The 71454-nt window shown below is 37.0% G+C and overlaps 5 protein-coding genes across 7 annotated transcripts in view; 4 read left to right on the top strand and 1 right to left on the bottom strand.

Moving 5' to 3' along the window:
* The first annotated feature begins 17621 nt into the window (after positions 1-17621).
* tmem33 (transmembrane protein 33) lies at positions 17622-23369 on the top strand. 2 transcript variants are annotated; one of them, XM_028460545.1, is made up of 8 exons: positions 17622-17773; positions 18539-18618; positions 19122-19216; positions 19294-19481; positions 20973-21040; positions 21151-21284; positions 21550-21633; positions 22851-23369. In XM_028460545.1, exons 2-8 carry the CDS (start codon positions 18562-18564, stop codon positions 22978-22980), a joined length of 756 nt encoding a protein of 251 aa, XP_028316346.1. In that variant the 5' UTR covers positions 17622-17773; positions 18539-18561; the 3' UTR covers positions 22981-23369. The 2 variants fall into 2 exon arrangements, with proteins under 2 accessions (XP_028316346.1, XP_028316344.1); XM_028460543.1 differs by having other exon boundaries at positions 17647-17773; positions 18542-18618; positions 22851-23366.
* A 1556-nt stretch (positions 23370-24925) lies between these two features.
* On the top strand, positions 24926-34314 carry bbs7 (Bardet-Biedl syndrome 7). The gene is made up of 20 exons (XM_028459548.1): positions 24926-25168; positions 25321-25371; positions 25687-25752; positions 26186-26248; positions 26338-26513; positions 26595-26781; positions 26863-26935; positions 27642-27749; positions 27893-28023; positions 29258-29342; positions 29469-29571; positions 29649-29841; positions 30777-30851; positions 30926-30994; positions 31089-31228; positions 31964-32128; positions 32251-32360; positions 32447-32550; positions 33642-33765; positions 33874-34314. Exons 2-20 carry the CDS (start codon positions 25336-25338, stop codon positions 33999-34001), a joined length of 2136 nt encoding a protein of 711 aa, XP_028315349.1. The 5' UTR covers positions 24926-25168; positions 25321-25335; the 3' UTR covers positions 34002-34314.
* Positions 34315-35625: 1311 nt separating this feature from the next.
* On the top strand, positions 35626-45927 carry ccna2 (cyclin A2). The gene is made up of 9 exons (XM_028459481.1): positions 35626-35694; positions 35809-36183; positions 37220-37460; positions 37530-37636; positions 43663-43886; positions 43963-44167; positions 44244-44357; positions 45242-45375; positions 45459-45927. Exons 2-9 carry the CDS (start codon positions 35977-35979, stop codon positions 45508-45510), a joined length of 1284 nt encoding a protein of 427 aa, XP_028315282.1. The 5' UTR covers positions 35626-35694; positions 35809-35976; the 3' UTR covers positions 45511-45927.
* On the bottom strand, positions 40577-43367 carry LOC114471007 (uncharacterized). The gene is made up of 2 exons (XM_028459482.1): positions 41968-43367; positions 40577-40727 (listed from the first exon to the last, which is right to left on the bottom strand). Exons 1-2 carry the CDS (start codon positions 43169-43171, stop codon positions 40699-40701), a joined length of 1233 nt encoding a protein of 410 aa, XP_028315283.1. The 5' UTR covers positions 43172-43367; the 3' UTR covers positions 40577-40698.
* Positions 45928-55288: 9361 nt separating the features above from the next.
* The window catches only part of anxa5a (annexin A5a), a 1189405-nt gene continuing 1173239 nt past the window's right edge, over positions 55289-71454 (top strand). For both annotated transcript variants that reach the window (XR_003674903.1, XM_028458963.1), the window contains exons 1-11: positions 55289-55366; positions 55439-55473; positions 57567-57651; positions 59594-59688; positions 62630-62743; positions 64331-64421; positions 65980-66059; positions 66598-66648; positions 68151-68240; positions 69129-69228; positions 70112-70170. Coding sequence is in view for 1 of the 2 variants with exons in the window: in XM_028458963.1 (XP_028314764.1) it covers positions 55471-55473; positions 57567-57651; positions 59594-59688; positions 62630-62743; positions 64331-64421; positions 65980-66059; positions 66598-66648; positions 68151-68240; positions 69129-69228; positions 70112-70170 (768 nt within the window). In the remaining variant the exon portion in view is untranslated. The remainder of the gene's footprint in view (positions 55367-55438; positions 55474-57566; positions 57652-59593; positions 59689-62629; positions 62744-64330; positions 64422-65979; positions 66060-66597; positions 66649-68150; positions 68241-69128; positions 69229-70111; positions 70171-71454) is intronic.

Here is a 71454-nt window from a genome sequence, read left to right as displayed (position 1 = left end):
TGGGGCTTTATGCTGCCAGCGCTCGGCCTTGCCCTCGCCATCATCAATCATCCTCGGCTCCAGGGCTGCTATCCAGGCCCAGACAGGCAGCCAATCACTGCTTCTTCTTTTTCTTTCTTTTCCAGGAAGCTCTATAGGAGATGAACAGAGAAGCAAAAGGAGAGGGGAAGAAAATACACAATCAGTTTGTTTCTGTTGCCCCTACTTCACTTACTGACATTGCCTGAAACTTCTCTTTCCGAGACGACATAAGTAAAGTGTAAAGATTTGTCTTGACTCTAAAAAATAGTCTGAATAGTTTAAAAAAGCATAAAAACAAATGGAAGCTTTTGGCAGCAATTGTCGAGCCCTTTATGACAGGGTTGTGCATTTTTTTTATATATATATAATTGATAGGGGTGTGCATTGCCATGAATCTGATGATGCAAAACAAATTCACCATTTAAATGGCATGATACGAAATATCCCGATTAATCCAATACTAAATAATTTTAATTATAACTTTAATTTGTAAAGCACTTTACATTTAGTAATCCCAAAGTGCTACAGAGACAGAGAAAAAATATATATAATTCAACAGATAAAAACAATAATAAAACCAACAGCAAATAAAATCAATAAAACACTATTTAGCATAAATGTGATATACATCGTGATATCAATTATTACAAATTAAATTAAATCATATCATTAAAAGATATTAAATGGTGATGTGGAATGAAGTTTGTGCTATATTCAACTTTAGAAAAAACTTTATCTTTAAAGCCTTTAATTGAAAGAAAGGTCCACACCCCAATAGTTGGGGCGTGTGCATTGCCATTAATCTGACGATACAATACAACTCACGATTCGCATGTCACGATATGATACACCTTGATACTAACCAATACCATATATAGTGATATCAATAATTATATTAAATTTCACTTTTACAAGTACAAAATGGTATGAAATACAATTCATTTCATTTATTTTAAACTTGTGAGATCAAGTAAATGGTATCTAACTGTAATTCAAGTATCAATATCAAAAACAAGTGGAATGTCTATCAAACTGTCATATTGCATTTTGCAAAAAAGTTTAACTGTTGCTTCTACAACAGATTCTAAATCTGTCAAGTTCTCACATTTTTATTTATTTATTTATTTATTTTTAAAGGAACCAAATGCATCTATCAAAGTGCCCTGTATGTTTTATGAAATTAAGGTGTAATCAACTTCCAGCTAAAACGCATTGATTAGTGAGGTAGTTCAACAGGGTCTGATGTGGTTCACTGACACATAGTGACTGGGCGTTTATGTGCTATGCATATGTTGGCGTGTGAAAAAACATGGTTAAAAAAAATCATTTGGTAATTTTTTGGATCGATATGATAATCGTGTGGTGAAATATTGCAATTTATCGCCGAATCAATTTTTTCTTACACTCTTACTTTATGACAGATCTATTTGTCTTGGCCAACAGACAGAGTTTAACAGATAAAACAACACCAAATTGTTTAACTCTCCTATTAACCTCTAATATTATTAACACATTTTACCCTTGGGGTCAGATTGACCCCAAGGGTATTTGCTTTCAAATGATTTCTAGAAAATTGTTGACCAGATTTTTGTGTCAGGCACTTTGTTTATTTGTTGCATACATAAATAAGCCCTTGATAATCAAACCTTGACCTGTTCTCTAGCGCCACCATCAGGACAAACTTTTAAATTAGAATCAATTTATCTTGAACTGTTTTCGTCCAAATCTTCTCAAATTTTCTGACATTAATGACCACAAGAGTAAGAACCCTATTGGTTGTGGTGATGATATGACCTTGATATATAAATTCTACTTTAGCAGGTGTAAGTAGTAGGTCACACATACACACACTGGTGTCATCTATCAACTCTGCCCGTGCTGGTGTGAAGATGTAAGGTCACACACAGACAGACAAGTTTTACACAGCTAAAGTAGCTTGGGGTCAAATTGACCCCAGAGGAACACCAATGTGTGCAATATGTGTTCAGCACATTTAAAAATATCATCATGATAAGTATATTAATCAATTGTACCCATCAAATTGGGGAAAAAACATGAAATATGAAGCAAAAAAAGAAATGTGAACTATTGTTTTTTGAATGATAAACATTGAACAGCATCAAATTGACCCCAAGTACAATAAGAGGGTTAAATGACCCAAAAAAATGACATTTTTCATGCTACGCAGGCCTTTCTTATCAACAAACTAACTTTTAAAATGAGCTTCTCTTCTCCTTTGTCCTGCTACTTCTTGTTTGGTCCCATCTCTTTCACTCCTCAGCCCTGAGCTCCCATTCTGCTCCAGGAGGAATAGGTGGAATTTGATTACAGTCCTATTTTACAGCAGACGCTGGGGTGCAATAAAGGGAGAGGGAGCACAGAAAATGGGACGCGCCCCATTAATTAGATCTCTATTAGCAGCCAATGCAGACCTGACTTCAGGAAACGCCAGAGCTCTGAAATTAAACAATTTTTCAAGCCTTGACAAGCCGGTCAGTCCAGCTATATCTTAGAGAACGCAGGAGAAAGATATGTCTTGGTGAGTGTTTGCTATCTTTGGATGAGAATAAAGAATATAAACGTTAAATCGATACTTGAACCTGAAGCACTCGAAATGCACTGATAATTCTTCATTTAAAGATATTGCCAATTCATGACATGGGTTTGAAAGGAAATCAACATTATCGTGCACCTCATGAGATGTGTGGTTTGTAATTGTCTTTTTAGCCCAAGATGTAGCTTCAGGTAAGGTTTCCAAAAACGATTAAAACGTTGTACGATAAAATTGCGCTTTCCTCCTTTCTTGCTCTCGACCTCTTCCAGAGTCATTAATCTCCAACTGTTGACCTGCTGACCTGAGGCGGGACAAAATGTCAATATTGGATAATTAGCCGAGGCATTAAGGCCTTTAAAATGCTACACCTTGAGGTGTGTGTGTGTGTGTGTGTGTGTGTGTGTGTGTGTGTGTGTGTGTGTGTGTGTGTGTGTGTGTGTGTGTGTGTGTGTGTGTGTGTGTGTGTGTGTGTGTGTGTGTGTGTGTGTGTGTGTGTGTGTGTGTGTGTGTGTGTGTGTGTGTGTGTGTGTGTGTGTGTGTGTGTGTGTGTGTGTGTAGGAAATTAAAAGTTTGACTTCTAAAACTATGCTAATGCACTAAAGAGGGATGCTGCCTGATGCTGGATAATTCGGTTTCAAATGATGGGATGTTGTAATTGTATGTTGATATTGATAGTTTATGGGCTGGTGAAACAAACAGGGAAACAAGGTAAGACTCTGGGAGTCGTTTGGTGAAAATATTACTGTGGTAATCAAATATTTTCATGTTTTAATTCCAGCAAGATTCTTTTTGTCATTCCTAAGGAACAGTCGTCTGAATAAATGAAACCTTAACATATTATTCAAAAAGGAGACAAAAAGAATCTTGATGGAGGATTTGTTGTGCGTCAAATTATAGCAGAAACTAATTAGGCCCGGCATGAAAGCAGACAGAGTTAAAAACATGCAGAGTGAGAAAATATCCAATTTGTAACATTTTATCTACTTTTTGTCTATAGAATATTTCTCGAAGTTATCTTATTTTTTTTCTCAAACAAAACAAACCAAAAAAGTGACAACTGCCAGTCTTCGTCAGAGGCGTCCGCTGATCCCTTTGACGTTTCCTTTGAAGTTTCCTTGATTTCTGCGTAGTAATTCCAACAAGATTCTTGTTGTCTTCTTTTTAAATATGTTACGGTTTCATTTATTCAGACAACTGTTAGGAAACCACAAAAAAAAATCTTGCTAGGATTACTACGCGGAAGTCAGGGAAACTTCAAAAGAAACATCAAAGTGATCAGCTGACGCCTCTGACGAAGACTGGCAGGTGTCAGTCGAAACATGTCAGGAGATCAAAGTGGGTTTCCAAAGGAACAAATGAAACTTACCATTATTTCATGTTTTCTTTGAGAAACATTATTAGATAACTTCGAGAAATATTCTATAGACAAAAAGTAGATGAAATGCTATAAATTTGATATTTTCTCATTCTTATTGCATGTTTTAAACTCTTCTTCCTTGTTTTCATGGCGGCCCTAATTAGTTTCTCTTATAATCTGATGCACAACGAATCCTCCATCAACAACCTTCCCATGTTCCTCAATACTGTGGCACATATATCTATTTGCTCAATCAAAGGATCGCCATTTATCATTGACTAGGACAGCTTTGCATTTTCTACCTTGCCCGCTCGGTTCCAGCACCAAATTCAGCATTTTTATGGAAAACTGCAGTCATTTTGATTGATGAAATCCAAAGATGTCCAAAACAATCCGAGAGATCCCCAACTGTGGCACACCGGCGGGGTGCTCCAGTGTTGTCATTGTTCCGCATGAAGAAAGGGACAACACCAGGGGTAAAAATCACCATTTTCAGTTCAAAGGGGGCCAGTAAAGCAGCGAGTCTTTACAGGCAGTGGGAAAGTGGAGGAAAACCGTTTCCACTTGCAAGCACAAACAATACTACTTCTTGCTTGGGCTTTTTCACTCTTGTTGCATTCAGCTATAAAGCCATTGGTCTGATAATGAATTGATTATTTTACTGTGAGGGCTGATGTTGTTTGTGTCTGGCTGAATGGCAGCTGAAACACATCCCCCTTGCATTCATCCGATTTGCGCATATAAGCTCATTGTGTGTCATGTAGCTGTAGAAAATGTGAAATAACTTTACCCTAAAACCAATTTCACGTTAGTTGCTTTTATTTACCCAGCCTTGTCTTGTTTGCAGTGATTCATAATGTCACATGAAATGTCACCTGTCTGGCCTAATTGGGACCTTCTGTTATTAATACAGGGAGTGTGGCTCCCTTTGAAATAAGCCTATATTGCCTTGTTAATACTGCCTCACCCAAAGGGAGATTCAATAAATCTCCTTTGAACGCCGTTTTCCCTCTAAAGTCCTTCAGGCGAGTGGAGGCTGTGTCAGGATGGAGCAGCTGCTCCCAGGACAGACAAGCCCTTGTCAATTAGGCGGTGACAAGCAGGTCCTCCAAGCGCCTGCAGGCTCTGCACCCTCCACCCGCAGCCAGCAGTGTACAGTCCCCCCGCAATTAGTATCCATTTCTGTCGAGACCTCCTCGGAGCTCCGCAGACACAGGCCGGGCTAAATGGCCAAACATTGTCTAAAGGGCCACAAATGACAGGGTGTAAACAGGCCAGTGTTAACCGGGCGGCGCCAAAGAGAAGAAAGAAAAAATCCTTTGAATTTGACAAGCTTCAATACATAAACCCCTACATTAACTAAAAGTCAAATTATTTATGAAAATAATGCGTACACATTGGATTCAAATGTCCATTTTTTGGTTACCATAGATCCCAGTGTCAAACTCATGGACTGGGGGCCAGATCCGGCCTTTTGCAGCATCAATTTTAGCCCCCAGAAGAAAGTAAAAATGACAGAGAAAACATGAATCGTTATAAAAATGAAACTCAACATTATTTTCAGGTGCTCACGGTTTTCCTAGTCCTGATGTCGCATGATTGCAGTCATTTCTAATGTTAAACTGTTGAAAAAACTCAAAATTTCTACAAAATCTTTCAGTTTTTTCCTTAATTAAATAGAAATTAGTCTCAATATCTAGGAAATTTAAAGTGAAGACTCTGTTGGGACTGATATCTGTCACCTTTTGCTTGGATATTGTCGGTTTCTTACATATTTGGTATTTTATGTATAAGTAGAAGTGCAAAGTAGAGCACAATAATGTTTAAATTAATCATTTTCCCACATAAAATCTGTAGCCCACTTGTGATTAAACTGCTCCGTATTTGGCCCCTTGACTAAAAATAGTTTGACACCCCTGATGTAGACTCTATAATATACTGACAATATCTAAGAAATAGGTGACAGGTAGTGACAATATTTATTTAATTTGGACATTTTGTCAAATAGTTTGAGAATTCAGCAGGATTTTGGAAAAAATTGGTAAAAATGACTTCCATCATTTTCTATAAGCATGGGAAAACCGTGAACCCCTGCAAATATTGTAGAGTTTAATTGAATTTATGACAAATTCACAACTAATGTATATGGTAATTTACACCGTGATTCATGTCTTCTCAGTAATTTTACTTTCCCCTGCTGATCAATTTCGATGTTTTAAAGGGCCGGATTTGGTCCCTGGGCCTTGAGTTTAACACATGTACTCTAGATATATGCTTTTGTTCCATTTAAACATGGAAATGCAAAGTATCACTAATGTTGAAATTGTTCGATTCCCCACCTCGGCTGCCCACTTGAGATCAAACTTGTTCATATTTGGCCCCTAAACCATGTTTGTCTGTTTTATCCTCTGCCATCGCTTGCTTTCCATTATTTCCAACAGTAATCTTACATTTTGGAACCATCTGGATACATTTGTTTCTTTTTTTTTTAGTTTTGAGTGTCATGAATCTTCTGCATCTGCACAATATTGCATGCTACAAATAAACTGGACTCGTCTTGTATTCCACTGAAACTGTCGGTGTTTAGTGCGATAGGGGAGTAGATAAATGTCAAACCACTGCCACAACACTGACAGCCCACAGAAGGATGGCTCAACCAAGCCTCCTTTGTAAACAGTGTCACCACAAGCAGCTGGTGGTGGCATTCCCGGGCCTCGGACGCTGCCCTTTGGCCCTTTGGGGGGTTGGACTCCGGACAGGGCGGTCCGGCCTCTCCACAGCACACTGATAGCTCGGGTCAGCAGGGCCAAGTCTCCAGCAGAAGAAGAAGCTGGAGCAAAGTCGGCGAACAAAAACCTCAGAGCTCACCAGGCCAGTGGGGACTATTAGTACCAGCGTTTGTTTAACTAATTAGCAAGCTGGGCAGCCAGAGGGAGGCTTGTAATGGTGACATGGGTGTCGTACATGGAACACATATTGGCATCAGTCACTCTGCATCAACAGAGGGGGACGGTAGTGTGCAAATTTGACTGGTAACATTCAGATTGGATGGTGATGATTGAAAATATCCCCCGACTGGACCAATTATAGCGATACCTTTCCATCTTTTTTCTTCTGGTTATTGAGCTCTCTCTGTGAGTTGCTAGATAATGGCTGTTCGAAATCGCATACTAACGTACTACGCACTCAATTAGGATGGAGCATTCCCACTGAAGTATACTTCCAAGTTTCCCAAGATGTATTTTGAACAGACAAAGACAAAAACCTGAAGCACACTGAGGCTAAATATCTCTGTTGATTTGAAAAGTGAGGCCCGGGGGCCAAATCCGGCCCTTTAGAGCATCCAATTTGACATAGAAAACATGAATTATTGTGTAATTACCAAATAAACCAGTTGTAGATATCCCAACTTCACCTTTATAATGGATCTCTACAACATTTTTAGGGGTTTGCAGTTTTTCTTTGTTTATATTACATGAGTGCAGTCATTTTTAATTGCAAATTGTGGAAAGAGTTCTCACTTTTTCCAAATTTTGCAATTTCTCACAAACAATTCCACATAATTCCTATAAACTACACAGAAATTGGTTAAAACATAATTTTTTTAAAGGGGACATATTATGCTATTTTTCACCCATCTCCATTTGTTCTAAGAACCCCAAAAACATAGTACTTGAGGTTTATTTTCCCAAACTTGCCTGTTTTCCAGAGTTTTAGCCCTCTGAAAAGTGACTTTCTGAACAGTTCTAAAATTGGGCTGTCTAGGGGCCTACCTATGCATATTCACAAGGAGGCGTGCCTTGCTCTTTTACGAGAGAAATCAGTGATCGCCAAAGTGATTTCATTTTGCTATCCTCACAATGTTGTTACTGTTTTCAGCCAAAAATGTTCACATTACAGTAAAACACATGGATATTTAAGCGGCTATTGTTATTGTGAGGCCGTTTCTGCACTTCAGGGTCCATGTTTATCTCAGCACCAGAGTGTTAAGCTGCTAAGTCACTTTCTTCTCCTACTCTGCTCTTCTAACTACAGGAATAGTGCATTTAAGGTGATAATCATTTGTTTTGTCCAACTGCTGCATCGCTTTGTATCACAAACACGTCAGATCATGTCAACGGTGAGACAAGGCGATATAACAGGTACTAAAAATGTGTCTGGTCCCTGGTTCTACACCGTTGCTACCCACTGCTCATCAGGGAGGGGTTAAATACAGAGAACACGTGTATGTGGCTTTACATATATGACAATAAAGTATAATATATATTCCTTTTTACCAGAACAGCAGGTTACACAGAATTGCCTGAACACATATCACTGCACCAATGTGCCAAACCACAAGATGCGCTGGAAACCACAAGAGAAGAGTACACCTCTGCATGAACAAATAGTGCTTACACTACAGTGTATGTTCTCTGGAGGCGCGGCACCGGCAGCAGGCAAGTTCTGTACCAGTAGCCATCAGTCCTGCGCTAGTGAGAAAAACAATGGTGGACTTTTGCAAAAGTTTTCATCAGGTTGGGGTTGGAGTTCAAGGGTGGAGATACCAGCGGAGGGGAGGGTATTTTCTTTCCCGATTGCACTTGTAATGTCACAAAATTTTGTTTGCCAGTGGACACTCAAGTTACCTCATATGTGTTCAAAAAGATTGCAAAAGTGGATTTTTCATAATATGTCCCCTTTAAGTGAAGATCCGGCAACGACTGATATTAAAACTATTGTAAAATTGATGCTAAAGTGTTTTTTTTTCCCACCTAAAAACTGTGGCCAACTTCAGATCAAACTGGTCTTTATTTGGCCCCTGAACTAAAGTGAGTTTGACATCCCTTAAGTAGAATATCAAGATTTGGTGATTTGATCCATAAAACTCTCGGAAACACATTTAATTCCAACATTTCAGAGATTTTCGGAGACCTTCCAATGTGCTACTGACAAAACTTGGGATTAACTTCAAAGCAAGAGCCCTATTTACAAAAGCCTTAAAAAAGAATGGAAGACAAGAAGAGATGCTTTTGTTTTGAAACAGGGATGTTTGATTATTAGCTTGAAGCCAGTCCCAGGACGATTTTACATTCCACTCACAATGCATCATGGGGCGGTTGAATATGACTAGTGTGCCCACCATGCACACTTCAAAAATGTCCCAATATTGTATACATCCTGGTATTTCTCGCATACTCGATCTTTTCCATACTATATAATTGGAACGCACTACATACTCATTTTGACATCAGACTTAGTATGAATAGTTGTACGTAGTATGGGATTTCGAACACAGCCAATGTGTCCTTATTTTTAGGACAGTTCCACATGGGTTCAAAGAAGCCTGAGGATGGGAACAGGGCAGCACACTGAAGTTCAAGAACAGTGCAAACAGCACATGCCAACAAAGGGAGCCACAGAGCACTGAGCTTTGGCAGAGCAGAAGGAACTGGTGAGGGTGGGCCCCGGGGGGGGTCTAAGGGGGGTTAAAGATGGGAAAGTTTGGGGAACAAGGTCGGAAGGTCAAGAAAAGTCAACAAGAGAGCAGTCTTGATGACAGAAGGAATTTAATATCAAAATTACATAAATCTTCAAGTGAGGGCAGGCGCACAATGGGGACAATGGAGGCGAGTGTTAGAGTCAACACAGATTTGTTGTTGGGTGATTAAATGGATCAGGCCAAGTTGTTAACATTTAACACAAAACGTTGGCACAAGAATAGAGAGTGGGAGGGATAGAATAGGAGGGGGTGTTTCTGCATGGAGGACACATTTTTAAAAAAAAAAGCCCTGAAGAAGGTGCAGTTTAGGACCAAGTTATTAAGTACAGAAGCAGATTAGGGCCAATTTTGATGGAGAAAATTATTTTTGGCAAATCAAGAATAAAGTATGAATGTTGAGATTAAAGTTAAATTTTCAAGATTAAAGTTGAAATATAATATCGAGATTAAAGTCGAAAAGACAAGATTGAAATGGTGCGACCGTGGCTCAGTGATAGCCGGTCGTCCAATAACCGAATCGTCCACTAATCTGGATTTCAGCCAAAAGTGGCCCTTATATAAGGTACCATATCTATTTGGTTTATCCTTGGCTGACATTGTGATGGCTTGGTTGTGGCCAGGTTTTGGCAAGAAGGATGGGAACGCCCAAGTGCCATCATTCCGTGTAGTATGTGGGCCAGATGAATATGCCAGTTGTGGGCACTCTGTGCCAGATATGGACCGGAAAAATTCTGTTATCTGGGTTTGCTAATAAAGTCAAATCTACGGAAGCTGAAGGGCCAATTTACCATATAGGACAACAAACAGCAGATCGTGGTCGTCTACAAAATGCTGTGTATCTATGAATATGTTAAACTACACTTCAAGGTTAGGTTTAATAACAAGGAAATTCTTTCTCTTTTAGCTTATAAACATGGCGTTGTAACCTTTTTAAGGATTTTGAAGAGATATTGCCAAAAACTGAATCTGTTCAGAAGGAAAAAACAGTCAAGTTTGGAAGGGGTGGAGCATTTAGTCCATCTGTGGCTATTGGGGAGCTACGGAAACAGATTAGGGCCAGTTTTTATGGAGACTGTTGTCATATATGGTGAATTGGCCCTATTCCACTTACGTAGACTTGACTTTATTAGCAAACCGTCTACTTTTATCACAATATTGTAATCTGAGTTAATTCTCAACATTTCAACTTTAATCACAACATTTTGACTTTATTCTCAACATTTCCACTATATTCTCGACATTTCAACTTTATTGTCAACATTTTGATGTTATTCTCAACATTTCAACTTTAATCTCCATTTCGACTATATTCTCAACATTTAAACTTTAGTCTCGACATTTTGACTTTATTCTCAACATTTCCACTATATTCTCGACATTTCAACTTTATTGTCAACGTTTTGATGTTATTCTCGATATTTTAACTTTAATCTTGAGATTTCAACTGCAATCTTGTTTTTTCAAATTTAGTCTCCACATTTCGACTTTATTCTCGACATTTCAACTTTAATCTCGACATTTCGATTTTAATCTTGATTTTCCCCAAAATTATTTTCATCACCAAAATTGGCCCTAATCCGCTTCCATAACTACTAGTTTTTTCATATTTTAAAATCATGTTAAGAAAAAAAAGTATGCTTTATACGTTTTATCATTTCAACCCGTGCTGCCTTAGAGGGGGTCGGTCTCTTCCCGATGCGCGTAATTTGTATCGCTATAATATTTACGCACAAATTTTACGCATTCGATGGTCGTCATGGAAATAATCTAACCCATCCGTCTGCATAATTGTTACTTTGCAAAGTCCTTTTGTCATTAGTCTGGTAAAATCTTCCCATGATGTTGGGAATAGACTCACATTTGTCCAAATCCTATATATCGGACTCTCTGTGCCTCCCTGGACGCAGGGCTGAGAACTCTGCGTGACCTTCGCCCTCGGCCCTGCAGAGCCCTGCAAGTCGCCCGACAGTCGCAAACAACTCTGAATTCCATAATTCTTTGCAAAATGCACTATTAGGGGAAAAATCCTTCCTTTTTTGACAATTTAATAGTGCAAACTAATCATCTGGTTGACACGGGCCATTCATCTCCGCGCAGGCAGACAAAGACAAGGCCTTTTCCAATAGGTTCGTCTGGACGCTGCAGTCAGAGCTGCCTCTATTTTCAGATCAAGTGCACAATAAAAGCATTGTGACTGCTTAATGACTATGTTTGTGAAGCCACCCAAAACCCAGTGTATTAAATGCATTTTTCCCCCTTCTTTTTGTGTGTGTGTGTGTGCTGAGAATGAAAAATAGACAGACGTGCTCTGGGAGCTGAGAATGAATCGTTTTAAAGAAGCAGGAGCTTAAAAACTTTGCAATCAAAACGTGAAACAAAAGGGGAAAAAAGATGGAGATGGGGAAAGAAAACAGTGAGACGAAACGAAATTGCTTAACCGCCCCAAGTTATGAATTCGTTTCTGAATCAATTTAGCGGTGCGGGCATTTTCCAAAACATCCTCATGCGGGAGTAACAAGACAAGGAAATTGATCCGCGGAGACCTCACCTCTCGGTGCGCCTCAATAACAGAGACATCAGCCTTTCTCCCGACGACTGTATAATTTTTAATATATATGCAATAAATGTTCAATTTGTTTCCAGAAATGACGGAAAAATAATACCGTCAAATTTCCAAGCCATCCATTACAGCCAAACAATGCTCGTGCATGGGCGGGTGTGACGCAGTGCTTTGATTAATTCACACTTTGATTGCGTTTGATAAAGCAATAACGCACCACTTCAGACCATTCCTCCTTCTAGAAAATAAACACTCCTCCACGGGCTGTTCGGATTTTATATTACATATATCCAGGGTATAGATAGTCTATTGCAATCCACAATATTTCAAAGGCATTCTGAACATTGTTTAAGGGCTGAGATAATTAAATATTGATTGGAAAAACCCCTTTATATATGCAGCACAACTGGTGAGATTAAAGAAATTATGATGAGGCAGGAATTCAACATATTTAAATGTAAATTCAAACAAAAAACACACAATTTATGAAGTGTATTGACACATGGGGAAAAAATATTAATCTAAATTAGTTTTCACGCTCATTTTATATAAAATGAATGGCCAACTATGTTGATATTCAAGTGCCGCATTTTGGCCGAACATGCATGTTTACTTATTTCCCTCCTGCACAATCAGAGCCTGCAAACACACGTGCATGACGTCACGTGGCTGTGATAATTTTGTTGACTGAAAATTACCGTCATAATTTTCGTCGACTACATTTTTTTTTTTACAGTGACAATAACTAAACAATGAGTTTTTGTTTTTTTTTTTACATGAAAACTTTATAAATATATCTTCCAACTGCCAAAATTACATTTTATTTACAAACATTAATACTTTCCAACATCAGGTTGATTCATTTTTATTGATTAATATTTTAGTCGACTATGTCTGTAACAGATTTAGTCGATTAAACTTTTATTGTCATTTGGTCGACTAAAACAAGACTATAATTGAAATAGTCCAGATTACTAAATTTGGACTAAAACTAAGTTGGATTTTTGTCAAAAGACTATGACTAAAACTATTACAAAAACACAGCCAATAATACAAAAAAATTACTGGAAAAAAAACCTAAATTGTGACCAATGTCTGACTGTGTTGCAAAAATGCAAAAGAAACCCTAATTATTGGCTCTAAGTGTTTGAAATATGCACATAACACAACACATTGTCTGAGAGTTATTGCAGTAATATCACATTATTAATATGTGAAGCTCACAGAACATCTGTAACATCCTGTAGTATGTATGTGCTCGTGTTGCAGTGCACACATGTGCTGCACAAGGCGCATGCAGGGACCACCTAACTTGTCACAAAGTGCATTAAGTTGGCTGATCCCTCTCCAACCATATGATTAATTCAGCCCTATTCATGGCCTGTAAGAGTAACGGAGTAGAGGGACGTGACCAATGACACAATAAGCTCTGTCAAACAGCCTCAGCACAACGCCCAGACCATTTGTGGTGACAACCCTGATGCCATCACTTCCATTCTAAAAAAAAAAAACCCATTCAAGGCACAAACATATCTTTACTTTCAAAAGAGGGGTTTTATGTCAACAGTTGTTGAATCGGGATTTGCTTTGGTTATCACTGATAATGTGCTTTTATCCACAAGTACTTTGAAACATTTTTTCTGCATTTCTTTCATAAGTTTTGCGATATACCGTAATGACAATATAATCGCACAACTGGGGCACACAATTCATTTTTGTGTGTGTGTTTTTTTTTCAAATAAAATAAAATGACACAAAGTGTGCAGAAACATTGATGCTGTGTTGACAAGTGCCGATGAAATCAAATATATTGAAATGATAAATAATGATCTCACAATTTATTCATTATTTGACATGCATGATTTCACCCAAATAATTGGTAGACAATAGAGTTATGTATTTACAGCCACATTGAAATATGAAAAAGGACTAAATATATAAAATAGATTCACATCACCACACCTTTAAACCACCATAATCTCACTGAATTGTTTCTAAATATTAGTAAATTACCTCCAGAGCATCTTTCTGCTTGTCATTTTTTTTCCTGTGATTTTTTTCATTTTTTCTTTTTTTCAATATTTTTAATTTAAAGACAAAATGTGTAATTATTACTCAAATTAAAGCCAACAATTTTTTTGCAGTCGACAAAAAAATTACGACGGATTGGTAAGGTATGGAGTTTGAGAAAAAAAAGGAATAATATTTTTTTTTTAATTTGTAATATATGAAATGTATTGATGTGCAGCGTTTCAAAACAATAATAATAATTTTATATATATATATATATGTGTGTGTGTGTGTGTGTGTGTGTGTGTGTGTGTGTGTGTGTGTGTGTGTGTGTGTGTGTGTGTGTGTGTGTGTGTGTGTGTGTGTGCGCGCGCGTGTTTTAGCATTTAATGCATGTATTTTTCTGATGATGCAGAAAAATGAATATAATTTTAATACGTTTTATTCAGTTATTTTGTTTCACCATTTTGTTTGGAAAATGAACCGATAAATCATGTTTTGTGTAATTTTTTTAAAAAATTCAAATGTATTGAACATATGTTGATGCAAACCTCTTATTGAACATAAAAGGCTTATATTATAGCATTAAAAAAAATTAAAAAAATCAAAGCAGTTGTATAATCTGAAGTTGGTTTTTTTTCTTCCCTACGATATCAATCACTGACGTTAAAAAATGTTGCAACGCCTTTTTGATGTCGCAGACAAAGAGAGAAAAGGCCCAGATAACTCTATGTATTGTGTGTTAAAGCAGTCTGCTGGAAATGCACCGTGTCCTGCTTGTCTTCACTATCAAACCCACTCTTTATTCCCTGTTTTCTTCGCTTGTCCACATTATCCTCCCCTTCCACGCCCTGTTTGTTTTGGACCCCGAAAAAGCGCAATGGATGAAAAAACACATTCACTTTATTCTGTCACTCAGCTTTTTCCTCCTCTAAAAAAGAGTTTATTTTGGGCACCTTTGTTTTAAAGAAAACAATGAAAGCGAAGTGTAAAGACATTTAGTCTTTAGAATAAATACGTTTTCAAGCTGGAAAAAAAGCAATAATGGGAAATATATTTGGTTAAATAAAGCTAGTCGAGTTTAGATTTATTTATTTATTCAAAAATTATTTTATGATACCTAAGAACACCAATACATCCTCAAAACGTATATTTTTCGTATAATGTTTCGTCTCCTTTAAAAATACATAGATAAATAGTTTTAAAATGCGGGCATATTAATTTTTTTAATTTTTTTTTGATCAAAACTGAAAAAACCATCGAAAAGATAATCAAATTAGTTCAAATACTTAATAGAATTAATGTGGAATATCTCATGCTAAACAAAATCAAACCTGAATTCCGATGTTGCAACAATAAATATGGATATGGATGATTTTTAAGCAACGTGTGGCTTTCCAACAGAAATAAGAAATTTCAATTTGATAAGTTTGTAAAATAAAAAAATATGTATATTAATCTCTCGCGTATCTTGTATGTTATCCCTCGAGCCATGACCAAATTAAAAGTCGGTTCACAATTTCAAAAGCGACATTTTTAAAAATCGAAAAGATAAGGAATACACTCCAATAAGATAAAGAAAGTTAAAATACTTAACATAGAATTAATGGGAAATAGCTCATGATTAACCAAATGAAACCTGAATTCGATGTTGCAACAATGCAAATATGGATTTAGAGGCTTTTTAAGCAATGTGTGGCTTTCCAAAAATAGGAATTTTCGATTTGATCAATTTTCATAATAATAATAGTATTTATTTATTTATTTATTTTTAAATCTCACGCGTTTTGCATTTTATCCCCAAGAGCCATGAAATTAGAAGTCGGGCCACAAATGGATGTCTCATTTAAATTCTCGATCACCTTGAGCTCTCTGGTGACTGTAATGGTCCAAAAGGAGCTGACGCTTTAAAAACCATCCTCTAATTCTCACTGTCGTTTTGAGACTTATTCTGTCGTGCGCATGTAATTAAAATACATTGGAAAAAGAAAAGAAAAACTGAACGCAACTAACATAGAATATCATCCGTTATTTTACAGATTTAAACGCATGCAAAGCAAAGCAGAGCTGATCTGTGCAGCCTTTATACTTACTGTGATGTGCAGAAGCTCCGCAGCTTAATTACAAAAGCCTAGAACCTTCCAACAGAGCCACAAAAACCTGCGACTATTTGTCAGACATTCCCTTTAACGAGTGGAAACTTTGTGTCCTCCTGCACCATTTTATACATGATGAGCCGTCTGTAATGGGATTATTAAACAAAAACGTTTCAGGCGCTGGCGTTAACCTTTTTTAATGCCTAATTAGGTTTTGCAAAGAAATAATTAGATTCTACAGTGCTTACACTGCCTATATTTTCAAATGGCATCCACAGCAAACACATCACTGTGCGACACCAGTGCCAATATTCAGCGGATAGATGCTCCACACAAGCAGGCAGATGTGATATTTAAAAAAGAAAACATGTTGGAAACAGTATAAGGTGCAGTTAAAGCTAAATTTAAAAAAAAAAAAAAATCAACACAAGACACGAAGGATTCTACAGTTGGAGAAGAAAGTCTGGTGGAGTGCGCCCCCGTGTGGCCGTAAGCTTTGAGGACTTGTTTTTTTTCTTATTTATTTATTTACTTTCTTTACTTTATGCATTATGATTTCATTCAGTCAGTCAGACAGTAAATCTTGTTTTTTCCTTTTTCAGATTCAGGATAATTTTTTTTCAGTGCATTTTACAACTAATTCCACAATTAGAATTGATCCAATTATAGCAAAGGCATTTATTGTATTTTATATTGTTTTATTTTATATTATATTCATAAGTGCTTTTAATGCACTTCAGTGTAAGTTATTGAAAGTAAAAGTGTTTTTTGTTTTGTTTTGTTTTGATTTGTTTTGTTTTTCTGAATTTCCTCTAAAAACTTCTCATTAATTCAGAAAAACCCAAAAATATTACGATAGAAACAGAAAAACAGGGCCATTTTTTCAAATTTACTAATTTTTACCTCATCAACTCAGAAAAAAACGAAAAATATTTCCTATGAAAAATGATCTCTTCAGTTCATTAAAACTGGGGGAAAAAATCCCATAAAAACAAAACAAAAGACAGGGCAATTTTTTAAAACAATTTCATCAACTCAGAAATTCCTAAAGATATTTTCTATAAAAACTAATCCCATCAACTCATAAAAACCTTAAAACATTTTCTATAAAAACATATCTTATCGAGTCACAAAAAAACTTAAAATATTTCCAATAAAAAAAAAATAGGGCCAATTTTTTATTATCAACTCAGAAAACCCGAAACATATTTCCTATGAAAAATTATTTCATAGATTCAGAAAAACGAAAAATATTTCCTATAAAAACGTATATCATCTACTTAGAAAAATAGAAAAACAGAGCCATTTTTTTATTTACTTATTTTCTATCTCATCAACTCAGAAAAACTGAAAAAAGATTTCCTATGAAAACAGAAAAAACGGGTCTAATTTCATTTTTTATTCCCTTTAATGGCCTACGTCACGAGTGACATGGCTGGAGGCAAAAACAGGAAACGCCGCTGGCTGAAGTCTGTAGTGTGGTGGCACGTATTGTTACTGGTGGAGTTGTGGTAATTAATTTGGACACAAGGTGGCGGTATTGCAACGAGTGGGACTCCATCCGCCGGAAATCAACAAAGCAGTAGAAGAAGAAGACAAAGGTCAGCTGATCATTTACTACTGAATCGCCCGGTGCATCAGCAACTCTTTTATTTATCAGGACGCAACGAATAACCTCGATACTTTAGCACTGGTAAGATTTGTACTTTTAGCCTGGTTAACAATACCACAATTCAGCTTTATTCATTGTGTTTAGCGGCTTTGTAGAACTCATTTTGATGAATACTGGCGTTACAGCAACGCATGATGCTAACTTTAGCTCTCAGGCTAGTAACGATGGCAACAGAAGATTGTAGACTCACCTGTCCGTTTAATATTAAACGACAGTCTATATTTATATATTATTCGATTTTGAGCTGTGTGTATTGGCTATGCTACATTAATGGAAAGTTATTCTAAATATGTGCTGTCATTTCTTACCAAACTCGCAGATAAGCGAGTCAGTGTGCTCGCTAACATCATTTGCTACAGGAAGTGATGATGACATCGTCACTTTACTTTGTTAGTTATCAACTAATGCAATCAGGATGAATAATAGCTAATGATAATCAATTAGCTCGTAATCGTAGATTTATTTTGCTAAACTAAGCAAAATTAAAGTAGATATCCTGAGGAACAGTTGTCTAAATAAATGAAACCGTAACATATTACTCAAAAATAATCTTGCTGGAATTATTGTAGCACATGTTTCAAATTGAATCATTTTATTTTCAATATTTGTGTTGTTGTTCTATGCGAAAAATGAATATTTTTTTTGTTTTTGTTTGAAAATAAATGTATTTCAATTTCACAAAATAAATACACTGCAAGGATTTAAAAAAAACAAAAAAACAAAAGAGCCTTGAGCTTTTGTAAATGTTTTCATTTAAAACCTGCTCAGCACTGTTTTTCCTCCCAGCAGAGCAGTTCACTATCCCAAAGATGGCAGACACAAACCAACAAGCTCCTCCCCCTCCTCCTCCACAAATGGGTGCTGCGGTAAGTTTACTTTTCATCTTTATTTTATGAACACAGCATATAACAATTACAGGGTACCTGTAGTGGAAATAAATGTAACATAAAATCTATGGCTCCCACCTTATTTCCCTGAATTTATTTTTACTTAAAGTTTTTTTTTTTCTACCTTTTTCTCAAAAAAAAAAAAAAAAAGTCTTTATTTATGATGACAACACAAAGATGTTTTTTGGCAATACTTTTGACGTGTATCAAGCTGTTTTTGTGAGCTTGTTGTGTTGTCCATTGGAGCAGCCACAGCTGGCTGCACTATTTACGTACAAGACACGAAAGAGTAGTGTTTATTTTGCAAATTGTCATTTACTTTATCATTGTCTTTTGAAAGTAAGTTACCCAACTCTTGTTATATATGATCTTTTAAAACAGCTTGCAAATAAAATTCACTACAGGTACAATTTAAATTGATTGGACAAAAATGTTCCTTGTAGTTCTGTTTGATAATATGAATAACTTTGTTTTTCCCACAGCAATTTTTAATGGCCAACAAACTGGAGACTGCAATGTGGCTGTCAAGACTCTTCACCGTCTACTGCTCTGTAATGTTTATCCTACCAATTTTGGGGTGAGTGTGTAATGAGCCAAAATGAGACTAAATGGTACACCTGAACAGAAACTTACTGGTCTCTGCTTGTTTTTCAGACCCTATGCTGCTGCTAACTTCTATCAAAGAGCGTTGTTAGCCAACGCCCTGACCAGTGCCCTCCGCCTACACCAGAGACTTCCTCGCTTCCAGCTCAGCAGGGCTTTCATGGCCCAGGCCCTGCAGGAGGACAGCTGTCATTATTTACTTTTCTCTGTCATACTGGTCAACTCCTACCCCATCACAAGTATCCTTTTTCCCCTCTCATATACCAGTCAAGCTGCTGGCTGCTGCAATCTAATATAAGCTAATTTAATATTTGAAGCTTTAGGGCCTGCACTACAAAGCTGGATTTCCTCTTATCACACTAACTTCTGGGATTTATTCTGTGTCCTGTACTACGATGCTGCTTAACATCTTATGGGGCTAAATCACCATGGTAACTTAGGCTGAACACCTAACCTGGTCAGGAGTAGATTTTGTTCTTGCTAGGATCTGAGCGAGTATAAAAGTCCCTCCTCCTGACCAATCAGTTCTCTTGGAAAATGACCTGTGCAAGAAGAGGTGGATCATTGTGTGAACACGTCGCTGTGTGGATCTGACGTGATGTCGACAGGAGAGAGAAAATATTAAGGCATTGATGCTATCCTTTCATTTACCTGATGCCGTCCTATAGGACATCTATAGATTTGTATCTGATGGACTGACCTACATTAGTCAGCTGATGAAGCCTGCATGTGTCGGGCACTTTCTGATGAATTCATGAATTCATTCATTTATTATGTGGTGACACAGAGAGCCTCAATCCTGTAAGATAATATAAATTACAAATATTGTCCACCTTATGATGTAGGCTGAGCTGTATGAGCCATAGACTGTAAAAAGGATGGATGGGACAAGCTTCCCAGTGGAGTGAAGCTTTTATTTTTAGAGTTTCCCCTGCTGACTGGCTGCAGTATAGGTCATCAACCCATTTTTCTGTGAAGTTTGTTTTGAATAAGTTATTTGAGGTTAAAAAATGGAATTTTACGTCATATATGATGATGATTGACAGCCGCGGTTTTTGCATAGCTCTCTTTGTGAATAGCATAAGCAGTTTCATTGTGAAGGAAAGCGAGGACGCCATTTAACTTTTCTTTAAGGCACAGACAATGTCTGTGCCTTAATAAAGTAAAACTAATTTGTGTTTGTTTTTTCTCCCATTAATTAATTTTGTATAATCTCACTAATTTAAGAATGAACACTCATCAATTCCTGCATTCTTTTTTTTCCTGCTTTTTCTGTAGCAACAGTGTTGTTTTTGGTCTGAATTATTGATTTTTATTCTTCATATTTATAAAGAATTATCCCTCAATTGTTACGTACGTCTGCATGGTTTCTTCGTGTTTGTGAATGGTCTGACACTGCAGTTTTCACCCTTGTCACTGGAGTGTGTATGTAGCCAGGCTGAATGTGTTAATATCCCATTTTGTTGGACAGGGGTTCTGTGACTGAGAAATATCCCAAATTTGCTTATCCAGCTTCATAATACATGCCCGTTGAGTCTATTCTTGTGCTTATGATGGCGATAACAGGCACAATCTTTTTATAGTCATAACTCTTTTCTAATACTGTATAATATTTCTAACTTAGTTCTTAAAGTAACTCGGTATTGTGCACTGTCATGCACACTCTAAATTGGTACCATAAAACTAAGTTTATTGTCTTAATATTGTTGATCCTTGACATTTTCTTTCAGTGAGCATCTTCCCAGTGTTTCTGTTCTCTTTGCTTCATGCGACTACATACACAAAGAAAGTCCTTGATGTGGGTGGCTTTTATTATTTGTTTAAAACAATAAGCAAAAAAGCATACAGAGTGTTTGAGAGCAGTGAACTGAGCTGTTTATGGTTGTCCTACTTTATTTCTTTGCACAGTGCATCGGCCCAAACAGCCTCATGTTTCTGAGAAACCTCTTGGACAAACTGACCGCCAACCAGCAGAACATCCTGAAGTTTATCGCCTGCAACGAGATTTTCTTGATGCCAGCCACTGTCTTCATGCTCTTCAGGTCTGATTAGAACTGAATCCATTCTTTTTATTCCATCAAAACACTTGTTTTAGGCTTCACAAACATGAACATGTGTGCCTGTGTTTTCCTTACGATGGACTGATGACTTGTCCAAAGTGTACCAGCATCTCTCGATTATTTTAAATTTTTTATTAGAATTGGCAATTTGCGAAGAATTGTTTGATTTAGCAGGGTGGATGTTTGAAACGTGAGTTTTTAAATTAACTGTCTCCCCGCTTCATTCTCATTTTGATCTCATTAACAGTGGACAGGGGAGTTTGCTGCTGCCTTTCATTTACTACCGATTCCTCACCCTGCGTTACACATCAAGAAGAAACCCGTACTGCCGGTGAGTTTTTTTTTTAGTGCTAAAGAAACATTGCTTTGTTCCGTTATACAAAAAACTGCTGTGGTCAATATACAAAAAAACTAAATTAAATAGAGCAATAAATATTAATTACATGGTATTTAAAATATTCTTGTTTAATTTTATAGGTTCAAATATTTTTTTGGCAGTAATAAAAATGCTCTAATCCTTAACAGTATCCTTGATTACTTTTTAGGCCAGCCTAAGGCACACCTGTGCAATATTAATGCTGTCTAATCAGCATCTTAGTGTCACACCTGTGAGGTAGAGAATGCTTATTAAGAAAAAAAATATCCATTTCATACCTGGAAAAAGTTTTAGATCATTGAATTCACCTCATGAAAATATAAGTTTAATGCTGCGTTCAATTGCACTTGGAACCCGGAATGATCCGGGACGTCATTTTTGACCTCCGAGGTAAATACATTTTATTCAGTGAGCTCAGAAAACATGACTAGCTACAGTAAGCTGATGTTTTCTTAGGAGTAAAAACGGCTGCTATAGTGTGTAAAAGAGAGAGAAACGTCATACACTGTAAATATGACTTGAACACACTAGCGAGGGAAATCCTGCATGCTTCATTAAACTATAGACTGTAGAAAGAAGGCATTAAACTATACATGTATCACTACTTATGCAGAGTGTAGAAAACTTTGTAATGGCATTTCCATTCCCACTTTTAGTAACGCAAATGTCAAATTAGACGACACAAAACGAAAAGTTGAGGAGAAAGTTACGGTTTACATCTCACGACGTGCGGCAACTCAACTCGGCTGCTTGGATACGGCCCCAATTCCAGAGTCGGAGTCCCGAGCTCAGGGGCTGTTTTATTGGACTTTTCCGATTTGTTTTTTTGGATTTATCCGGGTTCCGAGTGCAATCGAATACAGCATGAATCTCAGCACAGTTATTATGGTGTGATTGATCCATAATTAGTCAGTATGGAAGGCTTTTATTTTATCATATTTGCGTCTATTGAAAAGTAGAGTTATTGTTTCGAGGTAAAAAGGCCAAACCTTAGCAAGTGTTTTAAAGCTTATGTTGTAACAAATGTTTTGTTTGCAAAAAAAGTTATTTTGTTTTTCATAGCTGCAGAATACAACAATGAATAGAGAAAATGACTGACTGAAAACAGACATTTCTGTTACCTTTTAAGGATTTCTTTTTGCTCTAAACATTTCATTATATTGTCTTCCCAGCACCTTATTCACAGAACTACGAATTCTTCTGGAGCATTTCATCATGAAGCCTGCCTGCCCCGTCTTCTTCAGGAGGATGTGCCACAGCAGCATCGCCTTCATCAGTCGCCTCGCTCCTACGGGCGTCTGATAGCACTTCACTGACCGTTGCATTTCCTCTGTTTTGTTTCTTCCACCAATTCAAGATGTGACTTTTAATAGGGACTGAAATTCTGATCAGCAGGACTGTTAGTTGAATGTTGAATTTACAGTCTGCACTCTAACCTTTTTTTTGTATATTTAAATGGAAATGAAGACCATCCACTACACTGCACTGAAGTGTCATCAGGATTTCTTTTACTTTCTCTTTTTAATGTGATCTCAGTATGTGAGAATGCCATCCCACAATTGTTGCGCTGACCGAAAGGAGGTTGACAGATGACAGTGGTGGCCTCCCATTAGTAGTTATTTTCTTAAATCATTATTTATAAACTGAAAAAAAGATTATCAAACAAAGAAATATTTGTTCAGTTATTTTTTTTTTTTTCATCTTTGGATTTTCTACCTTTTTTTTTTTTTTTTTTTTTTTTTTTTTGGAACAAAGCATCTCTTTTAATTTGTCTCGATGCCTGACATGAAACGTGAATTAATAAATGCCAAAATGTTCTTTTTGACAACATGCCAAGTTATGTCAAAAATAGGTTACAAACTGAAAATCAAAGGATCTGCTGTATTTATTAGAATAATAAAGGTACCGTAAGGACGTTTTTAGCTGTAGCTTTCAAGCTTGGAATTAGTTGCTCATTGCATGTATTGCTTTGAATGCACACTGACCTCGTTTCGCAGTTTGGAAAACCTTTTGCTTCATTTGTTAGTGTCACAAAAGGGTCTTTTTAAAAAAATAAATAAATAAATGAAAAAGCATGCTCTTAAATAAGGTTTTCCTCTTGGCTGTTATCAAATGTAATTTTTTTTGTTATTGTTGCCTACAGATAAACTGCATTTTTATGAGATTAATAAACTAACTCCAATAAAACCAGTTTAAACAAAACATGTAAGAAGTTGTGATGTTTTTGGCATTATGATGCTTGATTTAACCTCTGCTTTGAAGCTTACCATTTGTACAATTGCATTAAAACAGTGTGCAACTTTAAGTAGAAGCTGAGGTCAGGCCACTGAATTGTTTTGTAAAGTTTGTACTGTAATATTTAAAATGTTTGCACAGTACGATATGTGGTTATTGACTGAAAGCAGACCAATAATCCATGCAGTTTTGAAAATGTGTATGATTCTTTATCAACACAAAGTGGCCCTTTCTCACCTTGACTTTAAACCTTTATGCTCGTCTATTTGTCTTGTTCCTAAAACATTAACTTGGTTAGAATCAACAAAAAGGATCATTTGCAGCTCATATATCCTTTGTACAAACAAGTGTTACAATATAATGAGAAAATCATTCATAATCGCAACATTTTCAGAATCAGATGTACTTTATTTTTCCCAGGGAAAATATATATATCTTTTTTTTTTTTTTAACAGGTGCTCCAGAAATATCTTTGAATGAAAAGAAGAAACACTAAAACTTAAACATAGAACAAAAAAAACGTACATTATTAATTATTTAATAATTTAAAAAAAATATTTACAGTCACTGTTAATTTCTGTATAAAAAGTGTAAATTCTGTTTCATTTACTTTACAGAAAGATAGGTCTTATACTCTCTGTTTTTTTTTATCCAGAGTCAAACATTTGTGTTTAGCTCTTTTAATTCCTTACATGATTTATTCTACCAACATTTTTTATTATTTATGTGTTTGTTGTTACTTTTTGTTATTGTTTTTATTCCCCAATTGCTAAAAAAAAAAATGTTTTATACAGTATGATGATTAAATGCCGTCTGTGGATTACTTTTTATGAAATAAAATATGTACAGGATAAAAAATAAAAATAAGTATTAATCTTATTGTTAAATCTCTTTGGAGTCACGCCCTCAAGAATAATCCAACCAATTAGAAGACAGTTTGAAAACTGTGGCTTTCACTCTCATCCAATAAACAGCCGGTTTTTTCGGGGCTAAAACGTTGCTATGGCAACAGCAGTTTCGCTCTACATTACCCTTGGAAAATGGAGAGCAAGTCTTTTCTTAACTTGTTTTTATCTCTGTTTTCTTTGTATTTCTGATTGTTTTGATGCTCTTACGAACATTATCTCCCTTTAAGATCGTAATGTGCAGCGTCAGACTCTGTTAAAGACGCTCTTTATGATCGTTGGCGCATTACATCGTGTTAACCAATTAGCTTGCTAGCGTTAGCACTGGCTCCGGATTGTGATTATAATCGGTAATAATCCGTGGATCTTTTAACACCATCTTCTTGCTATTTGGGTAGTAATTGTTAGCGCTGCATGGGTGTAATTGACTGTAACTAATATAACAATATATCAACATTAATGCTTATTAACCCGCCCTGAGGATTTGTATCGTTCTTTTCAGTGAAGTTAAAACAACATGGAGATCCACCTCAATCGGGTCGATTATATTCAGGTAATACGTTGTTCTTTTACCTCTCTATGAAGTGTTGCTATAAATGAAGTTATAGGCACACTTTGGTATCAATAACATATTATTTTTTTTATTTATTTTTTTGTGTATCATTAACTTTTTTTTCTGCTTTTGAAATGTAAAAGCATAATCTCTGCACCTTTTTGTATGAAAATGGACGTATAGATAAAGTTTGATTTGAATTATCAGTGTTTGTATGAAATATGTCAGTAAATATGATATTTATTGTACAATATTTACAGATTTGACATTAGTTTCAGTCTGGTTTAAGTAATTTTCTGCTTCCAATCCTCTCAGGTTGGTGTGACGTCACAGAAAACCATGAGGTTGCTTCCAGCTCTGAGAAAGAAAGCCACACAAAAGGTAATATTATTTGAATGCCTTTATCAAGGTATCCATTATAAAATTCAATTGTATTTTGTCCAGATGAATTCCATAAAATGTATTTAGGTAAATGACAGAAGTATAAAGAGTACTGATATATCCTCCACAAGTAGAAGTACTGTTACTTGATTGAAATTGTACTCAAGTACAAGTAAGTCATATATAAAATACTCAAGTACAAGTAAAAAGTAGCTCAATTAAATACTACACAAAGTAAAAGTTACTATTTACTTTCACAACCCATGAAGAGACCAGATCCTGCACAAATGGAACTTAAATAATTTTTCACCAAAGCGTCTGTTTAAATTAAAATCTCTGTACATTTCTTTTTAAAATAAAATAACACCAATTAATTAAGTTAAAAATAAAATAAAACAAATTAATAACTGATTTTATGGAATGTTGTGCTCAGGTCGCCATTGCTGATCATGACGGAATGCTCACATGTTTTGGGATGAAGAAAGGAGATGCAGTGGTAAGTAGATCTGTTATATATGTATAAACATAAGATATACCGTACACACAACATAAATATATATATTTAAATTTGTGTTTCTCTTTCAGCCTGTGTTTAAAACACTCCCGGGACAGAAGATAACCAGGGTAGCTCTTGGAGGTGCTTTGGGAACACCACAGGAAAAGATCTTTGTCTGCTCTGGTTCTCAGGTTCGAGGCTTCACTAAGAAAGGGAAGCAGTTCCTCACGTTTGACGCCAACCTGACCGAGAGCATAAATGCCATGTAGGGATCACCTCTTTCTACACGTGTGTAGATTTCTTCCTGATTTACTCATCTGTTTAATGCTGCCATTTGCTTTTACAGGCATGTGTCCGGTGCTGACCTTTTTGTGTGTGCCAGTTACATCTACAATCACTACTGTGACTGCAAGGACCAGGACTACTTCCTCTCTGGAGACAAGATCAACGACATTGCATGTTTGTCATCAGAGAATCTCACCCACCTTGTGCCAGTCCTGGCATGCCAGGATCGGGTTCTCAGGGTGTTAAAGGTCAGGCTGCATTTCTGAAATGTTCTATTCTATTATATAAAATTGTGACACAATCATAATATTTGTATTTTTTATCTGTAGGGGTCGGAGCTTGTCTATGATATTGAAGTCCCTGGGCCTCCATCTGTTTTGGAACTGTACAGTAAAGATGGAGGTGAGATAATGTCACGGGTAGCTCTGTAATAGCTCAAGAAAAAAAAGAAAAGTGGCTGTGTTCGAAATCACATACTAACGTACTACGCATACTAACGTACTATGCATACTAAGTCTGATGTCAAAATGAGTTTGTAGTGCGTTCACATTAAATAGTATGGAAAAATTGAGTACGCGAGAAATACCTGGACGTATACTCTGTGTGGACATTTTTGTAGTATGCACGGTGGGCACACTAGTCATACTCAACCACCCCATGATGCATCGTGAGTGGAAAACATAAAATCGTCCTGGGACCGGCTTCAAGCTAAAAGTCAAACCTCCCCTTTTCAAAATAAAGCCATTTCTTCTTGTCTTCCATTAGTTTAACGCTTTTGTAGATTTAAAAATCTCCGAAATGGCAGAATAAAATGTGTTTCTGTGAGTTTTATGGATCAAATGAGCACAAGTTGACATTCTACTTGGTCACTTTCTTGTTTAAAAGGCTTTCAGAACTTTCAAAGGTGGAGAATCAACAGAGATATTTAGCCTCAGTGTGATTCAGGTTTTTGTGATAGTAGTCCTATTCTTCCTAATCATCCTATTTGTATATAGTAGACAGTATATACTCATTGAATGTGGAGTACATTAGTATGCAATTTCAAACACAGCCTCTGTCTTCTCTTTCTATGGATCAAACTAAATATTATGTCTCTGACTGTCTTTAGGAGAGGAAATCCTCTACGGAACCATTGATGGTAAAATTGGATTGATGCAGATTGGCGAGCACTCAGCTGCTACTAAATGGGAGCTCCACAATAACAAAAAGAAAGGAGGTAACTGTTTTTTACGAGAACAAATCATAACAAATGAACCCACTTCAGTTTCTCTCTTGCATATCTACACTGAAATGTCCTGCTTGTTTACTACTTTACTGTGTGTATTGTATGTGAATTTCTATTTTTTTATCTCCTATTAGGCATTCTTTGCATCGACACTTATGACATCATCGGGGATGGGGTGAATGACGTGCTGGTGGGCAGGGACGATGGAGCCATTGAGGTTTTTGGGTTTGATGCCTCCAGTGAACCCACTCTGCGCTTTGAGCATGTACGTTTTTAAGCTCTACACCCAAACTGAAACCTTGCTGTTTTTATCCGTCCATTGATCAATGTATGGCAGCCTTTCTCACAGAGTGGTGCGTTTATTGGGTAAATACATATATTTTTCAGTTAATATCAACTTTTTAAATAAAAATTGGGTCTCAGAATTTTCACAATCAACTTTAAACCTATTTAAATACTATGCAAGTCCAAATTATGTCTATAATGGGCCTTCTTTTTTACTTTATGGCTATTTTATGACAATGCCTCTTAGCTCAGTAGCAACTGAAGATGGATCGTGGGTCAAGACGGTGTCAATTAATAAACAAATAAATGGAAACTCTTTCACAATAAGAAAGGTGTATTGTCTGGATGCATGTGATTCAGACGTCTTAAAGTACAATCTAAAACCACTTTTTTCAGCTGTATTCATATATGATTAGGTATGATTAAGTAATATAGTTTATTGATCCAAGTCCCATTCTTCACATTTTAGTCAAAATATTTAAATGTAGCGTTTTTAGTTGTAAAATATTGGAGTGAATGCCCTCTATGGGTTGAAAGCCAGCTATTCCAATTTAATTTTGTTATTGGCTGAGATTAGATCAGTGATGTCACTAACTGTCACTGTTAGCCCCGCCCCTCCTATAAAAGATGGGAGGAGGGACAAGGTTTCCTCCTCTCACAGCCCTCAGTGAGCATTGATATTGATTGACAGCTCCATGAGGAACTGCGCAGCGCTGTGGGGGTGGGGCTACTGTGACTGGGCGTGTCTTAACTACTCTAGGAGCAACGCCTATAATCAAGGCATTTTTTAAAATTTGCCCCTAGTGGCAGGTCAGCAGAAACCTGGGGGTGTACTTATACTTGAAGTTGTTCCGTCGCAGCTGTTTTTGATATTTGTCCAGGAATTTTCTTTTTTTGGTTAAGCAATCCTTGGTCTGAAAAAGTTTGAGTAACACTGATCCATGCTGTACATCTGGACAGGTTTTCAGATTATCACAAGACCAAGACCTACATCTCAGGTTCAATTTAAATTTTAAATTTACATTTTAAATGTCTTTTTTTTTAATTTTTTTTAAACAAACCTCTACAGTGGTGTCTAACTCCCAGGTTGTCCTGCTGATGGTTTTTATGGGTCTCCATCAGCCTTGTTAACACATCCATTATTATTATTGTTGTTGTTGTTGTTATTATTATTATATTACTTCTCAACTACAGTTTGTCTTTCTGGTTCACAGGTTTTGTCTGAAAGTGTGACCTCCATTCAGGGTGGCTGTGTGGGGAAAGAGGGCTATGATGAGATCCTGACTGCTACATACACAGGTTTAATCACAGAGTTCCTCAGAAATAAACATTTCTACATAAGCACATTATGTTTGGTCAACTTTTAGAAAAAAACGAGAGCAATAAAACCAAGTGAGATAAAGAATTCTGTTATCACTCCTCCAGGATGGGTTACTGGTTTAACCACTGAGCCACAGAAGGCCGAGGCTGGTCCCGGAGACGAGGTCAAGATGAGTAAAGAGACCCAGTCTAAGGTTGAAGCCCTCAGGTATCATGTTTATGTTTCTGATGTCTGGTGTGATTCTGGAACCATTCTTCAGTTTGTCCTATTATTGCCTTTCTCAGGGCTGAACTGGACCAGCTGCAGATCAAAGTCCTGCAGGGCCGTGAGCAGTACCAACAGAGCTCCCAGTCCAACACGGCTGTGTCTGCTGTGCCCGTCTTTAGCATCAACGACAAGTTCACTCTGTGCCAGGACAACGCCAGCTACAGCCTCACCCTGGAGGTGCAGACCGCCATCGACAACCTCCTGCTGCAGGTCATCACAGCTCTATTAAAGCAGGGCTTCTCAACCTTGGGGTTACAAGACACCGGGAGGGGGTTGCCAGATGCCTTCAAGAAATTAAGAATTTTTTTTGAAGAATTAGTGCCCATTTTAGCTTATTTTTACCATTTTTCTACAACTACTAAACCAAACTTGCCATATCACTTTTTCTTGCCATATATTTGCTCCTTTTATTGCGTTTTTACTACATTACTCCCATTTCTGCCACTTCTACATCAAATTTCAATGCCTTTTCTGCACATTTTTTTTTACTTTCAAGACATTTTCAGCACTTATAAACCTTTTCCACCACTTTTCCCACCCAATGTCACATATGTTGACCCATTATTGTCACTTTTAACATAATTTCACCATATTTCATGCTCATTTTTGCCAATTTAACCACATTCAGAATTGTGCTTACTCAATATTTGCCAGTTTCAGTTTCTACTTTTTAAATATAAAATAAATTATCCCAACCACCATTTTTGGTCACTCATAATCCATTTTATTTCTGATTAACACAAGGATTTACATCTTTAAGATAAATGTATTCTATGGCCTAAATGATAATAAACTTCCTGGATAACAGTGGATATTATTCAGATAAATAAATAAATGTGGTTATCACAGATTCATGGAACAATAGACCATCATTTTACTGACTTTATGAATGGACCCCAAAAAGTTCTCCCCTTTATTCCCCCTTATAGATGGCCCCGTCTCATCATGACTGTTCTTCAATGTTCATGTCTGTGTTCCACCACCTTCAGCTACACTAGGGGTCCCTGGTCTCTGGGACCTTTATTTTAGGGGTCGCGGGCTGAAAAGGTTGAGAACCAGAGTTAAAGCAATAATATCCTAACCAATGCTAATTTTGTCCACTATTGTGTTGGTTTAAGTTTGGTGTCATTGTAACGTTTGCACAGAGCGACGTTCCCATAGACCTGCTGGATGTGGAAAAGAACTCTGCGGTTGTCAGCTTCAGTGAATGTGACTCAGAGGTGAGCTCTGTCTGTTCAGTATGGCACAAAGGTTTTTTTTTTTTTTCCCCAGTGTTTTCTAACTCTGTTTGCAGCAGCCGAATGGGAACTTCCTGCTGGCCACATACAGATGTCAGGCCAACACGACTAGACTTGAGCTTAAGGTATTGATACTGCACGTGTGAAGATGGCCACAAACTAATCAATTGTTAATGATTACTGTTTAGTTGTACATATTTGCACTAACTCTGTTATAAGGTGAGGTCCATTGAGGGTCAGTATGGGACCCTTCAGGCGTATGTTACCCCCAGACTGCAACCCAAGACCTGCCAAGTACGACAGTACCAGATCAAACCTCTGTCTCTGCACCAGAGGATGCACAGCATCGACCAAGACAGGTTGGGATTCCATGTTCATTTTTTTTATTACACACCACTGTTTTAGTTTACATACATTATTATAGAAGATAATTCCAGCAAGGTTATTTTTGCCTTCTTTTTGAATAATATGTTAAGGTTTCATTTATTCAAACAACTGTTCATCAGGAAATCCACTTTGATCTCCTGACACGTTTTGACTGTCAACTGCCAGTCTTTGTCAAAGGCGTCTGCTGATCGCTTTGATGTTTCCTTGACTTCCGCGTAATAACTCCCGCAAGATTACTTTTCTCTTCTTTTGGATTTCCTAAGAATTAATTTTCTGAATACATGAAACCTTAACATAATATAGAACAACTGGTCTCACCCTGGACCCACATTTTGTCACGGTCAATAAATCGCGCCAACCAAATTTAGTTATTCAAAAATAGCTGTTGAAAACACATATAATTTTTTTAAAAAAAAACATAACTCTATATGTTTTCCTGTGCAGCATGCACTTCACTGCACGCCTGTCAAAATAAAAGTTTCTTTGAAAATACAAGACAAGTTCAACATGAGAGACATTAAATATTTATTTATTTTTGACCAGATGTCTGCGACCCACTTTTGCGTTGACGCACCAGTTGAGAATTGCTAATATAGAAGATAGATAGTGCAGCTAACTCAAGCATTGCCTGTTTTGTTTCTCTGTTTTGTTCTGAGCTTCCTTTGATCTTTTCTGTGTCTGCTCTTGTCATCGTCTTATCTTCTCAGGCCCATGAACCGGCTCAGTCTGGTGGGACAGTTCAGTTTCGCTGAGATCCATTCCTGGGTGGTGTTCTGTTTGCCAGAAGTGCCAGAGAAAACCCCAGCAGGAGAAAGTATCACTTTCTTCTTCCATAACACCTTCCTTGGCACACAGCTTGAAGCCACCTACTGGTGAATATAATCTAAATGTGACTCAAATGCAACTGAATGATAAGGAAGCAAATTTATGTTTGCATAATTATAATTAATTGTACGTTATATTTATTTTTAATTATTACATTTCATAATTTCAGTAAAGGCGAGGGTCACTTCAAGTCTGACAACATCTCCACTATCTCAATACTGAGTGACGTTCTCTCTAAAGAAGCAACCAAAAAGAAAATCAATCTGAACATTTCTTACGGTACGTGCCTCTAAACTTTACGTCAGTGTAATGTTGGTGCTGTGACTGATTTTCAAGAGAAAAATGTGTGTGTGTTGTTATTTCAGATATTAATGAGGACTCTGTGAACCACACACTGAAGATGATCCATCCAAAGCTGGAGTACCAGTTAGTGTTGGCTAGAAAAGTTCAGCTCATTGATGCTCTTAAAGTGAGTAAAGATTCAAATATAGAGGGTACACTGTCTGATCATGTGCTGTCTCTGTATCCCAAACACTGGGACTGAAAGGAATACATTCAACCAAATACAGTCTGCTTGTATAATAAATATATATAAGATTTTAAAAGTCACATTGACTATGTTTACATTTTAAATGCATCTTAAACGCCCTGGCAAACAACATTGTTTTACTTCACTTTAGGTCAGTGTTTTTAAACCTTGGGGTCATGACCCGATATGGAGTCGCCTGAAATTTAAATGGGGTCACCTGAAATGTCTAATTATTGATGAAAACACACACACAATCTAAGATTAAAAAAAGTAATTCTAGGAGAAAAAAATGTCTTTGGGGTTGACAGATATTTGTGATATCAAAATGGAGTCAAGACCCAAAAAGGTTAGAACCACTGCTTTAGGATAATTTTTTTTTTGTAATATACATATTTATGACAGGGGTGTCAAACTCATTTGATCTCGGAGGACCACATACAGTGCAATTTGATCCTTAGTGAGCTGGGCCTGTAAAATAATGATCTATGAATAAATGAATAAATAGAACTTGAAATTGATGTCTTTGTTTTAGAGCAAAGAAGTAATAATAAATTTTTCAGATATTGAATTTATTCACGTTATGAAGCGAAAAAAAAACTAATTTTTAATTCCATTTATTTATTTTGGGCAAAAAAGTTTTACCACAAAAACATTGTCTCTCCAAACAGTGTGCCCCCTGTGGTCAAATATCAAACTTTTATGTTGTAGCCATTACTCTTACAGTAATGGCTACAACAGACATGCAGTTTATTTCATTACTTTCTCATATCCTGCAAATTCCTCTGGTGGGCCAGGTCTGGTCTGCATACCGCATGTTTGACATATCTCTTTTACGACCTTATTTTATATCTGATGTAGTGATGACTCAGTTTTAAAATAAACCAGGCACCTCAGCTGAACGGGAATCTTGATTATTTAGAACATTTTTTAATATTTGGCAATTCTGACCTTTTTGTGGAAGGTTGTTCATGCAAAATATGTAGCTTTTTTGGTTTTTGCTTCACGTCTTCCTCACTTCTCTCGTTTCTCAGGAGCTGCAGGTTCACGAGGGGAATGCTGACTTTCTCATTCCGGAGTATCGCAGCATCTTAGATGAGTCCACAAATCTCCTGGAGGAGTACAAAAAGCAGCCAGCGCACCTCGAAAGGCTTTATGGTGTGTTTTAAAACATTCACATATGACAATTGATCAGTTTTAAAATGGCATTCCAGTCTATTTACTGTGATAAATTTGGTTTATTCTGTTTTGTTTTCTTTTGAACAGGAATGATCACAGACCTCTTCATTGACAAATTCAAGTTCAAAGGCCAGAATGTGAAGACAAAGGTGTCTTCATTGTTGGAAATACTTGACAATTATGACTTGAATTCATTGTTGGATTTTTTTCAGTGAGGTATGATGTCAGGTCAGAGTTGTTGTTGTTGTTGTTTTCTTTCTGAAAAGTTATTTATTAAATCTGTGTTGTGTTTGTTACTGTATAAAAGTAAATAGAATATTTATTTTGTGAGTTCATATTATGTATAAATGAAAACATTTAGATATTTACACTAAATTTTATATTAAATAGCAATGGTTAAAAGCTCAACAAAAAAAGTCGTTGTTTTTCTGGGATTGTGAGTTTTGTTCCTGTAATAAAATTGCAATGGAAATGATTTTGGAAATTATTCATTAATAAACACAGAATCATACAATGAGCATGCAATGTTGTCATATTATGAGCATAAACATTTATTTTGGGGAAACAAGATTAAACATTCATATGATAATATCTGCTATTTAGGAGTGGGATGATACACAAAGTTCAGGTAACGATTGATACAATAAAAAATGCATTTGGAAAAATAACCCTGCTTTTATTTGACTTTAACTCTGGGTTTACATATTACTGTGTACATACATGCTTACTTTGGGTATGATGGTAATGTATCTCAATTTGAAAATCTTGAAAATAAAGCATCACATTTTTATTATTTTATTATCATTTATTTAACTGGTGATTAAAATCCATATTATTATTTGTGCCATGTTATACAGTCATGTTAAAGATGTAAATCCTTGTTTTCATCAGAAATAAAATGGTTAAAAGTGATCAAAAATGGCAGAAAAGGTGGTGAAAAGAATTTTTTTTAAGTTGCAAGATTGGCCAAAAACAGACAGAAAAGTGGTTTAAAAAAGGGTTCTAAGTGTCAATATTGGCTTAAAAATGTAAGAAATGGGGGGAAGGGGTGTTGTAATTTAAAAAGTAGGAACAATTAGTTTAAACTGGTAAATAATGGGCATGACAAATTGTGGTAAAAAGGGTTTATAAGTGCTGAAAATGTCTTGGAAATAGAAAAAATGTGCAGAAAAGGCATTGAAATTTGATAGAGAAGTGGCAGAAATGGGAGTAAGAAAAAGTGATGGAAATAGGTTAAAATATGGCAAATGGTCTCAAATTGTTATTCTTAGTTTCTTGAAGGCATCTGGCTTGCCCATCCAGTGTCTCACGACCCCAAGGTTGAGAATCCCCTGGCCTAATGTACATAAATTGTATATATATATAATTTATTTATTACATGTACTGTGCAGTTGCATTGTATTGAAGTGTTTATAAAAACCTAGCACCCGAAGTGTAATTAGAAAGGCAAAGAGCGGTATAATACACACAGAAAACAAGGAGCAAGACTACACAAAGAGGTTGTAAAAAATAAAATAAGAAACAAAATAGCCATGAGAGTCAAAATACGTATGTATAAATTAAAATAATAATGAAAAAAATGCATATAGACATATGTACACTTTGTATTCTCAAAGTTAATGCCGAACAAAGTGGGAACAGGCTCATCAAAAGCAAATATTAAACATATTTGGCCACCAAAACAAATGAGCGCTTTAAAATAAACCTGAAAAAAAATAATCGGTCAAACCGGTTCCGAATTTGCAATCAGAGTAGTTTTGGACAACAGCGGCTCCCGTAGGTGCTGCGCGTCATCGTGGCGCCGCTCGCTGATTGGTTGATTTCAATCCTCGCGGGCTACTTGAATTGAGAGAAAGCGACTTGACGGTATGAACGTGTTTCAGTGTCAGCGGACCGAGGCCGCCCCAGGTTGGTAAAGAAAGCAACATAGGCTTGTAATGAAGTGTTGATTCACTCTGTTAAAGCCTTCATTTATTCATCTGTGACACTTTCCATTACTGAGTTTCTATGTTTGTGTTCTAGCTTTATAAATCCTGCGGGTTATTGCCATCTCAACCCTGCATTTCAACCCATCCGCTGCCTGGATAAACCCGGTCCGTCTAACCGCAAACCTCTGCAACAGTTAAAGCTAAACTGCCGAACAAAGCTGTTAGCTTTTATTTTCTGTTGTGTGAGAGAAAAAGTGGAAGTATGTCGATGGCTAACCGAGGACAGGCAAGCGCGGTCTCTGACCTCCACAACCAGGAGAACATGTTGTCCAGGCTCCGAGGATCCACTAAACCCAGAGGCAATGAGAACCAGGAGAACCTTCCACCTAAGCAGACCAGTAGGACGGTTCTGGGGGTTCTGCACAACAACCTACGAAGCAAGAACCCGACCCAGCGCGCCCTGAAGCAGGTAACAATGCTTGGCTAGCGGGAGCTAATGTGGCTACAACAAGGCCCTGCTAATGTTTAGCGGCAATACTTTAAATTAATTTTTTTTTTTCTTTTCATATTAGCATGAAAGTTTCAACCATACATGACATCTAAGGGTTAATAATGTTCGTAATCGCTGCAGTAAAATCATTTCCGCCATTGCTACAGCACTAACCTAGTTTTATGTTCGGTTCCTTCACATTTTAAATGTTCTGATGCTTTAGTTCATCAAACCTGACAATTTAACTCTTGTGAAGATACCGGTTTATATTAAGTTAATGAAGAAACTTGAGCTGATAAAACCATTGCTTCTCCAACAAATGCCTGCAATGCCATTGCTAAATTTACTATATGCAGCACTTTAGAGTCTTATTTGACTACATCTTAGTGAGAAAGCTTTTAATCTGTGAAAATAAAAAAAATAAAAACTTTTTTCTACTGCAGTGGTTCTTAATCTTCATTAGCTCGTGACCCAATTTTGATATGAATAATTTCTGGTGACTCTAGACACTCCTTCACTAACTTTTAGTAATAGAAGTACTAAAAGAAAACACCTGCACAATACCTTAAATTAGTGACAAGTACTTTATTTTATTTGAACAAGAGTCATGTTTGACTAAATTAAAGTATAAAAAAGTTGTTTCAAATTATTTAAACAATCATTACAACATTCACAAGTCATTTTTAAATTAAATACTAAACACTTCACAAGACCCCAAGGTTGAGGAAACACTAGTCTACTAGCATCAATTTAAAAAGTTTTGGCATCTCCAGTCTGACTAGACTACAATGAAATTACATGACAACTCTTAATGCATTTTAGCTTGGAAGTTGTTTAACAATGTCTAATGTGGTTTACTTGCTATAGTATTTGCACCATTAAACTTAGTTTTTCATTACAAAACAATATTTGAAAATTAATTTTTATAATTTATAGTGTGATCCACTAAAGCATATGGAAATGAACTCTGCGTCTGTCAAAGCTGATAAATTGCCTTGCATGTTAATAATTCCAGGAATCGACACAACCTGCGTCCTGCAAGAGTGAAGATGTTGACCAGCCTGCATCTAAACCTGCAGCTTTCCAGATTCACGTGGATGAATCTGATGGCGCCTGCATCAAGAAGCCACAGGTTGTGGAGAAACCAAAGGCAAAGCCTGCAGTGGAAGACTCGCCTCTGGCCATAGACGCTGCAGCACGGCTCAGACGGCCACTGGCTACCATCGATGTCCCCGCGGTGATGGAAGTCAGTTTTGGTAGGTGCTTAATTATTTACACTAGTTTTATACATTTTCATAATGGCCTTTTTCATGTTGTCCAATCAGATTCTCCCATGGACATGTCTGTAGTTGAAGGTGAGGCAAAAGTTGCCTGTGTGAACGATGCCCCGGAATACGCAGAGGAAATTCATGCTTACCTGAGAGAAATGGAGGTAATAAGTTGTGCTTTGCGTCAATGGTTCAGCAAAAGATGACTTTTGTGCTCAATACTAAGATTATAAGCATGACATTCACGCAGAAAAAATCACAAAACAACCTTACAGTTTGTCCAAGTACTTACAAATCATTAACTCTAACCTTAGTGTTAAAGGTAACACTAAGGCTGGGCGATTTATTGAGGTTTCTATTTTGGCACAAAAAATTACATCACCTATATATTATAGCTTTTTTTTTTTTTAAGAGTTTCAGAGTTAAATGTCAGTGCATCCTAAAACAGACATTCCTCTAATCAAGCCACACCACAGAACTCAGTTTCACATTAAGGCCCTATAAAATCCTTGTTTATGGGTTCAAACAACGAAAACAGAATCTACTGTTGAATGCTGGTGCAGTATCTGGTCACTGTGGTAAACGTTTTCTATGCGGAAGTATCCTTCCCACTCTCCCTGGCCGCTTCAAACGCCATCTAACCTGACCAAAAACTATGCAAATCATCACTCAGAGCAGACCAATGCCCACTTAGCTTTAACATGTTCGTAAAGCTCTGTCCTTTTTTCTCATGTAGCGCTGCTGTGCTCCATGAGAACATCAGCTTCACCTGCTCAGTGTTTAAACATCTCATTAGAGCTGCAGAAGATCTGTGATACAAGTTGTTTTATTGTTGTGGACGATACCAGGGATTGTAGAATCTGAAATTAATGATAACTTCTGCTACTTTAACCCTTCGTAGTGGAAAAAACACTTACACATGATGTGTCATGCACATTTATTTTAGTTTAATCATTACATCTAGAATGATGTCAGGATAATTTCAATTCGGTTAACTTTAGTTGATCAAAACTTAATCAATAAATCTGATCAGATTTCTTAAGCCATGATCCCTGAGGGAAAATTGAGTGACGTTAATGCTGCTCTCATACATCTTTATGACATAAATAATTAAAAAGAAGCAGTCAGAATAATCCAGTATTGTCTTACATTTTCATCTTTTTAGTTGTATATTACTTTATTTTTGAGAAAACAGAAATGAACTATAGTTTCTGAAAAGTGATTATCATTTCTTAAAAAAATGATGTGGAAAACAGAATTTGGAAAAAACACATATGCATAAAATTGTAAATCAAATTTGCAATATCTGTCAGAAAAATCACAATTAGGTTTTTTGTCAAAATCGTGCAGCCCTACCCCAACTTTCTGTCCCTAAAGGTAAAAAAGCCAAAAGTGGCACATTTTGTGCAAATGTGGCATTAGCAAGTTTAACGCAGTGATCTCTCTGGTTAGAATTTTTTTTTTTTTGTTAAAATGATCGCGACTTATATCGCCTTTAAGAAAATATGTTTTGTCAATATCCGCCAGCCTTAGTTAACGCTAACATTTAACTTTAAACAAATCAAGGTTTTTTTTTTTTTCTATTGCTGCTAAACCATACACTTCTCACATTGTGTACTGTTTTAGCTGGTGTTAACAAATTATCAACTAAAGATGGTTGTTGAAGTTGCCATCTTAAAGATAGGAGCGCCGGCAGAGGAACATGACAGAGGAAAGGAATCACACAGCTAGTCTTTGGTTTGACTGCCATGCACCAACACACTCAGAGAGAAGTGGCAGGCAGTCATTTATTGATTACCACACCCAGCAACTGATTACAACAGCTGATACTCATCAACCACGGCCACAAACAATAGTAAGGTGTAAGAGCACACAAAATAACATTCAACACCCCCACTTGCTCTTAATTTTTCTCTTTTTTTGTTTTTTTTTTTTTTTTTTTTTTTTTTTTTTTTTTTTTTTTAGTCTTTAATACCAAAAAGAAATTTCACAAATTTATCAATCTTTGCTTTAGCTACAGGTTTGGTCAAAATATCTGCAACCATGTCTGCTGTTGGACAGTATTCAATAACTATCTTCCCATCATTAAGGGTAGATCGAACAAAATGGTACTTAATGTCAACGTGTTTACATCTCTGACGACAAACAGGGTTCTTTGACAAAGCAATTGCCCCTTGATTATCCTCATAAATCTTGACTGGGGTGTACTCACCCCCATAGTCCATTTCATTTAGAAGCTGAATAAGATACAGGCTTTCCTGAGTGGTGGCTGCTAAAGCCATGTATTCTGCTTCACATGTTGATAGCGCAACTGTGGGTTGCTTTTTAGATTTCCAAGAAATAACAGGACCTTCTTCCGACAAACTGAAACAGTAGCCAGTTGTACTTCGCCTGTTATTTTGATCTGCTGCCCAGTCAGCATCACTAAATGCAACAAGTTTAAGATTTGCATTATTTTTCTTGTAACACAATTCGTGGTTCACAGTGCCTTTTAAGTATCGCAACACATGCTTTGCTGCTACCCAATGTTGTTCTTTTGGTTGAGCTAAATATTGTGACAACTTACTGACAATGAATCCTAGATCTGGTCTAGTACACATGGCTAAATATATCAAACTGCCAACCATCTCTCGATACTTCTTTGGATCAGCAGGTTCTCCTTCATTGTCCAATTTTAAGCCGTTTTCGCATGGAGTAGATCTTGGTTTACAGTTAAGCATGTCAAACCTCTCTAAAATCTTTTCAACATATCTTTTCTGATTGATTTTTATTTCACCATCTCCCTGTGCAAAATCCATTCCAAGAAAATGTTTTAGTTTACCAAGATCTTTCATTTTGAATTTTTCTCCCAATGTTTCTTTCACACTTTTAAGTACTTTGCTGTCACTTGCTGCAATAATAAGGTCATCAACCCATATTATCAGTATTATTTTCTCACTTTCAGTTTGTTTGCTGTAAACACAATGGTCAGCTGAATTTTGAATAAAATTGTTTTGGATCAAAAAATCATACCCTAACCCTAACCCATAGCCTTTTGCCACATATCTGGCTTTATATAGCACTTTAACTGGATTTTCTTTAAATGTGTAAACCCATCTGCCCCCCACTGCATTTTTACCTTCTGGCAATGTAGTTAGGGTAAAGGTATCATTCTCCCTCAGAGAATTCATCTCCTCCTGCATAGCCTGGGACCACTGGTCTGATTCTGGTGAGCTCATAGCCTCCTTTAGCGTTTGAGGTGTATCACAAGCAACTCTGTAACAGTAATCAATACTGGTGAGTATAAGGTTATCATCGCATTTTATCTCACACTCATAATCTCTCAGATACTGAGGGGGTCTCCTCTCCCTCTTTGGATAACGCCTGCTCTCATCTTCCTTTATACCTGTAGCGGTGCTTGGGTCACGCTCACCTACTCCTGTTTCTCGGGGAATTAACTTTTCCATTTGTGATAGATGAGTTTCAGTACCCTTACGCAAAACATAGTCATTTATTAATTCATCAGTCTGAGTTTGGCAATTAGTGACACTCTTTTTAATAAATTTCACCAATCTGTTTTTGACAACTCTCCCTGAATCTGGATAAAAAACTAGATACGCAGGGCTGTTTTTATCATAACCCACAAAAATCCCCTTATCACATCGAGAGTCCAACTTCTTTTTCTTTTGTTTGTAAGCATAGCATTCTGAGCCAAATTTTTGCATTTTTGAAAGATCAGGCTTTTTTCCCGTTAGCAAGAAATATGGGGTCTGTCCTATGCGTCTGTTATAACACCTGTTGCGAATTATAGCTGCTGCCTGAACTGCATAGGTCCACAACATTTTTGGTAGGCAACTCTCAATTATCATACATCTTGCCATTTCAATCAAAGTTCTCCAGCTTCTCTCTGCTGTGCCATTCTGATGTGGTGAATAGGGAGAAGAAGTTTCATGTCTTATAGTATTTTTACTAAGCAGTGATTGGTATTCTCTGGATGTAAACTCTGTCCCATTATCAGAACGAATACATTTTATTTTACCATACGGTGCCACATCAGCAATAAACTTCTCTGTACCTCTGACTGTGTCACTCTTAGCTTTTAAGAAGTATGTAAATATTGCACCTGAATAGTCATCAGTAAATGCCAATATATACTTGAAACCGTCTTTTGCTATTGGCTCAATTGGTCCACATAAATCTGTGTGTACCAGATCAAGGGAAAACTTAGATTTTTCTCCTGCCTCTCTATTCCTGCTTTGAACAAATTTACCCTGGGTGCACACTTCACATAGGTTAGGTGTTACAGTTTTACTTTTGATTTTCATCCCTACTGTGACCGCTTCCAACTTTAAGACATCCTCATAGTTACAATGTCCTAGGATTTCGTGCCATGTTTGAACGTCATAGCATCCATTACATTCATCGGCATCCTCTGTCACTGTACATAAATAAAACAGTCTATCCAGCACCTGAATTTCAAATGTCACACCATCTTTATGAATCAGTCTGTTCTGACCTTCTTTGAAGACTACAGTTGCTCCATGGGAAGTCGCCGCCTTCACTGAGAAGATGTCCTGTGGAAAGGATGGGACGTACAGCGCCCCACTCAGCATAGCGTCCATCACACGACCTTTATTGTCTCTCAGGCGAACTCTGGCCGTACCTTTCTTCAGCGCGATGCCGCTGGTCCTCTCTCCATCAGCCAGCTCCAGAACATGCTTGTGTGGTTCAAAACTTTCATCAAAGTCTTTGAATTGAGTGATGTTCCTGATGATGTGTGAGGTTGCTCCGGTGTCCACCATGAGGCCTTTCTCATTCACTCTTCCAACCTGGACTTCATTTACGTGACCGATTTTGAAGACGAACGTGTGGTCCTCTTCATCCACCGCCCGCTGCACCTTGTCGCGCTTTCTCCGCCTGCAGTTGACATCCTTGTGTGTGGAGCTCTTGCAGAGACGGCACCACTGTCTCTGTTCCCTGCGCTCTCCAGTTGTAGCAGTACACTCTGCAGCTTTATGCCCCCTCTGGCCGCAGGTATAACAGGTCAGTTTCATGCTCCAGCTTTCTTTTCCTCTGGCTTTCATCACGCTGTCACTGTCTGAATCAACAGCATTGAACCTTTCAGTGCTCTCATAGCTGCGGAGTTTGGCCTTAAACTCAACGAAAGTCAACTTCTCATCACTCTGGGTTATGTGGATAGAGAAGGGCTTAAATTGTTCCGGCAGACCTTTCAAAATCATAGCGATCAACAAGTCATCACTAAAAGTCTCTCCTGCATGTCTCAGTGACGTAATCGCTTTCTCTGCCCGGATGACGTAGTCCGTGACGCTCTCATTAACAGCTTTCTGAAGGGATGTTAACTCAGTGTATAAGCTGATCACTCGGGGTTTCCCCTTACCAGCATAGTGTTCCCTTAGAATCTTTAGCGCCTTTCTGCCATCATCTGTTGCGTCCCTCATTACAAGTGACAGGCTTTTATCATCCAATACTTGAATCAGCTCTGCATAAGCGTCTTCATTTTTCTCAGCGTCGGCCTCTGCACCTTCCTCATCATCACTGGGTGCTTCATTGATGATGGTGCTCTTTAGACTAAGTAGACGCAGGTGTGCCAGAAACTTAGTTTCCCAAAGTTCATAATTTTTCTCATCTCCGTCGAAACACAAACGACTCCATCGACCTCCAACATCTTTCCTGGGCCCATAACCTGTTGAAGTTGCCATCTTAAAGATAGGAGCGCCGGCAGAGGAACATGACAGAGGAAAGGAATCACACAGCTAGTCTTTGGTTTGACTGCCATGCACCAACACACTCAGAGAGAAGTGGCAGGCAGTCATTTATTGATTACCACACCCAGCAACTGATTACAACAGCTGATACTCATCAACCACGGCCACAAACAATAGTAAGGTGTAAGAGCACACAAAATAACATTCAACAATGGTGATCTAAGAACTAGAGGAGGCTTTGGTAATGTTAAGACACATCCAATCTTGGACCAAAAAACATTTGAACTGATTCACAAGCTAGAATAGTCTTACTGCTAGACTGTTCCACTTTAAAACAGTTAATGCCACATCTGTCATGTGATCAATGATGTCATGTCAGTCTTTTATTGTCATTGTCTTAAATGTGAGACAACGGCTGGAAAGTAACTCATGGCTAAATCTGGTATGTATACATGAAGTAAAATAAATTTTTCTCCCCGCTTTAGGTAAAAAGTAGACCTAAAGCAGGCTACATGAAAAAGCAACCAGATATTACCAACAGCATGAGAGCCATCCTAGTGGATTGGCTGGTTGAAGTGGGAGAAGAATACAAACTGCAGAATGAGACTCTCTACCTGGCTGTAAACTACATCGATCGTTTTCTCTCATCCATGTCCGTCCTTCGGGGGAAACTTCAGCTGGTTGGGACGGCTGCCATGCTGCTGGCTTCGTACGTGTTTAACTTTACGTACTGTAATTCAAATGCCATAATTCAACGAGTAAAATAATTTTTTTTCAATCTGCAGAAAGTTTGAGGAAATCTACCCTCCTGAGGTGGCTGAGTTTGTGTATATCACAGACGACACATACACAAAAAAGCAAGTGCTGCGTATGGAGCATCTGGTCCTGAAGGTTCTCTCATTTGACCTGGCCGTGCCCACAATAAACCAGTTTCTCACCCAGTACTTCCTGCAGCATTCTGTCAGTAAACAAGTGGAGAGCCTGGCAATGGTAAGACCACTGAAAGTTCACATGTCAACATTTTTAGCTTGAATCCATCAACTAATCACCACTTGATGCATCTCAGTACCTGGGTGAGCTCAGTCTGGTGGACTCGGACCCGTTCCTGAAGTACCTTCCATCACAATTGGCGGCGGCAGCTTGTGTTTTGGCCAATAACACCATAACTGGAGGCTCATGGGTAAGTGTTCACAAGGGAAAAAATCCTGCCGTTGTCAGGGTGGGGTTAATTACATGTTTCAATTATAGTGACAGCATTTTTCACATTAAGGATTTCATTGACTCCAAAAAATAACGTTTTCTTGTGTTGGCATCTCATAACTGTTAATGTTTACCCATGTCTTAAATCAGCTGTAAAATATTTATCGTCCATTGTTTCTCATCTCTTAAAACATAAGTGTTATTCTGAGGGTTTGAGTCAGTATACCCCTCAATTAAAAAAAAAAGTGTTTATTATCCCAAAGAGAACTAACAGGTAGTGATGACGTTAATTTATTATTGTACATGTTTGAAATGAATGTTTAAAATTATAACAGCAGAAATAAACCACAAACTCTCAATTTGTGTAAACATGTTTAATCCTACCCCTTTATTCACTACTGATTTAGCCCTAAAGTACAACTAATGCATTTTACGATCCATATGTGTAAACCATGCAACTGTAAAGGTTTTGCATTTAATGAAATTTTAATTCTATGAAATTTCTGCAAATATTGTTCAACACGTGCATTTCAATTATTTTTACAACCAGGGTCCCCCACAGTCAAATTCCTGGATAAGTTATGAGAATTTTCCAGTTTTTGAAATTCACCCTATTTTAATGTTTAAATCCAACCTTCATGATTACATGGGATATTAAAGATGCAAGGGTAGAGACTTTATTTAAGAGTTTATATTGTAAACTTTGATTCCCTGTGGGACACTGTCAGACCTGTTACACTGGAAAGGCCCGCTAATTTTTGCTTTCTAATAGTCTTAATAGACCTTAGTAGTTTAAAACTAAGATTTTACAATTAAAGTTACGGTTGAGCTCAACCCTGGCACTCATTAAGCCTGTGTCCACAGCCCCAGTCATTGGAGGAAATGACCAGTTACACTCTGGAAGATTTGATGCCCTGCATTAAGGATCTTCACCAAATGTACCTGAACACTCCTCAACACGCCCAGCAGTCCGTACGGGAGAAGTACAAAGGCCCAAAGTAAGTCAACAGAACCCCTTAGTTATCTTAAAGACAAAGCAGAGTCTGGTTTAAATGTGTAAACCTTATCTCTTATCTTTCAGATATCATGAAGTGTCCACCATCGACGCACCAGCCAAAGTGCTGCAGAGTTAACCGTCTGTCCATTTAGATGTGAACACTGTCAGTCTTTTTTTTTTTTTTTTTTTTTTTGAATTGTGCTCTGTTTTTAACTGCCCTGCTCTTGTAGGAGTAGAGCAGAACGTTTTAGAAGTTTTAATATTTTTATACCTGCCAATCCATTACCAATGCTACAGTGTTGATCAAGCAGTTTCAATGGCTTGTTTAGAATCAAAGAAGTCCAAACACTAGCTAGCATGCCATTAAAGCACATGTAACGTATTCTGGGCTTCTTTCATTTTTGTCCTTTTGACAGCAGTTGCTTACAAAAGGTGCAACTTTCAAGCTCATCCTGAAGAGATACAGATTCAAGATTATCTGCTGTATATTTCAGCTGTTGTCATCTGCACTGTAAAATATGGCTTCTGTAAATAAAATCCATATAAATTAAAACTACCAGTTCTACTTTTCTCAACTATAACTCAAGGGGGTGCTAAAGCATTGCCTACAGCTACAGTCAATATTTAAACACTTCAAAGTTTTACATTCACACTACTTTACCATTAATTTCATTTTAATTCCACCAAATTTTATAGCAGGTTTAATTGTACCCTATAAAAAACATGACTTTTTTTCAATTTAGGAGACACAAATGTGGCCATGGTCATATTTGTAGTGAAGGACCAGTGGAAAAAAAGAACCAAATGCTTCAGCCCAGTTTCCAACGTTCATGGCTCCCCATCTGGCACCTTGACTACATTTGCTTGCAATACAAAGTAACAGACATTCAATAATCTTTGTAAAACTTCTCATGACTATTCCTACCTGTTGAGGGATAAAGACTGGTCCTGTTTTCAGTTCATGTTATCAAACATTTTATAATGATTTCAATCAAAGTAAGCAATATTTGTAATTTTATTATTTTAACTGTGCAAAAACAGTGATTGTCAGACTTTAGTGTCCAACTAGAGGCCTACTCAGAGGACCGCAGTGCTGATAAGTGGTGAGAACCCAATTTAAAAAAAAAAAAAAAAATTGAAAATCAGTCACTGTTTTCCTTTCCCGTGCTGTGACAGTGAGATGCTGTATAGTCTTTATGGCCAGGGGGACAAGAGTTCTTGAGCCTGTTTGTGCAGCGTGATAGTGACAGCAATCTGTCACTGAACATGTTCCTCTGCCTGGTGAAGGTGCTGTGCAGAGGGTGTTGACCATGGAGTATTTTGTCCAGAGTTGTCCTCTATGGCACCGTCACCAGTGAGTCCAGCTCTGTACCCACCGCAGAGCCGGCCCTCCTTACCAGTCGGTCCAGCCGTGCCACATCCCTCTTCTTGCAGCTTCCTCCCCAGCACACCATCACGTAGAATAGTACACTGGTCACCACAGACTGGTAAAACATCTGCAGCAAATGTTGAAGGACCCCAACCTTCTTAGGAAGTACAGACGGCTCTGTCCCTTCCTGCAGGTAGTCCATGTTTGAAGACCAGTCTAGCTTGTCATCCAACTGCAGCCCCAGATACCTGTAGGTCCTCTTGACCACCTCGACGTCAACCCCCCCCCCCCAGGATGGAAAAAGGTTGTAGATGCGGCTTGTTCTTTTGGAAGTCCACCACCATCTCCTTGGTCTTGGAGGTGTTTAGCTGCAGATTAGAGCTGCACCATGTCTCAAAGTCCTCAATGAGGCTCCTGTACTCCTCCTCCTGTCCGTCCCTGACACGGCCAACTATCACAGTGTCGTCTGAGTATTTCTGCATGTGACAGAGCTCGGAGTTATACTGGAAGTCAAAGGTATACAGAGTGAACAAGACGAGGGAGAGCACAGTCCCCTGTGGTGCTCCGGTGCTGCTGACCACAGTGTCAGATGTGAGGTATTGTGGTCTCTCGGTGAGGTAGTCATTGATCCATCTCACCAGGTGCTCAAGTACTTCCTGTTCTGCCATCACGTAACCCAGTGTTTCCCAATCTTTAATTCTTTACCCCATTTTATTAATTTAAAATTAGATTTTGATCATGTTTGCTAATGACTTTAAAAAAAAATGTTTTACTGCATTTTAAATACATTTAGAACTACATTTATATTTGACAAAATGAAAGTATAGAATACAGATTGTTTTCATAAAAAAAAAAGTGACCCCATTCAAACTCTAGATCAGATACTATCTCATTATTGTGAAATGGTATCTGATAATTATGACTTCAATTTTTAATTTCCTAGGTTTTTTTCAGCTGGTGGGAATGGGCTTCCATAAATTGCATTCAAAGCAAAAAATAAATAAATACAAATTTGGGTAGGGTGTTGTAAATGATTTTTCTTTTGGTAAAAATTGTAATTTGATTTATTGGACTTTTAATGTTGTGCTTATGCTACATTAGACATGAGCAGACTCAATGTGAAGCAAAGAGCCAATGGCGTAAAAGCCTCTCTCTTGCTTGCCTCTCTCTTGCTTGCCCCTCTAATAAATGAAGAGGCTGGCTCTGTGCAGGAAGCTGCACACGGAGGGGGAGCTGCCTGCATTTCGTCTCAAAGATGGACTACAGAGTGCACACTCAACAGGTTTCCTCCTCTCCACTGACTGGATGATTAAACCATGGAAGCAGATGGGAATTCTGTGACATAACTCAACCAGGTGGATAATGGCTTTTACGATGGATCAGCATCTGCCTCACCCCTGAAAAAAAGACCCGTGAGTGAGTGAGTGGTTTTTTTTTTTTGGTTTTTTTTTCTTTCTTCTTGTGGACGTGGGTGTTAAACCTCATGCCTGCCCCTCGGAAATTCTTGGTGGCATCCACCTCGCTGCCCCTGGCTCTGGGCTGGGGCTGGAATGTGAGCCTGTACGTGGGGATGCTCCTTGGGCTCCTGCTGCTCATGATACTACTTCTCTGGGTGCTTTTCAAGCAGCTCAGGAACTCGGTGGCTAAATCGAATCTGCAGCCTGCTCGCTCCTTCAGACAGCCGTGCTTTGAACAGAGGCTACAGCATGTACTGTGAAGGATGATGACACACCTGCCAAAGCACAGCCACCACTCAGACTTGAAGTGTGCCTGCTGTGCACATCCATGTAAGAAAAGTGCTTTCTGTTGGACTAAGACTATCCTACGTTGGATAAATCAGTGATTTGTCCTTTTGTCACATATATATGGGTTGACTCAATCCAGATGACGATGAAATAATGACTTTTGTACTTGCTGTTTTCAGTGATTAAAATACTGTCAGTCCTGTGCAACAGCGTGGTCTTTTTACCCATCTGTCAGACTCGGGATCAAACGAATAATTGTCGAGCAAAGATTGAATCTGCATGCTGCTTCAACCTAATTAAAGCAAAGCTTTCATGAGAGCAATTTGCACTCCTCTCATCTTGATGGTGAACTGCTATAAGGGATACTGAGGATATCCATCCATGAAATATACAAAAATCGCTGTGTCACTTTGTTTCTCGTGTCCTCGTCAAAGTAAGTCAGTCCCTCGTGGCAAAAAGCTAACGTCACCCACGAGAGCTCAAAGATGTGGTGTTGGATAAACATTATCCAGGAATTCAAATGTGAGCGATGTCTGATGGCAACCTGGTGCTTCTGGCTCGTAATCACTTTTTTTTTTTTTTTGTTGCTATTCTTTAATCGTTAGTCAAGGGTGGCCGAGCAGTGTTTGATGGAGTAGTCTGAGAGGAATCAATAGCCTCTTAGCCCAGAGGGAGCAATGTTCCCTGATAGCTCCACACATAGGCTCAGTTTAGGAGCTGCATTGTGTTGCTAAAGCTCTGACATTCCTCAAATAGATAACTGTAGCGTTTTACAGTTATCTATTCAAATTGACAGTATTCAAAGGCAAACCAATTCTGTTGTATCTACTTATACTTGAGGGATATATTCATACTTTTTTTTATACTGTTTTTTAATTCTTTGTCTTTTGGCAGAATTACGTCAAAAGTACTGGATGGATTTTGACCAATTTTAACCAAAGATGGACCCCTTACGCCTTGGAAGATTCTAATTAATTTTAGATTGGATCCGGATCAATATAGTGATTCTGGATCAGCTTCAAATATCAAAAAATCCCTATCTCTCACCAATGCCGAAATGCCCAAAACTCATATCTTGTCTCGTAATTGGTGTTGTTCCGATACGCTTATTTTTTTGTTCTGATGCTGATACTTAGTTGCATAGTATTGGCAGATGCTCCAGTGTTTGAAAAACAAAAATGATCTGTTATTCGTGGAAAACCAGGTCCTCGAAATCGCCAACATTTTTTCTCGTTTGTAGTGACGTTCAATAAAAATGCGGCCTCACGATTGGTTCAGAGCAGCAGCTCAGCATACGCAGAGTTTACGGGGGAAAGGGGAGCATTCCCCCCCTCAGTGGTCAAAAGTTTTCATGACAGTCGTTGAAATGTTATTGAGATTGAGCAATATTACTGTTAGTTTCATGTCACATATGTTAGTTCTATCTCAGGTGTGTAGTATAAGTTTTCAGTGAAATCGTCTTAAACTTTTGAGGTTTTAGATTGGTTCTTCTGTTGCGCAATTCTTCTTCACAATGTAAATGTCGAAGCGACGCTGCACCCAGCAGTTCATGTATGATACTGCGGCTAAAAGGAAGCAGAAAGTGGCCGTCGGCCTGATTTTATCATGAATTTACAACATTAAATGACGCGTCAGCGCTAATTTTTGTCGTCAACATTATCAATTATGTTACTGATCATTTTTGCATTATTGTTTATGTTACACACTTTGCGGTTGGCGTGAACCTCGAGACAGTCTATGTATTTAATTCTATTTTTTTCTTTTGCCCCCCGACCCCCGGCAAGAATCTTAAACTCTGCCTATGTAGCTCCTGGCCTATAGTGATAGCTTGCTTTGGCATGCACTGAGCACAGAACCATGCGTGTTCCTGTGATCAGGGCAGCAGTGAGAGTCAGGTAAGAGAAAAACACAAGGTGCTGCGTTTGAAGAAGTTTCATGCTGTAAATGGCATCGGCGTGTTGATAGTTGGTACCTGCCGATGCCAGCCTTTTAGTGCCATATCGGAGCTGCTCCTGATACTAGTATTGGTATCAGCACAACATTACTCATAATTAACTCAGTTATGTAGGATTGGCTCCTCAATTACCCCAATGAGTTTCATCAAGATCAAATCCAATTGCGCAGTTAATTACAATATTTTAATTTTAGTTTTTAATGGGTGTGTCCATACATTTGGACATACTGTATGGTTCTCATTGAGGATATAAATTTATTACAAGCCTTTAAAGTGTAAATGATCATGGTACCATGATCAGGACCACTGATCCAGATATCTGCCAACATCTGTCAAAGGAGAATTGGCACTTAGCGGAGGTTTGCACTCTTGTTTCATTTGTACTTTTCCGCCGCAAAATGTTCCTATTCTTGCTTCTTGTTTTTATCTGCAATGCACATTTCACCAAATGTCAAACTTTTCTTGCAAACCTTCCCCCTAAACTTTTAAGGGTCTGTCTGTAAGCATAGCCCACTTCTCTTCTATTGCCACACAGCAGACCTTCCAGGGAGTCTGTCTCCAGTACAAACCAGCTCAGGTTATTTCAAACTAATAACATTTCGCTGGCCTGATCTCTTCAGTGAGAAGGCCTGAAGTTTAAGGAGGTCTGACAGCTTGTATTGATTCTGTGACTCCATGCTTCCCTGGATGTGGTGGACATTTTTGCTTTCTTGGCCCTGCTTGGTTACACTTCTCTTCCTTCTTTCTAATAATAACATAGACATATTTTAGGGCATCAATACAGGACTTTCCAAACTGAAAAAGATAGGATTTTATTCTGTTGGATAGGTTATATGAAGGGAGTTGCCATCAATAATCGAACGACGATGAGTGGAAGGACTCAAGGTCATACAGCGTGTTTCATTTGGGTTTCTCACTTTTTTTATGGACATTTATTGATCCACCAGCGATGGAGATCACAACACTGGTTTATCAGAAAATTCAAATGACTAACTTTTAAATTTCTTCTTTTTATTGTTGGATAAAGAAAGGCTTTTATTAAAAGTTCGTCATCAACGCTTGCATCGAGCACCTTGAGCAGGTCTCAAGTCATTTGCGTTTGACTATAGGTGAACAAGGCTTTTGCATTGGTCCCCATTAGCAACGTGGTGCCCTAAAGCTAACATGGACTTTTCTTCATCCTCAAATTGGACGTGTAAGAAAAAAGAATAAAATAAACCACAATCATTAACTTTGTGACTGTTGTTTGAGGCAAAATCATTGGACTCCAAAGTTGCGCAGTGTGGTGGGAATAATTTGCAGGTACCCATCGATAAGAAGTAAAGGGATATTTTTTTCTCAAACAGTAGCTTGTACAGGGGCCCCCCATGGATCCCACGTTACCTCCACACTTGATGGAAGTTTTGTTTGAGGTAAATTTTAGGACTTTCATCTCTCATTTCCTCAATGGGGCTCATCCATATTGCGCTTTCTCTCAATACCATTACCTTACAGTAATATTTAAATGCATCGTTTTTCATTATAAGGTGAATTACCTTCTATCCTACTAATATGGGAAAATCTAAGTGTTTTTGTAATATGAATCTTCTCATTTAGAACCAATGCTGATTTGAAGTCTTGATTATTTTTCATTTATGGTTTCAAACCAACTCTGCGTGGCCTCGTGAGATCCACTCGTGGCTGCTGATTACAGTCTGGCTCTGATGTGACTCTGAGGATCGTCTCGAAGGTACAACTTCATCAGGCGGGTTCATGTTTGTTGAGATGGAGTCCACTCAACCCACGGGAAGCGAGCACACAGAGGCAATCATTGAATGTTTGATAGATGACAGAGCTCATTGTCTGTGAGTCAGCGGTGGACAATGTGAGCCATCGACGGGGCTCTCCGTCACTGAGCTGTCGTCTGGCAGACACCACCCCTCAAGGAAAATATCACTCCGCTTTGGTTTTTAGAGATGACAACTCGCAGGCGGTGGCTGGGAGGTGAAAAATGCAAGTCAGCAGTTTGCAAACCCACTGACTTGGAAGATTAATATCTCAATGTCTGATCTGTGAAACTCAACAGTATAGATTTAAGATTGGAATCTTATTTTGTAAGCTGACACCAAGCTTTTTAAACTTACATAGTTGTATATAAACTGTCGGTGTAAAGACTGGGTTGTGAGTTTTAAATTAGAGAAGCGTAGACTCCTTCTGATAAACTTCTAGTCATTCAATAGTTTCCTGTTTGTTATGGTAATCCACATTTTAATTCTGCCATTGTGTTGCTATCGCAAAGGGAACAATTCCCAGGAATATTGTGCAGAAACGCACTATTGTTCATTACATCAGAGAGTCTTTGCCAGTGCTTTATTTCTTTTTTGGTCCTTTTTATCTTTTATTCATTGACACAAATGATTTTGTGGTGCCTCTCTGTGATGTTATAAATCAACAAACGGGCAGAAAACAGAGTTCATGCAACCATTTTTATTTTTTACCAGAGTCGCATCGTTTACATTTCTCTCATTTCCTGTCTGTTTCATTGTCTTTCCTTGTTTAGATTACTTTACTGGCTATAAAACTTCACAAAATTGTACCAAACTTGCTAAATAGGATTAACAGATGCAACTACTGTTATTGATTTTACATTTTATATGCTTCAGATGATTTACACGCTGAGATCATGCAAGATTGCCACACTGCTAGACCTTCAGTAACCCATTTAATGGGAAAAATACCATGGAAATGTTTGAAATGGTCCAAAACACATTATTTGTGAAACTTTTAATAATCACCAATTGCCGAATCACCCTCACATTTTTCATACAATCTACGTGCAGCCATGTCATTGTAGATGCTTCTGTTAGTTAAACCAGTGGTTCCCAACCTTTTTTGGATTGTGATCCCATTTTGATAAAGAATTTCTGGCGACTCCAAAGACATTTTTTTTTTCTCGAATTATATTTGACAAAGTGGAAGTATAGAATACATTTGTTTAAGATTGTGTATTGTTTGAATTTGAAGAACATTTTTTTTACAAATGTATTTTTGATTATTTTTACCATTTCTTTTAATTTTCATATTAATTATCAGACATTTCAGGTGACCCCACATGTGGTTGCAACCCCAAGGTTGAAAAACACTGAGTTAAACTAATACACCATCAGCTAAACCTGTCATCACAACATGTTAAAATCACACTTTAGATGAAGGTCAAAGGATAACATGATCACTATTCTATCCGTTACACATAGAGAGACATTTTTCGGATGGGATCATGGGTGGAAATCGACATTTATTCATTTGTCACCTTTACTAAAACATGCATGTGAGGCATTTCTGTGAATTCTGTTTTTTTTCCATCTGTTTTCCGCGACCACGAATAATCGGAAGCCCTTTGTGCAAGAAAATGGTCAACACAACCTTCAAATGATTAATAATGATTTAAAAAGAAAAGTGTGCTGTGAAACAAAAGCACGAGCTTCTGTAACAGGATCACAGATCGGGTTCACATGTCCATCTTCTCACAAGTGCTGCTCACTTTAATTAAGGATGGCTTCCACCACGGAAGCATCAATGTCTCGCTCTCCTCCATTCTGTTTGTGTGCCTTCTTCTTACAGCCATTACTTCAAACCTTTAAAATGTGTCTGATCCAAATAGGTCACATTTATCAACATTTATGTCAGTTTTTAGAATACTGACCAATCTGAGAATTAATACAGATGTTTTTTTTGTTATCGTTTTATATATTTTTATTTGATTTTTTGGATATTTTTGTTGTCATGTGTGTTTTTAAAGTTATTTTGTGTATTTTAGGAGTCATTATTGTTTTACATTTTATACATTTTCAGAGTATTTTTTTTTTTTAGCAATTTTTGCTTATTTTTACCCTTTTTCTGCAACTACACAAAACTTGCCATGTTTTAACCTATTTTCATTGCTTTTTCTTGCCATATTTTTGCTCCTTTTAATGCATTTTTGCTACATTTTCCCATTTCTGCCACTTCTCCATCCACTTTCAATGCCTTTTCTGAACATTTTTTGCACTTTCAAGACATTTTCGGCACTTAGAAACCTTTTCCCACTTATGTCACATATGTTGAACCATTATTGTCACTTCTGACCTCTTTTCATCATATTCCATGCTTATCTTTTCTAATTAACCAGATTTAAGATTTGTCGTGCTAATTATTTGCCAGTTTAAACTAATTGTTACAATGTTGACACTTTGAACCCTTTTTACCACTGTTTTTGCCCACTCTAATTTTCAACTTTTAACCAATTTCTGCATTTTTTAAAATTCCATTTCACCAGCTTTTCTTCCATTTTTTTTGTCTCTTTTAACCCATTTTATTTTTGAATAAAACAAGGATTTACATCTTTAAGATGACTATATACTATGGCGCAAATAATAATAATAATAATACATTTCCTATAACAGTGGATATTATTCAGATTAATAAATACATGTGGTTATCACAGATTCGTAGAACAATGGGCCATCATTTTGCTGACTTTATGGATGCACCCCAAAAATATCTCCCCTTTATTCCCCCTTATAGATGACCCTGTCTCCACATGACTGTTGAGAACCACTGGTTTAACGTAATGTGAGGACAGTGTGTAGTCTAACACCACACAACACAAAACAACGTAACACGATATACTGCAACGGCACAGACAGCAATCTAAGATAATAGAGTTAACAGTGTAGAACTGCACTAAAACCTGTTCTCATATAAAATTCAACATCTTGGCTCTGGGTTGTTACAGTGAAACACTGTAATTAGAGCGATGAAGTTTTTTGGCCGATGGCCTTTGAAACCCAATCCTTCCGATGGCTTTTTCTGCTGAGGAGGAGTTAAAACAGTGTTCAGCTTTTAGCTCAGACATCCATCACCTGTGAGGAACAAACACTCGGAACAGGACAGGAGCTCCTTACAGGTTAGTCTGTGTAAATGTACTGTAGATCAGACACTTTAGGACTAATTTGATACTTACTGTCCTTTTTTCCAGCTCACATTGATTATCTTCCATCAGCAGAAAGGATGGTGAGTTATTTCTTTACCTTCATTTGACTTTGAACTGCATTATATTTGTGTATTTGTTCATGTGGATTAGTTGGGTTTTTTCTTTTTTCTTAAGAATTTTCTATTTTTTTTTCTTTTTATATTCAGTTTTATTTTAGACATGGTTACATTCACTTTTTGATAATGCTTCGAGATGACTACTGTTGTAATTTGCGCTATATAAGTAAAGTTGAATTGAATTGAATATTTGTATTATTTGTATTTGTATTATTATTAATATTATAATATTTTTTACTGTAATGTGTACACTTGTATTTAATACGTTTTTAATTAATAGTCTTTTACTTAATTATGTACGTTTTCTTTCATTCTTTTCTCTTTTTTCTGTTGTTTAGTGTTTGTTCTTTTCATTTGTAATATTTCACCAGCTTCTGTAACAAAGTAATTTCCCCTTGTGGGATGAATAAAGTACTGGTATTTCTGATTCTAATTCTGAACTGAAGAGAAATAAGGAAAAAAAAAATGGTAGAATTGTCTCTACTTAGCATCCAATCATTGAATTGAAATAGGAAGCCACAACAGCTGCACTAACCTTTACGTTTATATAAGTTATGTCTTGAGCGTTGAAAGGTCAGTGGCAATTCCTTCCAGCTCCGTTGGATTCACTCTGCATGATCGACCCTAAACAATACACACCATAAACCCTAACCCCCTCCATGGATACAGTTGGATTCTCATTCTGCTGCAGAGCCAGAGCCAGTGTGTGTGTGTGTGTGTGTGTGTGTGTGTGTGTGTGTGTGTGTGTGACTTCTCCCTCACAGGTCTTCCTTTAAACCCAACTCATTAGGAAAACATTAGAGCACACATTGAAACTAAAAGGGAAGGAGCAGCTTTATTTGATATCCTTGATTTGATTTAATCCCCCTTCTTCAGTTTTCATAGACAGACCTGAGTCTGGCTGATGAGGGCGTGTTTTTTAGCGAGAACTCTGTTTCAGCTGCTAATGGTGGCTTCATTTGCAGCATATTGTGTTACCGTGTGCGTGTGTGTGTGTGTCTATTGTTTCCCCACTGGCTTACTATTTAATTAGCAGCCAGGTTGGAAACGGTGCAGGCTGGTGGCATATTGCATTTAACGGAGATACATTGATATAATGAGCTGATTTCCAGACTAGCATTAGGACTATTTGTGCACGGTTTAAATGCTCGTTAGGATATATACAAAACTGTTGTGACAGGGTTTGTAATTGTTCAAAATAAATGCATACAGTTATATTCATGCACGATTCCCAACAAACACTACCAGGCATGAACATTTATAACCTCAGTTTTATTATCACTCCATTGGTCCTTTTAACAATTTGAGCCCATTTTTGCTTATATTTACCCTTTTTTCTGCAATTCCACCAAACTTGCCATATTTTAACCCATTTTCATCACTGTTTCTTGTCATATTTTTGCTCCTTTTAATGCATTTTTGCTACATTTTCCCATTTATGCCACTTCATCAAATTTCAATAACTTTTCTGTACATTTTTTTCCCACTTTCAAGACATTTTCAGCTCTTATAAAACCTTTCCACCACTTTTCTCACCTAATGTTGCATATTATGACCCATTATTGTCGCTTTTAACCTGTTTTTACCATATTTCATGCAAATTTTTACCATTTTAACCACATTTACAATTTGTCGTGCCAATTATTTACCAGGTCAAACTAATCGTTCATATGAATTGTTCCAATATTGACAGAACACTTTTTTTTTACCACTTTTTCTGTCTGTTTATGGCCACTTAAATTTGCATTATATAATTTCTGTGGTTTTTAAAAACCCATTTCACCACTTTTTACATCAAATCCCACTTTTATTTTCCCTCCACTAGCTGTATACCAGTACGTTTTAGAATGCTGCTGTTTGTTTTTAAAGCCATCCATGGTTTCACCTCTCAGTATCAGTCCAAAATGATTGACGATTGACTAACATGGTGAAGCTCTAAACTCATCAAGCCAGCTTCTTGATAAGTGTTGGCTTTTTGAATCCAAACTTAAAACAAAAATCTAAAGTAAAATCATTGTTTTTCTATCCTCATATGGTCTGTTTTTCTCCGCCAACAGACTTACAGAGGCAGCGTCAAACCGTTCGTCAACTTTGACGCCAAACACGATGCTGAAATTCTGCACCGAGCGATGAAAGGAATGGGTGAGTGTTTGTATCTGACAATTAAGCAGTTTATATGTGTTAATTTTGACAACACATTTTAATTCAGTTTTAGTCATAGTCTTTAGTCTAAAATGCAACTCACTTTTAGTCAAAATTTAGACATCAGGACTATTTCAGTTATTGTCTAGTTTTAGTCAACTAACTCTGTTACAGATTAAGTCGACTAAAATAGAAAGCATAAGAGTTCACCTGATATTCGATGAATATTTGTAAAAACACAAACACTATCAGCTTACTTTCACTGAACAAAAGTACTTTTGATTGGAATACTTTCCATAAAAGAAACTTAGTTCTGATTTGTCCCATGTGTACGACGGCATATTAAGGCCACGTCAAAATAAGGTCAAAAATTACTACGGCTTTATTCTCATAAAATTATGACTTTATTCTCAAAAACTACGACTTTAATCTCGTAGTGCCCAGATTTTTAATTTATTTATTTTATTGTGACCCTAATATGCCATTTTACACACGAACTTTGTAGTTTTTCTTCTATTACTTAATGAAAATATCCATATATTTTTTATTATAGCTTTCATTCACATGCATTTTATTTTTTTATTTTTTTTTTAAATAGTAAATGCCTTGTTTTTTTCGACATTTTTATCCAACAACATTAACACTGGATGCTGTGTATATCTGGTGTTTGTTTTGAGTCCAGGAGCTGAATTATTGATGTCTCCAATACAAGCTATTAAATTTTAAACCAGTTTGTAACACAACACCTTTAGCTGCCTCCTCGTCTCTCACCAGGAACTCATTTATTCAATTTTTTGTTTTTGTTTGCCTTTGTGCATCACAGGTTTTTCTCTTTCGCCGAGTTTGTTAAAAGCCAGCTTGAGTCTCTTGGGATCTTTTTGACTTTATTCTATAATGAAGCACCAGTTTGACAGAAAACTGTACGGAAAGTTAAGCGTGTGAGGTAGATTATATCTAGTTTTTTTTCCTTTTCCAGTCTTTTTTTTTTTTTTGACCAGCTGTGCAAAGCTGAGGTTAACGTAAAGTCATTTTCTCAAAGTGCTTGGTGAAGGTACCTCAGTAATGAGCTCTGACTGCACAACCATCAAACCTGGCAACAAGCAATTATGGCTGTAACGTGATGGCAGCTGAAGACTGGTGAACAAGCTCAGGAACAGGAGATGGAACTCATTTTTCTGGATTTAGTACAGGCATTTTACTTTATAATCTAAAGATTACCAGTCTGACAACAATAATAATAATAATAATAATAATAATAATTCACCATTAGTTTTAATAAAATGTAAGCATTGCTGCTCTTAGGTAGAAAAATAAAGTTTGAATGTGCCCTGAGATTTCTTTTCAAAGTCTAAAACTATGTAATAATGTAAGTTTCAATATTTTGGTTTTACACTTTCAGAATAAGAGCAAAGTAATACCCTCGACAGGTCAAACTGACTCTTTACTGTTTAGCTTTGTTTAAACGTTTAGATCAATTATTTTCAACCTTGGGGTCGCCTGAAATGTCTAGTCTTCCTAAAAAAAAATGACTGATTAAAATCATAATTTTGCAATTTAAAAAAATAAAATTTATGAAATCAAAATGGGGTCACAACCCAAAAAAGGTTGGGAACCACTGGTTTAGATTCTAAACTAGTGTGACCCTGTAATGGCGTAATCCGCATATAGTCCCAGAAACAGCTCCAGTGCTGAATAATTTATAATAGATTAATTTATTATAAGTCGTTTAATAACTTTAGACAATGAGGGGGTGGAAATTTATCGACAGATTCACAGCTGTATTTTGAAAAAGAAGATTTTTAGACAAAACCAAATGTTTTCCAATCCAAACAACACAAAAATTTGTCTTTGGGTTTTAGGAGCTCACTGTGTTGTCTTTCCTGTGTTGTCTTTCCTGTTTTGCCTGAAGTGTTTTTTTTTTATTTTTTTACCTCTGATTCAGGCACAGATGAAGACACCGTTCTCATGCTTCTGTCAGCTCGCACCAACGATCAACGACAGCAAATTAAAGCAGCGTACAAGACGACGTACGGAAAGGTGAGACAGGAAACAGGCATTCACATTACATCTCCAAGTGCAAGGCAAAAAACAACAAAAAGTGCAACAGAAAACTTTAAACAGTTTAAAAATCAATAACAACATTAAAATCAGCAGTAAAAACATTAAAGCAAGCTATTTTTATGTATGCAAACCTATAACCTAAAATTATCACTATTTTTATTCATAAGTTGGTAAAATAAGATGTGGATTTTTCTCCTATTGCCATTTGGATTTTTATTTAGTAATTTATTTTTCCCTTTCAGATATTATAGGTAGATATTTTTGAGGATCAAATGTTTTATCCCAAATTCATTCAATGTAGCATTATTTTTGTCAGTGCTTTTGCTTTATTTTGAGTCTAATTTGTGACAAGAATGTAAGTTCAAGAAGTACTGACAAAAAAAATCTCTATTATTATCAACTGACGAGTAAAAAAAAATGGATTAAAACCATCCTTAATAATTTGATTATTTTCCCTTTTAACTTTAATTAAACAGGACACTCAGACATTTTGATACATACATACATACATACATACATACATACATACATACATACATACATACATACATACATTAAACAAGAGTAATATGGCACATTCTTATTTTAAATGGAATTTTTACTACCATAACAAACTTAATTTTGCAAATTCCATTACAGTATAAAAAGAAACTGTCAAATGATTTAAAAAATAATACTAAACTCCTTTTCATTGACTAAATTTTAACTTAAAAAACAAATAAAAGACAAAAACTAAACTAAAATTCTAAAACTTGACTAACTAAATCCAGTCTTTGGTAAGTGACTAAAACTAAAATGAAATTCTTGCCAAAATCAACACTGATTTAAGGGTTTCAGGTTAAAACTGTTATGTTATGATAATGTTAAATAAAAAATACTGAGCATACGTTATTTTTCTATAATGACCATTATTACCAGAAACAAAGATTATTACCACACAATCAGACTCCATACTGTTCATCTGGGGGTCGTCACTGAGTTTGTTTTTTTGTGACATTTTGAACCAACTCTTGTGTATTATCCATAATATTCTAAATAGTTGTATTATATTGCACAATAGGCGTAAGATGCGACTATAACCCAGTTTGGATTTGAATCAGAAAAACGACTGAAACACCAAATCCTGCTGTGTTGATGAACCAAAACACTGTGCAGGAATTTGCACGAGTAATGAGCATTGTACGCCTCCACGCTCTCACTTTTCTACTCCGTTGTTTTCGTACCACCTGTGGATCAACAGCAGAACGTCTGTTTTCTGGCCCTGTAGGGATTCTTTTAAAAGCATTGTGTCTCAAGGTAATGGCAGCGTTCAGTGTTCATAGCAGAAGTGGCTCAAGAGGAAAATGTGCAAGAGAATATCACACAATCTAATGTCTGAGCACTTTAATGCTTTGAGGAAAAAAACAGCAAAAGTAACATCTTTAATTACTGCAGTGCAGTGTGGCATAAAGCAGACTTGGGCAACTGGCAGCTCGGGGCCACAAGTGGTCCTTGAAGTGATTCTGTGTTGCCCCCCAAAGTAAATGCACAAAATAAATTAAAAGAAAAATGCACAAAGTGATCCCCAAACAACAACAAAAAGCCACAAAATAAATATAAAAAACATACATTACCGAAAAACACCCAAAATGACTCCAAAAACACACAAAACTACAATAGAAACACATTAAATGACCCAAAAACACACAAAACTACGATAGAAATACAGAAATGTAATAATAATCAAAAAACCATATGGAATAGACAGAATGAGAATAAAAATTTAAAATCTGATTCCAAAAAATCTTTTCATGAAATGTCATCTATTCTGAAGTTTCCTGTTTTTTATTATTGTGTAAAAAGAACAGTATTCCGAGTCAGACAGCTTTCTTTCCTGCGGTCCCTGCACTACTTTGATTGATATTGATTTCTGCAGATTTGAAGCAGCAAACGTGAGCTGTAGTTTTATAAGAGGTCGTCTCGCCTCAAACCCTTCATTTCTCTTCACACTGACCTTAAAGGATACATTTTATTCCACTGCAAACATGAGGATGAAGTAATCAGTGGTATTTAGTTCACATTTCACTGTTATATCATTATGTTATGGTTCAACAATGTAAAAAACAACAACAGTTTATTGCATTTTTATGTCTTTTTTGTTGGTTTCAGTGAATAAATCACCACCATGATGTCCCGATCAAAAAAATCCCAAATGCTACTTTTTGCCAATTATCTTTATTTTCTGGATTATTTTTGCTTTAACTACGTCTGCTTTATTCAGGAAAAAGCACTCTTCAGTTTGTTTATTTTTTACATTTATTTGTATTTGTATTTGTAGTTTTACATTTTATTTTTCATTTTTCATTTATTATTTTTTCCTTTTCTTTTCTTTTATGCTCAGGCTTCACAATTCCTGTAAAACCAACCTTTAAAAATCATATTTATCTAATATATTATTATGCATTTATTTATTTATGTATTTATAATATTTTTACATTTATTTTTATTTATATATTTTTAATGTATTTTATGTATTTCTTTATTTTATTTTCTGGCTTCACAAGAAAAAACAAACCTTTAAAAATCAGATTTATCTTGTGTGTATATATATATATTATACAAAATTAAACTATAGGATGATAACCATTTTAATTTCATTCAATTTATTTCAATTTAATTCTGTTTACTCTACATTAATTAATTAATTAATTCATCCATCTTCTGACCCGCTTGCTCCTTTTTTCAGGGTTGCGGGGTACATTAATTCAATTTTACTCAATTCAAATGAATTTATTGTAATTTAATTTAAAATACATTTGAGGTTTTTGTATTTTCCAACCTCTATTATTGGTTCAGGCTGTAAAAGTTGTATTTTTTTCTGTTCTGCTAAAACCAGTGAGACCCTTATCGCTCCTCAGTATTCACTGTGTGTCTGCAGGACCTGGTCAGTGCACTGAAGTCTGAACTCAGTGGGCTGCTTGAGAGTCTGCTGGTGGCCTTGATGGCACCGCCTGTCCTTTTCGATGCCACTCAACTGCACAAAGCTATCAAGGTAACAGACTCAGCTTTTACCAGACGCATGCTGGGATTACCACAAATGTATGTAAATAATACATATACATACTGTACATTCACCACTAAATAATGGTAACTAAACCTAAACAATGAACTCTTTACAGTGTATTTATTTTTTTTAGTTGATGTTAGTACCTTAAACCAGTGGTTCTCCACCACTGGTTTAAAGGGTCATTTATAAGGGGGGATAAAGGGGAGAGATTTTTGGGTCCATCAATAAAGTCAGCAAAATGATGGTCCATTGTTCTAAGAATCTGTGATAACCACATTTATATATTCATCTGAATAATATAGACTGTTATCCAGGCAGTTCATTATTAATTGCTCCATAATATATAGTCATTTTAAAAAAGTAAATCCTTGTTTCAATCTGAAATAAAATGGGCGGAAGAAGTGGTAAAATGGGTTCAAATTGTCAATATTGGCTTAAAAGTGGCAGAAATGGGTGGAGGGGGGTTTAGGGTAATGTAATTTCAAAAGTAGGGATAATTAGTTTAAAATAATGGGCATGACAAATTGTGAATGTGGTTAAATTGGCCAAAATAAACATGGTGGAAAGAAGTTAAAAGTGACAATAATGGGTCAACATATGTGACATTAAGTGGGAAAAGTGGTGGAAAAGATTTTTAAGTGCCGAAAATGTGCAGAAAAGGCATTGAATGTGTAGGGAAGTGGCAGAAATGGGAGTAATGTAGCAAAAATGCATTAAAAAGAGCAAAAATATTGCAAGACAAAGTGATGAAAATAGGTTAATATGGTGTAGTTGTAGATAAAAATAAGTAAAAATGGGATCAAATTGTTTAAAAAATATTCTTCTCGCGACTCCAAATGGGATCCTGACCCCAAGGTGTTGTCGGCTAGTAAAATCTAAGAAATATTCAATAATCTAGGAATATTCTGTGCGTTTTATACTATATATATATATACTGTATATAGTTTTTATTTATTATTTAACAGTGTTCAGAACAACTTCTGCAGGGATTTATTTATTTATTTTACGTTTTATTTTCCAGTATCAGCCATTGTATTCATGAAGACCTAGCATTAGCATGCAGCAAAAAGCCTGTGAGAAACTCTCTTTCTTCTTCATCTGAGCATTAAAATAGAGCTTTGTCTGAAGAGTTGGTTGATGATAACGTGCTGAAAACCTTTCTTGCTCATGCAAAACCATCTTTTTTTCTACATTTTGTTTACTTTAAAACTTTTTTCTATTCTATACAAAAGCTTTAATCAATGACTCAGATCATTTGAATAGTGGAGAGGAGACAGAAGCCAAAGCAATTGACAACAGATTGATTTACAAAAGAATGATTGTCTGTCATATGCAGTGCACAGGTGTTTGGCCTTGTCAGTGTGAGTGACGTCCAGATGACAATGACAGTGTTTGGCAGCACAATGTCTTTCTTTCTTTCTTTTTTTTTTTTTATTCCATCCTGTTTTAGACGCATTTTCTGGGGAGTTACTTTGGAATCCTCTTACCTGTTATATCTATTATTTTAAAATTAGGATGACTTTAAAATGACAATAGTAGTTTGTTCTGATTAGTTTATTGTTTGGTTCGCAGGGCGCTGGCACTGATGATGACCGACTGATTGAGATTCTGGCCTCAAGAACTGGTGAACAGATTAAAGAAATCAGCAAAGTCTACAAGAAAGGTAATTGAGAACTTAATAATCTGAAGAAGAGTGAGAGAAGCTTTGTTTGCTAATGCTAGGTTAGTGCTAATTCTCGGCGGATGGTATATTTAGGCTAATGCCATTGCTAGGTTAATGTTACGCTAATGCTAAGTTAGTTTTAATGCTAGTTTAGTGCTAATACTAGGTTAATGCTAACTCTAGGTTAATGCTATTGTTAGGTTAATGCTAATGCTAGCAAATATTAGGTTATGCTATGCTAATGCTAGTTAATGCCTAGTTTTACACTGTCCTCCCCAATAGGGAATTCAGTTTAAAACCTGCCTTTTTCCCTCTACTCTCCTACTGTAGTTCTCCCATTTTTCATGTAAATAGGGGGCGCCGCCCTTGAGCCGACCCACAGTTCTCCCGTGCCTGTCCTTCCATGTTATATGTGATTGTCTTTTATGTTTTCTTGGACGGGATGAAACTGAAATTAAATTTCGTTGCACTGTAACATGTGCAATGACAAATAAAGTTGATTCTAATGCTCAGTTAATGCTATGCTAATGCTAAGCTATTGCAGGTACAATGCATACCAGCACTTGCATCCTCACTGGCATTTTCTTCAGCAAATGCAAATATTGTAATTATTTTTACCTTTGCCAATGAGTTAATATTGATTTTATTCACCTTAACTAATAACTACCTAATGAATTTGGACAAATTTTTAACTAAAGATAGACCAAAGGAAGATTCCATTAATTCCAGTAATTTCAGTTTGTATTTGACTGATCTGTATGAAATTTGGCTTAATTTTGTCATGATGGTTTCTCAGTTATCCCACCAAGTCTCATGTGGATCTGATCTAATTTGTGCTTTTTATTAAACTTTTTGACAAAAATGGTGGTACCCATACAGTTAAAAAAGTAGTACCAGAGGAACTAAGGGTCTTTGCTTTGTTCATAAACTAAAACTTTCTCTGATAGATAATCTGGGGTGAGGCCGTGTAGTGCTTTATAAACTAATAAAATAATTTTAAAATCAGTGCGTAAACTAACAGTGCTTAGATTTTAAAATGTGTGCTCTCGTTCTGGTTTTGGCCAGTTCTCTTGCTGCAGAATTTCGAATGAGCTGGAGTCGATTTATTGTATTTTTTTGGTGTACCAGAAAGAAGAGCAAGTTAAGGGTTAACTGTCTTTTTCTTGCCTTATAAATACTGCTTATTTGGACTTTATCCAACACCTATTTACAGCTACCTACTAGTTCTCTGATGTGCTGCACTCTTTCCAGAACCACATGTTATCCATTTATCTGAGCCATGCGTACACACACTGCACTCCTCCAGACCTCACAGCAGCTTTAAGTCTCAGCACAGCACAAAGGCAACAGTCACTGACAACAAAGGGCTTTGAGGGCCAAAGTAACAAACTGGTTTTTATGGGATCTGGAGAAGGCAACCCATGCAAACATTAGTCCACTAATTCAATTTGTCCTGTCTGAGCGGCCCCTGCAGCCCACCGGGGTCCACATGGCCAGTACTGGCTGTGTGAGTGGGAAGAGGAAACCATCTACTCACACCTTCTCCTCTTATATCTAGAGTTTGGTGCAAAGTTGGAGAAAGACATCTGTGAGGACACATCAGGACACTACCAGAGGCTCCTGGTCATCCTGCTACAGGTATAGACACACAACTCGACTGGACTGGGTTTACTGGGAAAGAGAGTCTCCGGTGAGGGGGTGAGGGATGGAAGCACAGAAGCATGTTTTAAAGGTTTGGACACAATTTTCAGAAAATGTTGATAATGGGACAAGGAACAGGTGATATTCTGGATTACAAAAAATGAGAAAATAACAAAAAATAGGAAAGTAGAAGCTGTCCCTGAGCCTGCTCCTTTTAAGTGCGGTGTCTTATGGGTAATGTAGTGGTGGTAGGGAAGTGCATTGTGTATGTCCCTCCCGGTACTCGTGCTGTACTTGGCGAAGGTCTGCGCTCTCCGAGTGCTCTAGTTAAATCTATATATTCTTCTCTATATATTAAATTCCTATGTCAATTATTTGAGCGCTACAAGATGACTATTGTTGTAATTGCCTTTATATATAAACCATTGGTGTAAGTCATCATGTGGGTTGAGACGAGGAGCTCACTGCATTCACGTCTTTTACCCTTCTTCATCACCCTGCCTTTCTGTCTTTGTGTTTGTAATGTTTGTCAAAGGGAAACAGGGCGGAGGGCGTGGACGAGGGAAAGATCGACAAAGATGCAAAGGTACGTAACGTGAACATGAGCCCGTAACTGAATGGTCATCAAACTCGGTATCATTTAAAGGAGCATAAGGCAGGATGTATGAATCAGACTCTATAGTGACACCACGGTGGTTAGTGTAACTGCAACCATCAGCCAAGCCATCGTGGGAACGCTCATCTAAGTTCCTATCTCCTTTACGCTCCATGGACCAAAATGTGTTATTGTCGAGCTGCTGCTTCAAAACTACAATCAAAATAAAGGTGAAAACAGTTCTGATGTTTGGTGTTCTGTGTTATAGCCGACAATAAAAGGTTTGTTGTGTGTTTCTCCCAATAGACGTGATGTGTCACATTCTCCCCCTGTCCAATCAGAGCCTTCCCAACCCCCAGACCTAAAGCGGAATTACCTAAACCTGAATGAACCAGTTTTCCATGTAAACACAAAGCAGACCACTTTAATTCTGAATGATTTAATTCAGAATAACGAATTCCGAATTAAAAAACGTCATGTATCCTTGGCCATTGAAGAGCAGTAAAGAGCAACTAAACAAATCAGACAGAATGCAGTGATATCCTTACAAATATTGTGTAAATGTTAACACAAATCCATTTAAAATGTGCTTTTGTTTTTTGGTCTTGAGTTATAATGAATTTGAAAAACTGCAGTATAAATTGCTCATTGACAAGTTACAGTAAAAAAAAAAAAAAATAGAAATGTACACAGCACTCTAGAACAAAATGCCTTGAAAAAGTGGCACAGTGTATTTATTTCACCAAGCTTTAACAGTGTTTACCACCATTATCATTATTATCCTTAAAACGGTAAAAACGAGTTCAAAACAAATGACAGAAGATGATATTTATACAAACTGGTTTAACTCAAAGTGCTTGTACATTTTAATAACAACTCATGAATTATATTCTGCTGGATTTGTGACCCTGACGTCATAGATTAGATTAATCTGTGTGTTCCTGACATCTGTAACATGATGTTTCACTTTAAAACAATACAACTATGGCTTTAGTTACAACAAGCCAGGTTTTAATTTTACAAGATTTATCTGAATTTCAGTTGTCTCCACTGAGGATTTTCATATTAAGAATGGGATCATATTTGTGCTGCAGAGAAAGCTAAAGGCCAAGTTAGCATGAAGCGAGTCATGTCGGCAGAGAACTCAATCAAATAAATTTAATTCAGGAGGTTAACCTTTGGGAATAAGATTCTTATTTAAAGCCATTCCTCAATAATGATGTGGTGCTACTGGTCAGCCTTTATTAAGCATGCATGACATGTAGAAAAGGACTCCAAACATCAACGCTGCAATTAGAAAAATATCAAGAAGCTCGCAGAAATCACCAGGAAATGAAAAAAAACTGCTTTTACCTATGAAACCAAAAGAACCAAAACTCGGTCTAATAGCAGTGATGGGATTGGAAAAGCAACACTTTGGCACAGTGCAACACCTCCAATTAGAGGTGCCATCTCATCTAATCTCAGTGGAAGTGTTTGTTCTGCCTTTACAGGACCTGTACGCTGCTGGGGAGGGAAAGTGGGGCACGGACGAGGAAACATTCATCACTATTTTTGGCAACAGGAGCTTCGAGCATCTCAGAGCAGGTGCGTTTGTTTGTTTGCAAGATTTTCATAAGAAAAAACAACTGTAAAAGCATTGATGAGAAGTATAGACATTTTGTCACTCAAACATTTCTGTCAACTATTAATCTATTAAATCATGTTTTTTTTATACTTTTTATATATGGAGTAATTGTTCAAAATGAAAACACAAACTGGTCTAATCTGAGCAACGGAAAGCATGAGTGAACAACCCTTATGAAATTGGGGGCCAAAAATGTTACTATCTGATCTGAGGGCCACATTATCAGCGTTTACAATAATGACCAATTTTAGCATTATTACAGGAAAGCGCTAAAGTTTTCTGGTCATTTTGTTTTTGTTTTGAGTTATTTGAGTAAGATTCGCCCACTTTGTGCATTTTTGTTGTTGTCTTGTGTATTTTTGCATTGCTTTGTGTTTTTGAATACTTTTTGTATTTTCCTGTCATTTTGGAGTCGCTTTTTGTGCATATTTGTAGTTATTTGGGTTTTTTTCTCCTTTTGTTGATTTTAGTTGTCGTTTTGTGTGATTTTGAAGTCATTTTTTGTGTTTATCTGTTATCTTGGATTTTTGAGTCATTTTTGTGTATTGTCATTTTGATGTTTGTGTTCTTGTGGTTTTGTTGTTGTTTTGTGTATTTCTCTGTCATTTTGAAATTTTGGAGTCATGTTTGTGCATATTTATTGCCATTTGGGTGTTTTTGTTCTCATTTTGTTGATCTTTGTTGTCGTTTTGTGTGTTAGTACCATTCCTTCAGTCTGTGAACATACTCATCTTTGTGCTGACTTTTTAAAGGCTTCATCAAAACACAAGCTAATACTAAGTGTCTTTTTTGCTGCGTAGATGATTAGCTCTGAGTCCCAGGTGCTGTGTTTGCTTTGTTCTCTAAAGTGTTTGTTGCCTATAAGAAGCTCTCTGGCTTTGAGATAGAGGACAGCATCAAAGGAGAGACCACGGGCAATCTGGAGGACTTGCTGTTAGCTATTGGTGAGACTTTGGTTTTGTCTGATTTATGGAGTCCGTCCTCTATTGCAGGGGTTCTCAACCTTGGGGCCAGGAGATCGCGAGACACTGGGATGGGGGCTCCAGATGCCTTCAAGAAACTAGGAATATTTTTAACAATTTGAGCCCATTTGCTAATTTTTTACCCTTTTTCTTCAACTACACCAAACTTGCAATATTTTAACCTATTTTCATCACTTTTCTTGTCATATTTTTGCTCCTTTTAATGTATTTTTGCTACATTACTCCCATTTTCTGCCACTTCTGCACATTTTTTTCCACTTTAAAGACATTTCCGGAACATATAAACCCTCTTTACCACTTTTTCCACCCAATGTCATATTTGTTGACGTGCTTATTTTTGCCAATTTATGCGCATTCACTATTTTTCATGCCTTTTATTTACCAGTTTAAACTAATTGTTCCTTTTTACCACTTTTTCTGTTTATTTTTGGCAACTTTTAACCAATTTCTGTGGTTTTTACGATGCCTTTTCACCACCTTTTACACAATTTTTGGTCACTTTTAACCCATTTTATTTCCGATTGAAATAAAAAATAAATAAATGTGGTTATCACAGATTCATACATTCAACAATGGACCATCATTTTTCTGACTTTATGGCTGGGCCTCAAAAAGCTCTCCCCTTTAGTCCCCCTTATACTGTAGATGGCCCCATCTCCACATGACTGTTGTTTAATGTTCATGTCTGTCTATAACCACCTGTCTCTGGAACCTTTATTTTGGGGGTCGCAGGCTGAAAAGGTTGACAACCACTGCTCTGTTGGGCTTTGTATAATAAAAGCATATTTTCTCACCACAAATGTCATGTACTGAACTCACTGCTTTTCTCTTGTTTTCTCTGTAGTGAAATGTAGCAGGAGCGTCCCAGGCTTTTTCGCTTACAGTTTGTACAAATCTATGAGGGTAAGTATTCATGCTTTCATCACATAGCAGTCATATATGTATAATTATACAGCTTGGAAACACAGACGCAGCCTTTGCTGTTCGTTCCAGTTTCGTTATTGGTCTGATGCAGCACTGGCCAACGTTTTTGGGCAGTGATTTTCTCCTTCTTGCAGGTTTTTATTGTTGAAACCTGTACAAACTGGGAAATTAACAGAAATGGTAGCCAATTTGTTTATTAGCAAAAATCTGCATATGGATGCAGATCATTGAAAACCAGCAAAAAAAGACCTCAATTAAGATTAGTGATGTAACGATTCACTCAACTCCCGATACGATTCGATTCACGATACTGGGTTCACGATACGATTCTCTCACGATTTATTTTACAAAATGAGACTGTAGACGAATGATGACGGAAAAATATTCCTTTATTTTTTTTGGGAAAAATAGAGATAATACTGTACTATTTTCCTTTTATTTTTCATTGTCAAAAGAATCCCTTGATAAACTATTCAAAACAATACAATTTAACTCAAATAAATCCTGAATGAAATAAAGGAATAATACAAGTGCAACTGAAAATGTATTTTGTGCCTTAACAATTGGACTGAAAAAACAGTCTTTGCACTGTATTTACATCAGATATTTCTTTGGATCAGCAGAGGGCGCTGGTAACCCAGTGGTCAGTTGGCATGCAGATATTCTAGCAGTGAAGAAGAGATGCTATGCGCTAGCAGACAGAGCTAATAGAAAAGAGTGACTTTTACAGATATTCACGTAATATTCCAGATATTCTTTCGGTGCTAAAGGGGTAAGGAATCATTTATGAACATGTAGAAGGCCATTCCGCCCGTCGCCTACGCTTCTGGACAAGAGGAGGATAAATAGATAACACCCTCTGCTGTTCAAAAAAAAGTATTGCGATTCAATTTTCAGAGTATCGATATGAACCGTGATACCTATGAATTGATTTTTAACTGCCTTACGATTAATCGTTACATTCCTAATTAAGATTCATCAATACCATGTGAATCACAAAGGGGGAGGTTTGTTTTCTACGTGTGGACACATTTGCTCAAAAACAAATAAAAACAAACAAAAACTATTATATCATTACCCTTCATTTTTGTACTTCTACTGATTGTCTCCATATCAAATTAGCTCCCACTTTCACACCAAACTCTGAGAAGAAAGGCAACAAGGAGGGGGGCGGGGCTTGACCTATTGGATCCAGGCCACACAACACAAACCATTTCCCAATATTTTGCATTTCACTGCCCAGTGTTGCCACCCGAAAACTAA

Source organism: Gouania willdenowi, chromosome 10 (assembly GCF_900634775.1).
Source record: "Gouania willdenowi chromosome 10, fGouWil2.1, whole genome shotgun sequence".
Classification (NCBI taxonomy): domain Eukaryota; kingdom Metazoa; phylum Chordata; class Actinopteri; order Blenniiformes; family Gobiesocidae; genus Gouania; species Gouania willdenowi.
The sequence above is the reverse complement of the archived record's forward strand: the minus strand, read 5'-3'. Positions and strand labels throughout refer to the sequence as shown.

Coding starts and splice junctions, on each gene's coding strand:
- bbs7 (XM_028459548.1), top strand. CDS start 25,336: ATGGAGATCCACCTCAATCGGGTCGATTATATTCAG. Junction 25,753..26,185: donor GAAAGAAAGCCACACAAAAG/GTAATATTATTT, acceptor TGTTGTGCTCAG/GTCGCCATTGCTGATCATGA. Junction 26,249..26,337: donor TGAAGAAAGGAGATGCAGTG/GTAAGTAGATCT, acceptor TTTCTCTTTCAG/CCTGTGTTTAAAACACTCCC.
- tmem33 (XM_028460545.1), top strand. CDS start 18,562: ATGGCAGACACAAACCAACAAGCTCCTCCCCCTCCTCCTCCACAAATG. Junction 21,041..21,150: donor ACACAAAGAAAGTCCTTGAT/GTGGGTGGCTTT, acceptor TTCTTTGCACAG/TGCATCGGCCCAAACAGCCT. Junction 21,634..22,850: donor AGAAGAAACCCGTACTGCCG/GTGAGTTTTTTT, acceptor TTGTCTTCCCAG/CACCTTATTCACAGAACTAC.
- LOC114471007 (XM_028459482.1), bottom strand. CDS start 43,171: ATGGCAACTTCAACAGGTTATGGGCCCAGGAAAGATGTTGGAGGTCGA. Junction 40,728..41,967: donor AACTGTAGTCTTCAAAGAAG/GTCAGAACAGAC, acceptor TTACTGTTACAG/AGTTGCTTGTGATACACCTC.
- ccna2 (XM_028459481.1), top strand. CDS start 35,977: ATGTCGATGGCTAACCGAGGACAGGCAAGCGCGGTCTCTGACCTCCAC. Junction 37,461..37,529: donor GGTGATGGAAGTCAGTTTTG/GTAGGTGCTTAA, acceptor TTGTCCAATCAG/ATTCTCCCATGGACATGTCT. Junction 43,887..43,962: donor GCTGCCATGCTGCTGGCTTC/GTACGTGTTTAA, acceptor TTCAATCTGCAG/AAAGTTTGAGGAAATCTACC.